Source organism: Heloderma suspectum, chromosome 17 (assembly GCF_057233095.1).
Source record: "Heloderma suspectum isolate Gila_16-S chromosome 17, 16-S_ref, whole genome shotgun sequence".
Taxonomy (NCBI): Eukaryota; Metazoa; Chordata; class Lepidosauria; order Squamata; family Helodermatidae; genus Heloderma; species Heloderma suspectum.
In genome coordinates, this window is record NC_139474.1 from 18,651,630 (window position 1) to 18,718,768 (window position 67,139).

General features: G+C 51.0%; 3 protein-coding genes across 8 annotated transcripts; 2 read left to right on the forward strand and 1 right to left on the reverse strand.

Moving 5' to 3' along the window:
- Positions 1–6,142: 6,142 nt before the first annotated feature.
- On the forward strand, positions 6,143–10,551 carry MLLT11 (MLLT11 transcription factor 7 cofactor). 2 transcript variants are annotated; one of them, XM_084823854.1, is made up of 2 exons: positions 6,143–6,273; positions 9,396–10,551. In XM_084823854.1, the coding sequence occupies exon 2, from the start codon at positions 9,402–9,404 to the stop codon at positions 9,684–9,686; it is 285 nt and encodes a 94-aa protein (XP_084679980.1). In that variant the 5' UTR covers positions 6,143–6,273; positions 9,396–9,401; the 3' UTR covers positions 9,687–10,551. The 2 variants fall into 2 exon arrangements, with proteins under 2 accessions (XP_084679980.1, XP_084679981.1); XM_084823855.1 differs by lacking the exon at positions 6,143–6,273 and adding an exon at positions 8,072–8,221.
- Positions 10,552–16,912: 6,361 nt separating this feature from the next.
- Positions 16,913–39,958, forward strand: GABPB2 (GA binding protein transcription factor subunit beta 2). 5 transcript variants are annotated; one of them, XR_014786264.1, is made up of 12 exons: positions 17,309–17,399; positions 20,603–20,742; positions 20,896–21,063; positions 21,843–22,037; positions 22,582–22,732; positions 22,907–23,020; positions 24,820–24,996; positions 26,149–26,291; positions 33,407–33,467; positions 34,091–34,168; positions 34,637–34,731; positions 39,689–39,958. XR_014786264.1 is itself a non-coding variant. In XM_084823851.1 (10 exons), exons 2-10 carry the CDS (start codon positions 20,635–20,637, stop codon positions 34,099–34,101), a joined length of 1,128 nt encoding a protein of 375 aa, XP_084679977.1. In that variant the 5' UTR covers positions 17,309–17,399; positions 20,603–20,634; the 3' UTR covers positions 34,102–34,198. The 5 variants fall into 5 exon arrangements, 4 of the variants coding, with proteins under 4 accessions (XP_084679975.1, XP_084679976.1, XP_084679978.1 ...); XM_084823851.1 differs by lacking the exons at positions 34,637–34,731; positions 39,689–39,958 and having other exon boundaries at positions 34,091–34,198; XM_084823849.1 differs by lacking the exons at positions 33,407–33,467; positions 34,091–34,168; positions 34,637–34,731; positions 39,689–39,958 and adding an exon at positions 26,680–28,504 and having other exon boundaries at positions 16,913–17,399.
- Positions 39,959–40,736: 778 nt separating this feature from the next.
- Positions 40,737–42,075, reverse strand: LOC146334652 (cortexin-3-like). Its single transcript, XM_084823856.1, has one exon. It carries the CDS (start codon positions 41,654–41,656, stop codon positions 41,381–41,383), a length of 276 nt encoding a protein of 91 aa, XP_084679982.1. The 5' UTR covers positions 41,657–42,075; the 3' UTR covers positions 40,737–41,380.
- Between the last annotated feature and the right edge of the window lie 25,064 nt (positions 42,076–67,139).

The window sequence follows — 67,139 nt, forward strand, 5'->3', positions numbered from 1 at the left end:
CACACATTCGCGTTGAAATAAGCGAGGGCCGCTCTCCAGGCGCACAGGACACACTGCTGCTCCTCCTCACCACCGCCATTGTCTGGGCCGGAGCGAGAGTCAGGTGAGAAAGCAGGTTGCGGTGGGGAAAAGGAAGAGGAGCTCCAGGGGGCCCCTGCTGGGGGGTGGGCCCTTGGCAGGTGCCTGACCATGCCAACCTGGACGCCGGCCCTGCTTGAAGCTCAGTTAAGTCCTTCCGGGAGACCCCTCCCAAACCCGAAAAGCACCCTCCTTTCTTAATGGCTCTTCCACACGCTTCACGGATCTATATTCTCAGACGCTACTGGGATTCTGAATTCAGCCAGCCGGACCAGGAAACTACTTGAACATCTCTTTGGAAAGCACCGGGGACAAGAATTCATGGAGAGTTTCTGCTGAGACTTGAAAAAAAATACTCCCAGGCTTGGGGAGTCTTCTTGCCGGGCAAATGCTGCCCCATCACAAAGCCATGGCAGACGCTGAATTAATTCTGTTTGGAAAAAGGAGACTCCCTTCGCCCTCCTGCCCCTTCCACGCACGCACGCACACGCGCACACACGTATTGTCGCAGTACTAAAGCGCCCGCTCCCAAATTTTCACGCTTGAGGAAGTCTTTTCTGGCATCCATTCCTTTGCCCGGCGAGCCCCTTTCCGCTTCCCCCGTGGAACCTCTGCCTGCTGCAAAGGATTCTGGGACATGCGATCGGAGGCTTGCTCAGCTCAGATGGCGGCAGGCCCGCTGGGCTGCACTGTTGCTGCAGTGGAGGGGCTGCCCTGGAAGGCCCCCGGGGCCAGAGACGAGAACAGCAACTCTCTTGCCCAGCTGTAATGCTCCGGCTCTGGCAGGGTCACCACCCAAGCCCTCCTCTCCTCACCCTCCTGAGGTGCGGGAACCACTTTGAGCCGAATTAAATTTCGGAGAAGACTTCAGGGAGGGGGCCACGCCAGTTGTGGGCCGGCCGTCAAAGGCAAAAGGGGATGGGTCAGAACACAAAACAGACCAGCATCTGTTTAGCCGAAAGTTCTTCCTGCCAGGGACTCAGCCTTAGGGGAGGCTTTTTGGAAAAACTGCGCAGAATCTGGGAAAGCACCAGTCCGTGGCTGGGGGGGAGGGTGTGTGGCCTGCTGGGGATCCCAGGGGGCCGGATTGGGGCCCCAGGACCTGGGCCTGTGGTTCCTCAGCCCTGTACTAGGTAGCGTGAGGCGGCGACCTCGAGTGGCAGATGTTCAGGGGCGGCAGCAACGCCCCCAATCCCGCCCCAGATGTTCCTCCCAAGAAGTCTTCTATAAACAGTAGCTAAGCAGGAAGGGAGACTTGGCAAAGTTCGGGGCATTGTACAGGACACACTGCCGCTTAGGGAAGCACATCTGTCAATGTTGATCTTGTTGTTGTTCCGTCCCAGACTGGGAGTCGGGAGACCTGGGTTCGAGTCCCCACTTGACCATAAAGCTCACTGGGTGTTTTTGGGCCAGTCACAGACTCTCAGCCCAACCTACCTCACAGGGTTGTTGTTGTGAGGCTAAAATGGAGAGGAGGGTTACGTACGCCACCTTGAGTTCCTTAAGGAGGAGAAAAGGCGGGATATAAATGTACTAAAATAATAAATAAACAAACAAACCGTGGCACCGTGGCAAAATGGAGTAGGTGCTGCCGAAGAAAGAGGCTGGATGCTCTGCGGCAGGAGGGAATCATAGAATCATAGAAGAGTGGGGTTGGCAGGGGCCTAGAAGACCATCGAGTCCAACCATCGAGGAAGAGAAGGCGGCCCTGAAAAGGAGGAGAAGGAGAAAGTCAGGGCACATGTCCCCAAAGCCAAGGGATGCTCCAGTTTGGACTGGAGAAGATCTTCAAATCCCTGGGCGGGAGCTAGAGTCGGTCGCTGTCATGAAATTAAACAGGCCTTCAGCACCCTCTAAAGGTCACGTTTGTTTGGTTGTTTTAAAAAGAAAACCCTTTCACGTCCGCTAGAAGAAGTGTGCTGAAAAAACAAATTGCAACCCAAGGCCTGACGTATCTCTTCCCCTTTCTTGTTTATATTCAGACCCTGCTGTTCAGCCACTTAGCAGGGCAGCTTGGAATAAAATATTTAAAAACACGCTGAAAAACACTAAATAAAAATAAGCTGCATCAGCCCTTCCCCTAGCAAATCTGCCAAAGCAGCGTTAAACAGGGCGTTTTGGCCCTGCCCCCTTTGCCCTTGGCCCCGCCCCCACTGGAATGCGGCCCCTGAGAGCTGCTCCAACATGGCGTAGGTTTGGCAGCCCTGTCCTATGAGGCCAGGTTGAAGGAACTGGGTATGCTGAGCCTAGAGATGAGAAGACTGAACGGGGTGGCTGGACATGAAAGCCCCCTTCAAATCCCTGAAGGGCAAAAGACTTGTCTCTGCCGCCCCAGAGTGCAAGGATTAGGTCTGATGGGCTCAAGCGACAGGAGGGGAGATTTTGGTTGACCATTAGGAGAAACACCTTGATGACAAGAGCAGTTCGACAATGGATCCAGGTATCTAGTGGGGTGGTCATGCACTCTCCCTCGCTGGACGGCTTCAGGCAGACGTCTGTTGGGGATGTTCTAGCACTTCTGGATTTCCTGAATCAAGCTGTGGGGTGGGCTGGATGCCCTCCGAGGAGCCCTTTCTATGACTCTGCTATTCTATGATTCCAGTCCTCTATGATTTCAATTCCAAGGCAGAATAGAAATATTGTAAAGCCTGGGAAAATCAAATGAAAGTGACTTTACCAGGTGCCACCAGAACATCAGAAGAGCCCTGCTGGATCTGCCCAAGGGTCCAACCAGTCCAGCATTCTGTTCACATGGTGGCCAGCCAGCTGTCGACCAGGAACCCACAAGAAGGGCGTGAGCGCAACAGCACCCTCCCACCCATGTTTCCCAGCAACTGATGCACATAGGCTCACTGCCTCTGGCACTGGAGGTAGCACATAGCCGTCAGGACTAGTAGCCGTTGATAGCTTTCTCCTCCAGGAATTTGTCTAGCCCCCCTTTAAAGCCATCCAAATTGGTGGCCATCACTACATCCTGTGGTAGCGAGTTCCATAGCTTAACTCTGCACTATGTGGAGTCCTTCCATTTATCTGTCCTGAGTCTCCCACCAATCAGCTTCATGGGATGACCCCTTTGGGTTCTAGTCTTTTGAGAGAGGGAGAAAAACGTCTCCATATCCACATTCTCCACATCAGGCATAATTTGGTAGACCTCTCTCCTGTCTCCCCTGACCCTCCTTTTTTCCACGCTAAACAATCCCAGCTGTTGTAACCTTCCCTCGTAGGGGAGATGCTCCAGCCCCTTGATCATTTTAGTTGCCCTTTTCAGCACTTTTTCCAGTGCTACAATCTTTTTTGAGATGTAGTGACCAGAACTGGACACAGTATTCCAAGTGTGGTCGCACCATAGATTTGTATAGGGGCAGTATGATGTTGGCCGTTTTATTCGCAATCCCTTTTCTAATTATGCCTAACATGGAGTTTGCCTTTTTCACAGCGGCCGCCCACTGGGGCGACATCTTCATCGAGCTGTCCACCACAACCCCGAGATCTCTTTCCTGGTTTGATCAACACTAGCTCAGCTCCCATCAGGCTGTACTTGAAGTTGGGATTTTTTTGCCCCAATGTGCGAAACTGCCAGAAAGACACTGGGATGGGCACGAGGTGAGCCTCTCTGGGGAGAGGGGTCAGAAGCTGGGGTGCCACCACTGAAAAGGCCCCTCGCTTCAGTTGCCATCCAACATGCCCCTGGGCCAGGGGGGAAACCGGAGAAGGACCTGTGGGGACGGTTTCCAAAATATGAGTTTTGGCATAGCGTTCAAGCCTTCCCTGACCTGATGGGCCCCCAGACGTGTTGAACTGCAGCCCACACCAGCCCCACCCAGCACACCAGCTGGGAGCGATGGGAGTTGTATTTCAATGACTCTAGAGGGGGGCATGCCAGGTCAGGCAAGGTTGGCGGTGGCATGCCGCCTGCCCGTGCACTGGAATCGGATTCGAATGGGCAGCTCTTTGCTTGAGTGGGCGATCCAGGAATGCAGAAAGGAGATTCATGGGTGGGGTGGGGGGCGGGGGGCGGGGGGCGGGAAGAAGCAAACGGTCCCCCTCCTCCACCCCCACCCCCCGTTCCATCCGCTGGCGTGGCTTTCATCTCGCGCAGGGCGTGAGCAAGGGGTGTGCCAAGCTGTAGCAAGAAAACGTCAAGATTTCCCACACCCTCTGGGTCCGGTTGTGGCGGACGCCGTCATCGCAGCGTCTTCGGGACCACCTCTGAAGCCATGTTCTCTTTCTGGAAAGCAAGGGGGAAATTAGGCGAACCGATCTAGGAGTCCTGCTGTCGCATCCAGCAACTGGAATCCGGTGGTGTGTTGCCTCTGAATGTGGCGCTTCCGTATATTCACCTCCTCGAATTTCTCCCATCCCCTCTTCCCGTGCCAGGCCCAGGGTTTGGGGGGCTCTTGGGCAAGACCCCCCCACTCACTGAGCCCGCCTGATTTATGTATTTATTACACTTATATCCCACCTTTCTCCCATCGTGGAACTCAAGGCGGCGACACGTGGCTCCCTGGTGGTGGCCCCTCCAAGCACTGGCCAGACCCAGACCTGCTCAGCTTCAGCCCGGGGGCTGCCTCCCGTGCCTTCAGATCAGGCCTTGGGACCATGGTCACCAGCTGCCCTTGCTGCTCAGCTTCTTCCTCCTCGTGGCTCCCACTTGCTTGCTTGAAGGGCAGAGATCCGTGGAGCCAGCAGGCCACGGCCTCCGTTGTCTGGGCCAGAGCGAGAGACAGGTGCACAGGTTGCAATGGGGAAGAGAAGGAGTGACTCCAGGGGGCTCTGGTCAGTGAGCCCCTGCTGGGAAGCAAGTAATAGTTTATTACGGTCACAAGACCAGCAAAGTAAAGTAGCAGTATAGATACAATAATATCAGAGCAATAAGAATGAGTTAAAACGCAAATAAATAAGAATTGCGCCTGACCCCTCATAATAGAAAAATATTTGACAAACTAAAACATGATCAAACAACTGACATCATCCGTGCCGACAAACAGCTGCAGCAGCGCAGAATCAGGCCACCGTAGAGGTTACCAGAGAATTCTGGTCAGCCAGCAGGTAATCTGCATAGGACACATCAGATCTCCCAGGTATTCCTTGTAAAACTGGAGTAATGAAAACATGCCGAAAATCATGATAAAAGGAACAACGCAGCAGTACGTGGCCCACAGTCTGCACCAATCCACCTGCTGGGATGTGGGGCGCTGGCTGGTGTCCGACCATGCCGACCCTCGGCACGGCCCTGCCCTCTTCCAGCCATCTAAGCCAGCGGCCACCATCACATCCTGTGGCAAGGAATTCCACAGGTTATCCCTGTATCGTGTGAAGGACTTGTTTCCTTGGCCTGCCTTGAACCAAGCTCCTGTCAATTTCCCTGGATGACCCCCATAGTTGTATTATGGGGGCAGCAGGGGCGAGGGGGGGAGAGAACATTTCCCACCCAGCCCTTCTTCTCACTAACTTAAAGATCCCCCAAACTGTGCCAGCTTGGGAGATCTCCAGATCTCTTCCTCATGCAAAAAGTTACTCCCCACTCCCTTGCCTGAGGAAGAGAGCTCGAGATCTCGAAATCCAGCAAGGTTTTGGCGATCTTTGAGAACTGGCCTAATAAAAGGATTCCACGATATGGATTTCAGCATTTTTCTTACAGCGGCCATTGTTTTCTTGTACATCTTTTCACTGTCTCCAACTCCACCCCCTAATCATCCTCTGTTTCCCAGCCTGGAAGTTAATAATTTAGCAATTATCTCATAATTGAATTTTAAACCCCTTCCCCACCCCTCGAGGCGGGGATATCATTCCACCTCCTGCAAAATACAGATTGGATCTCTATATATGTATCTGTGTGTGTGTGTGTGTATATATATATACACACACTCAGTACGCATTGAACAAAATCGCCATCGTTTCAACATGATGTGCTTCTTCTCTGACTGAAAATAGAAAATAGTTCTTGTAGCTGATTCATCTGCCTAGAAGCCCTCGCACGAGGGTAATTAAACTGTCTGTTCAGGAGGGGCTGCATTGCAGCAAGGAGGAAGAGTGTGTGCAAAACGCACACACCCTTCTAGACAAAAGCAGGGAAGAAAACGGAGCAGACCATCTGTACACCTCTGGACCAGTCCTACCCCTTCTGCACAAAGGCGATCATCTTCTCCATTGTGTCAGCCGCAAGCGGGTTTCGGATCCTTCTCTCTTTGGAAGGTAAGAAACTGGGAGAATTTTTTTTTTTTTTAAGGGTTGTGAAACAAGACTGCAGGATTATTTTGTGGGCCCTGGAGAAGAGGGGTGTGTGTGTGTAATTCTCATCAGCGTCTCCATCCTTCCTCTTGTCATTTCCAAAGGAGGGTGGTCGCTGGTAGAGGTCATTATAAATCAGATGTTCCATGTCAGAACAGCGTGAATAAAGCCTTCTCTTGTTTTAAAGCGCTGCTTGAAACCTCTTCACAGATATGTGCTGCACCCCCTGCTCAACCCATGTTTAAAAATTAGCAGGTGGTTCAAGGGTACAGTCTCCAAAGGCAGCTAAGAAATATATGAAAGACAGATAGAGTGACCACAGAGTAATTTCAAAAGATAACGTTTTGGCTTCTGCCTTCATCAGCAGCTGCGACATTAAATGGAGACCAACAGTGACAAATTATATATATATATATATATATATATATATATATATATATATATATAATTAAAAAATATATTTTAAAAAGGACTATTTATGGACATCCCTTCTCTTTTGGGGATGATATATATCTATATATCTATATCTATATATCTCCCCCCAAATCCATAGTTTGTTCTTTTTTTAATTGAAGGGTTTTTTAAAAAAAAATAAGGCTGCAAACCTATACACACTTACATGGGAGTAAGTCCCATTGATCACAGCGGGTCTTACTTCTGAGTAGACATGGATAGGATTGAGCCGTTAAGCTCCTTTCCCTCCCACCTCTGCTACACCTATACATTAAGCAGCTCCCCCCCCCCCAACTAAAACCAATGTTAATTTTGCCACTCATTCTGGAGGGGAACAAATTCTCCGGAAATGTGGATGCACAAACGCTTATGTGTGTGTGTGTGTCCATAAATATCTCCGCGTCCACAGTGAGGAGGATGCTATTTTAAAAACACAGATGTCGATTTCATCTCACACATGCCACAAGAGGTCTTTTGTAGCCTGACCTCCTCCAGCTTGCGTGTCCACTATATAAATTTAAACGTGACCTAATTTCCTCCTAAGGCGTCAGGCAGAGAGCGCCTATTTCGGCATCCATCGGTGACCAGGAGACATCTCCCCCAAGGAAGACCTGGAAGAGAGGGCTTACGTCAGCTTTCCTCAACCAGGTGCCCCCTCCCCAAAGGTGTGGGACTACAATCACCATCAGCGGATCATGGGAATTGTCCTTGACGTGGCCGGAGGCTGCCCAGTTGGGGCTTGGCCCTGCTGGCTGGGAACAATAGGAATTGTAGTCCCACATATTTGGGAGGGGCCCCAGCTGGGGCTTGGCCCTGCTGGCTGGGGATGGTGGTAGTTGTAGTCCCCACACATCCAGAGGATGCCTGGCTGGGAATTTGGCTTCCCCAGTGGTCATTTTCTCCCCCTGTTTTTTGTCTTTCCTCCGTTTGACTTTAGTATAAGTACGATTGGATGGTTTCACCCTGGTGCGTATTTGTTCATGCGAGATGTTTTCCTGTGTATGGTCATTTAAACCTTGCCATGATTTGTGTAACCCGCCACGATTTAGGAACGTTTCTCTTATTTTATCGGCGCAAATGGTTGATGCTGTGAGCCGCTCTGATCGGGGAACGCGGCCTCCAAATAAACCGATTGGCCGTGCTGCCTGGGGATGATGGGAACTGTAGCCCCATCATCCCCGCTCAGGGAAGGCTGGCTTAGGTTTTTAAGATGCAGAGCTGGTCTCTGTTGCAAAGCGAAGAGTTGGGTTGCTGAGACGGGGGATGGGGCGGCATTTCTCTGTAGGCAGAGAAGTAGGAAGAAGAAGAAGGATGGCGGTGGGAGCCGGGCCAAGAGAACGACAGCTGGAGACATCCAGTGTGCCCCAGGAAAGCCGGCGTCCTGCTTGAGCGGCAGGGGTCAGAGGGAGGGAGGCCTGTGTCTCTGTGGGCACTGAAGCTCGGTTCATCATCTGCCCAGGTGGGAGTGCCTGACGGGACCCCATGCAGCTTGCGTGCTGAACGCAAAGGCAAGTGGGTGGGGTGGCAAGTGGGGACAGAGGACTGTGGGTGGCCAGGGAGGAGCAGAAGAGAAGGAGGAGGAGGAAAAATGAGCCCAGATCCTCTAACGTACTAGTTTGGAACCAAGCATCTTGGAGAGGGGGAAAGGCACCCTTCCCGGATTTTAATTTTTCAGAATGGAGGAGCGAGGACTGAGATCTAGCCGATGGAGGGCTGTCCCATTGACCTGAGGGCCGGCGTCAAGAGTCGGCATGGTTGGGCACCAGCCAAGCCCCCCCCCCCGCAGGGCCCACTGACAGGAGCCCCCCGGAGTCGCTCCTCCTCTTCCCCACTGCGGCCTGGGTATTCACCGGCCTCTCGCTCTGCCCAGACAACGGCGGTGGTGGTGAGGAGGAGGCACCGCGGCCTCCGTGCCCCCTGGCTCTCTGCCTGCCAAGGAAGCAAGTGGGAGCCATGAGGAGGAAGAGGAGGACGAGCAAGAGCGGCTGGTGACAGTGGCGGCTAGAAGGCGGACTCGGTGAGGGAGGGGACCCATGCGGGGGTCTTGCCCAGGGACCTCCAAAGCCCGGAGCCGGCACGAGAGGTTTATCTATTTATTACACCTGCATCTCCCGCCGTTCCTGAGGAGCTGAGGGTGATGTACGTGCGCCCCCTTCCCCACTCCATCCTCACAACAACCCCTTGAGGTAGGCTCCCCCAGCCAGCCGGACAAAAATCTGGCTCTCGAAGCCAGCCTTCCCCACCCCAGGGCTGTCCGGATGTCTTGGACTACCGCTCCCATCAGCCCCAGACATGTACTGCTGATGGGAGTTGAAGTCCAACACCTCTGGAGGGCGCCCGGCTGAAGGTGGCCGCTCTGAACACGGCCGGGCGGCACAGATTTCGGCAGAAATTTCAGCAAAGCAAAAACCAAACCGAGCAAAAAGAAGAAGAAAAGGGGGGGGGGGGAATCATAGCTACTTAGGTTTGAATATACCCATTTCACAATACGTTTTTCAGAATTAAACAATAGCACAGATTTCAGCGGAGGGATAGAGGACGGAGCGGGGGGGAGAAAGGCCTTTGGCCTTTGCAGGCAGCAGCGCTGGCCCTGCTTAGCGTGCTTCTAACAGAGCCCCCGTCTTCGTTCGCAGCGAGCAATGAGGGACACCGCGAACTCCCAGTACGATTCCTTCCTTTACTGGCGGATGCCCATCCCGGAACTGGACCTGTCCGAGCTGGAATGCCTGGGGCTGGCTGACATGGCTGTGTACAAGCCGAAGGGGGGCTATGGGAGCCTGGCCACGGGCCGGAAGAAACAGAGCAGCGGTGTCTCTGGTGGAGAAGACGGCGACGAAGACCGGAGCCTGGTCCAGTTCAACAGCTTCAATTTCTGGAGGGCTCCCATTGCCAGCATCAGCGCCATAGATTTCGACCTCATCTGATGCCGCGGAGCCTCTGTCCGTCAGTGCGACAGTGAGAAGACAGTTCCTCTCTGTCTGTCCCCCTCCCTTCTCCCCAACCCATTATCTGTCTTGGCATTTTCTTTTCGAGCACCCTGGCGATGCTCACTGCGAAGGCTCCCGAGGGGTCTCTGTGGTCCTGTAGTTGCCCTGTGCCCGTGTGTCCGCTCGTTCGCAAGTGTTGTGCTGTCTCTTCAAGCGAGCTTGCCGTCCCCGCTTGGCGTGAGCGTCTGTTGTCAATCGGAGAGGGGTGCCGCAAAGATTTCGGCCTGGCACGCCCACCCAGGTTCCGTAAAGGAGCCGGAGGGTGCCAGAAATAAACAAAGCGTTTCCCCCGGCTGCCAAATGTCCCGGCGGGCTGTCCCCTCTTGTGTGCGCGTGGAACGGATTGGGTGGATTGCAGCTAGCGGCCTGCATGTGAAATCTGGCCCGCCGGCAGTTAGCCCGTTTTCAGCTGCCATGACTGTTCCCCTCCTCCTGTTGTCTGTAGCTCCCTTCCAGCAGAAAACAGCCAGGTTTAGAGAAACTGGGAGGGAAATACGGTGGGTGGGGTTGGGGTTTATGTGTGGGGCTATTGTATGAGTTTCCTCCAGTTCTCCCCTCCCTGGCTCCTTTTGCATTGTTGGGTGGGTGGGGGGGAGCTCCCCCCCAATAAGCAAAGAATATGGGGGGAGGAGTGGAAGAAAACACAGGGGGCAGAGCAGCAACGGGGCCATTTTGGGTTTCAGTCGAAGAGCGAAGAATTGTCAGCAGAGGCGTGAAGTAAGATACACGGCACAGTTGAAAGGCCCACTCCTGGATGTACTCAAGATTAAAGTGCAAAAGAACCCCCTCCCCGGTATATTTTAATGGTGTTTGTTGTGGTTATTTCTTGATAATCAGAAAATAATCACGAATAAGGGGGATGCTTTATTTATTTTATTCCTTTCATCTCTATACAACCCAACAGGCGAAGCTGTGTGGGCGGTTCACAGAAATTGAAACCACAAAGCGCAGCATAAAACAACATAAAATATGAAAGCTTAAAACCACAATATAACCGTGCAACCAGAATAAAACCTGGCAGCAATGCAGAGATTTAAAATACAGATTTAAAACCCCAAAGCGAAAAGACCAGGAAGCTCAAATGCAAAAATACTGGGAGGATAGAAAGGTGTTGAACCTCAGCGCTCTCCTGGGGGTCCAGTCTGGTCCCCCAAGGTCCCCCACCCTGCCTCCTCTCATCCCACCCCTTTTCCTGTAACCACCAATCATTTGGGGGTTTCCCAATTTTTGCACAGTTGCCCTCATTGTAAAAGGTTCCAATGCCTCTCCGACAGATGAATTGCTGGCAGCAGAGCTTTCAGCTAAAATATGCTGGCATTTTGGCCCTGCCCCTTTTGCCTCTGGCCCCGCCCACTGCTGGAATGTGGTCCCCCGAGAGCTTCTCCAAAATGGCATTCGGCTCTCGGGGTGAAAGAGGTTCAACACCCCTGATGTAGAGAGTCTGAAACTTGGAGGAGGATGGTTTGACCGAGGGCGGTCTCTGAAAAACAGCTCTTGGGCAAGGAAATGTCACAAGGTCTCAGATGTGGTTTCTTCTGGTTCTGGGGCAGGGGGCCAGCGAGAGAGAGTTGAGACGGCCATGCCGGGCGTGGCACAGAAAGGGGGCAGCAGCAAGCCGCATCCCGTTGCCATTCAGACGAAATCCGTTGTAGGAATCGACCTTTCGCTTTGATGCATCAGCCTTCCAAGCTGTACGGGACAAAGATTCCAGAAGCTTTGAAGGCCTCATCACCTACAGGGGCTTACTGGTTTTCAAGAGGCTTTTTGAAGGGGAGGGGGCGTGTGTGCTGGTCTGACTGGGCTCCAGGGACCTTCTGCTGAGTCTCGACAGACAGGAGGAGAGCGGGGAAGCAAAGAAATCGACCGGTGCTTCCACGTGACCCTGGTTGCGAAATGCCCTCCTGCACGTGAAGAGGCACGTCTTTGCCTGGCAGAATGCAGAGCCACCTTGCACATCCACGGAGCAACAAAATCCCCTCGTAGGCCGGTCTGCCTGCTGCCCTCCCCTGTGCAGGATCCCACTCATATGAACTCCCCACACTTCCCTGAGTGGGGTGGCGCTGACCGGGGTTCAGCTTCCTTCTGCTTTGGGAGGAGGCGTCAGGGGGCGTTTGGGTCCCCTTTGGTCCGCTTGCCGATCTCCAAATCGAGCAGAGGGGTGGTAGCAAGCGGGCAAAGCAGCTGTGCAAGCAGCAGAGATGCGGCCCGACATCTGACGCCCAGGGAGACCCCCCAGCACCCCCAGATGGCGTCCACCGTCAGCTAACTTTCCCCCCTCGCTTGCCAACTCTCCCGAAACGACTTCTATTGTTACCTCACTTTAGATCAGGGAGGGGGCTGGGAAACCTTTCATCTGTCGGGGGACACATTCCCTGGGGGGGGCGTGCAATCTGTCCGGGGTTGCCTGCTGCTGGTGGGCGGGGCCAGCGCCAGCAGTAGAAGGGGCCAGAGCCAAAGTGGGTGGAACCTCCTTTCTCTCTCTCTCTCTCTCTCTCTCTCTCTTTCTGACACCGCCTTCCTCTGCTCAGCGGCTGCCAGGTGAAGGACACATCACTCTTGCCCCAGGCCTGGACTGATCACCTGCAGAGGAATTTTGAGATCAGCCTAAGGGCTGCAGGCTGCTCACCCCTGCTTTAGGCGGAGCGGGTGTCTCCTGACCCAAACCGATTGCTTCTCCCGTTTCAGACATTCCAGAGCAATCTCCCAACTATTTCCTAGCTTTTTGCTGCATTTAAGGCAACATCTATTACCAGCCATCCTGAGCCTTTAGCCGGTGATTTGCTTAACAAAACGTATAGCCAAGCACACAATCATAGGAGATCTTTCTATCTATTATCCATCTATTATCTGTCTGTCCGTCCGTCCGTCCGTCCATCCATCTATCATCTATCTTGTTGTTGTTGTCCAGTCGTTCAGTCGTGTCCGACTCTTCGTGACCCCATGGCCCATAGCACGCCGGGCCTTCCTGTCCTGCGCTCTCTCCCAGAGCGTGCTCAAGTCCATATTCATTGCATCGGTGATGCTATCTAGCTGTCTCATCCTCTGCCGTCCCCTTCTCCTTTTGCCCTCAGTCTTTCCCAGCATCAGGGTCTTTTCCAGTGAGATCTATCTATCTATCTATCTATCCATCCATCCATCCATCATCTATCTATCCATCCATCCATCCATCATCATCATCTGTCTATATCTATCTATCCATCCATCCATCCATCCATCCATCCATTGTCTGACGTCTGTCTGTCTGTCTATCATCACCATCATCTATCTATCTATATCTATCTATCTATCTATCTATCTATCTATCTATCTATCTATCTATCTATCACCTATCTATCTCCTGACTTTCTGTCTCTCAAGACTCCCCCAGGTAGTTAGCAGTAGTGTAATATATGACCTCACAATTTGTTGTTCAGTCGTTCAGTCGTGTCCGACTCTTCGTGACCCCATGGACCATAGCACGCCAGGCCTTCCTGTCCTGCGCTCTCTCCCGGAGCGTGCTCAAGTTCATATTCATTGCATCCGTGATGCTATCTAGCCATCTCATCCTCTGCCGTCCCCTTCTCCTTTTGCCTTCAGTCTTTCCCAGCATCAGGGTCTTTTCCAGGGAGTTTTCTCTTCGCATTAGGTGGCCAAAATATTGGAGCTTCAGCTTCATTATCTGTCCTTCCAATGAGCACTCAGGGTTGATTTCCTTTAGGATGGACTGATTTGACCTCCTTGCAGTCCAGGGGACTCGTAAGAGTCTTCTCCAGCACCACAGTTCGAAAGCATCAATTCTTCGGTGCTCAGCCTTCCTTATAGTCCAGCTCTCACAGCCATACATTACTACTGGGAAAACCATAGCTTTGATTAGACGGACCTTTGTCGGCAAGGTGATGTCTCTGCTTCTTACTGTGCTGTCTAGGTTGGCCATAGCTTTCCTCCCAAGGAGCAAGCGTCTTTTAATTTCAGGGCTACAGTCACCGTCTGCGGTGATCTTGGAGCCCAAGAAAGTAAAATCTGTCACTGCTTCCATTTCTTCCCCTTCTATATGCCAGGAAGTGATGGGGCCAGATGCCATGATCTTAGTTTTTTTAATGTTGAGTTTCAAACCAGCTTTTGCACTCTCCTCTTTCACCCTCAACAAATAAGACACTAAAAATCGAAGAGTGTGAAGGGACATCTCAACTTCTGACGGAAACTGAGAAGCGAGGAAGGCGAGCCGGAGCCTCCCAGAGCGGAGGCACCAGTTTTTATTTGCTTACAGTCTTTTAATATCAGCCTTCCCCTCAAGCCAGAGCCCACCGGAAGTGTCGGATGCAACTCCCATCATGCCCAACCACCTGGCTGGGGACGATGGGAGCTGTAGTCCCACACCTCTGGATGATGCCTGGCTGGGGAAGGGTGAACTGAAATAGATGGCCTTTCAGTTGTAAGGGTCGGACAGCCCTTTCCTTCTTGGCAGCCCCACGGAAGGGAGCGGTGAGCAGGGGTCGCAAGGCCTTGGAACTTTCCCAGATGACGGCTGCCCCGCGGGATGGCACTGATTCAGTGCAGCCGATGATTGGGGAGTTCATAGAACAGTAGGGTTGGAAGGGGCCTACAAGACTATCGAGTCCAACCTCCCGCTCAATGCAGGAATCCAGCTAGCCACAGCTGCATTGCAGATGTGTCTCCCAGTCATGCGCCCCTGCGTAGGAGCACTGATGCACGCCAAATTACCTGAAGTGGCTGTCTCAGCACCACAGCAGAGGGTCACGGGGGTGCAGCTGACACTCACCCAGCTGCCAAGCCCCATGGCAACCCCCTCCTTAGCCCCAGAGCAGAAGAGGAGCCGATGCATGGAAGAAAATGTGCTCTGCCAAGCCACATGGTTTGCGAGTGAATCCAGACGGAGGGATCCTAGCGCTAACAACCCAAAGGCACACTGCAGCTTCCCATCTTTTCTTCCTTAGCAATTTTTCCATGGTAAGAAAACAAAGACTGAAGCAGTGGTGGGAAAACATTGCAGGGTTACGGGATGGAAGGTGGTCTCATCTAGACCCCCTGTAAAATTCCGGGAACGAGGGATAGGGTAACGGCATCATAAAAGCCTTATCTGGAAGCGCGTCACATTTTCTAGATGAGGCTTTTACTGTAAGCTCGTCGTTCCTCACTCATGGTTTTTATGGGAACTTTAGACGATGTCGTGACCCTCCAGTTTCGCTTGTTTTTTAAAAGCAATTTCACAGCGGGGGTTTCGGAGCTGGGGAAAATCCGGTATTTTCTGCCAAAACGGAACAACCGCAAGTCCCCGATGAAGTACTGGTGTCATTGAGCTATACCACGGTGTCACCTAGACGTTATGTAGCAGAAAGTACAGAAAGGCAGGAAAGGAAAAGCTCCGAGTGTCGAAAAATCTGATCTTCATCCTTCAATGAAAGCGGAATTAGCAACAGTGGGTTAAGCAGGCTCATCAAGAAAAGCTCCCGATGGAAACATTGGGTCCAGCTGGAGATGCTGTGTTTTCCCCTCCTCCATTTCTTATGGTGTCCCCAGATGACAAGGCTGTTATTGTGTGATCACCTCGCCTTATTCCTGGCATTTTAGGGCTGGGGGAGACGTTGGGATCTTCAACTTGTAGCCCTCTGTGTGTTCGCACAGCATCGTCTGCCTTATTTTTTTTCCTTACTGAAAAAGAAACCTGTTAAGGAAGAAAAGACGGACTAGCCGCACAACGCCTTCCGGCTGCTAGCACCAGGAGCCAACATTATAACTTTCTCCCCAAGGAAATCCGACAGCTGTTAAGTCTGTACACCTTCTACATGGCACGTGAAAACATATATTTGGTTCGTCAGCTTTTTAAAAAGGAATGCTCTGGCTACTTGGTAGTTCTGTTCCTTTCTTTTAAATATGTATTTACAACGCTTTGAAATGTATGCATTTTTTGGTTCGGTTTTCCTGGATTTCAGATCCGGTTTGTTAATTGCTTGTAGGCGGCAATCCTATACGCGCTTTACCTGGGAGTAAACCCCACTGAACGTCTGAGTAGACATGCATGGGACCGCACTGAAAATCTGTGTCGATGTATACGGTCTAGTCGAGCAAAACACGTGGATGCTTCTCTTAAAAAGCAAAAAGCCAACAACCCCCCCGGATAGGGCCAGTTTTAAAACAACCCCGTGCTCGCCTTTCAAGAGGCTGCGGAAGGGTTCTCATCTTTGCCCCGTTGCCCTCCCTGGGCCGAAGGAGCTGAGAAGGCCCCCTCTGGAATAAACAGCCTTCGGTAGCCGGGTGGCAGGCCCTGCAGAGGTGGCTGGACTCCAGCGCCTATCATCCCCAGCCAGCACGGCTGGCAGGGATGATGGGAAGTGGGGCCCAGCAACATCTGGGGCGGGGGAGAGAAGCACCCTCTTTCCCACTAGGGTGAGTTGCCCCGCATTTCTATTTCTATAATAATTATTTCCAAATTTGCATATATACATATAAATTATATGCAAATCTGCGTCCTCCCCCCCCCCCTTCGGGCAACGCACACGCCAGCTGGCCGCCCTAGCAAAGGACGGAGCAAAGCCGCAGCCGCAGTCCTGCCGCCCGAAGCCCAGGGCAGGGCGGGCGGAAGACGCTCCACAAGAGAGACGCCGAGGGAGAGAGCGGCTTAGTTTTGCCACAGACATGGCGCCTCTGCGTGGTACCATGGAGGCTCCAGGGCTAGAGCGCCCGACGCGCCCTTGCGCGGCCACCATGGCGCCGCTGCATTGTACCATGGAGGCTCCAGGGCTAGAGCGCCCGACGCGCCCTTGCGCGGCCGACATGGCGCCTCTTCATTGTACCATGGAGGCTCCAGGGCTAGAGCGCCCGACGCGCCCTTGCGCGGCCGACATGGCGCCTCTTCATTGTACCATGGAGGCTCCAGGGCTAGAGCGCCCGACGCGCCCTTGCGCGGCCGACATGGCGCCTCCGCATTGCACCATGGAGGCTCCAGGGCTAGAGCGCCCGACGCGCCCTTGCCCGGCCGACATGGCGCCTCCGCGTGGTACCATGGAGGCTCCAGGGCTAGAGCGCCCGACGCGCCCTTGCGCGGCCGACATGGCGCCTCCGCATTGCACCATGGAGGCTCCAGGGCTAGAGCGCCCGACGCGCCCTTGCCCGGCCGACATGGCGCCTCCGCGTGGTACCATGGAGGCTCCAGGGCTAGAGCGCCCGACGCGCCCTTGCGCGGCCGACATGGCGGCTTTTCAGTTCATCACTGAGATGACGAAGGATAGAGTGACACCCCTCTGTGCGCACGCGCGCACAGACACGCCAGAGACCGTCAGGGGACAGCTCCGGGACGGGTTTCCGTTTTCGCCGGAAGTCCAGCGTGTGTCACCTTCGGCGTTTCCCCCTCCCCTCACCTCTATGCCTGACTGAGTGACGCTCCCGGGCCCGCCATTTTGCCTCCCTCCTTCCCCTTACGCGCTGGGAGGGGGAGGGGCCCCACCGTTTGAAAACAAACATTTTTTTTGGGGGGGGGGAAATATCAAACGTTAATATTAATGTATTAGTCATCATCGCCGTGAGGGTGTTTTCGGGAAAAACACCGAGAACCCGTGAGGAACTTTAAAAACTGTTCCCGTTTTGGGGGAGTGCGAGAGAGATGCTGACGGGAAGTTAACTCCCCCCCAACGCGGCGCCCCCCGCCTCGGAGGGGTGAGTCCGGGGCTGTGTTGCGGGGGGGCAGCGGCGCCGGGGGGCAACGAGGCGGTGGGGGCGCACGTGGGACGGGGGCGCCTGACGGGGGGCGGGGAGGAAAAGCCCCCGCTTCGGGGAGGGGCGGTTCCGAGAACCCGAGCGGGGAGACGGGGGAGCCCCTGTCTGGGGGGGCAGAGAGGACAGCACCTTCCGGGAACGACAGGCGTGTGCGGACAGACGCCGCCCGGCGGGTCGGGTACCGGCTCGCCGCGCCTCGGGCGGGCTCGCCGAAGCCAGCGCGGCCCGCGCCCGCATCAGGGCCGGCTCGCCTCCCGCTTGTCTCCGTCAGCGGCTCTGCGCGCAAGACGAGCGGGCCTGTTCTGCGCCTGTGCCCCTGTACGTCTGAATTTCTCTCCCCTTCCCTCCCTCCCTCCCTCTCAGCCGGAGCACGAGCGGCAGCACCGGCGGGGAGATCAGGCGATTAAATAGCGGTTGAACAAGGAGCGACGTTAGAGGAGTGTGTCGACCCGTATGTTCGAGCGTTTTGCCGTCCCCATCCCGGTGCCCTCGAGCTGTGCCGGACTGTTGGGGATGCTGGCGACTGTAGTCCACGCATCTGGAGGGCACCAGGTTGGGGCAGGAGGCTCTGCACGCACAAAACGTGCGGTGTTAAATTAAGCCAGGGCTCGTATTGGGGGCGGGGGGCATATTCTGCCTTCCCTTGCCGCTGAGAGCCGCTTTCATTCATACAGCAAAGGCTGTACGCACTTACCTGGGAGTTCCATTGAACTCAGTGTTTTTTTACTCCTGAGTAAGACATGTATGGGATTGCACTGAAAATCGAAACAATCCGTACAACAATATTGTTGTGAAAACGTTCACGGTATCGATAGGGTCATTTTAAGGGAATACTTCATTTTAAGTATCGAAGAAATGCTTCTTCAAATGGAGAAATACTTCATTTTAAGTACTGTCAGTTTCATAGGGTGAGTATATTTACAGGAACCATAGCTAGAACCCTCTGAATGTTTCCTTTCCCCCCTCTTGTATTTTCAATAAACAAACAAACGTGGTTTCTGCTTGGATGGTGGTTGTCCCTGCTGCTGTTCCAAATACCTGTTCCTCTGCCAGGTCTCTTACTGCTTTTATTGGGCAGCGTGGGGAGTGATCAAACAGGAAATAATCCAGACTGTTTCCTCTAAAAAGACAGCTCACTTAAATCAAGCAACAAATAATAATTTGTAAATAATTCACTTTGTACACATGAAATCCTTGCCAGTGGAAGGGAGGTGCTGCTGACACATTTTTGTCTATGGAAAGAAAACAAATAGGTCTATATTGAAAAAAGACAGAAATATTAACAGTTTCATATCACAGCTCTCCGTCCACTAACAGTCATTCTGCTGAATGTATAAACTGGCCCTAAGGTTGGTGGGCTTTTGCCCCTCCCCCAATAGCATTTTGCCCTCCCATGGTTTTGTGCCACAATTCCTATCATCCCTGACCATTGGCCATGCTGGCTGGGGCTAATGGGAGTTGTACTCCAACAGCACATGGCTGGCACTATGTTTGGAATGCCTCTTCTTTCATAAACTGGCCCTTAGTTGGTTGGAGGAAGTTTGCAGCCTGACCCTCTTCATGTTTACTTGAGTGAGTAAAATACTACAGCAGCCTGGTAAGAAATGCTGGCAGTTGTCATCCAAAACACCTGGAGAGCACCAGGACAGAAGTAGTGGGGCTACTCAATTTATTATTTATTTTAAATATTTTTAACCTGGCTTTCAGGGCGCCAAGGCAGTTTGCCATTTTTAAAACTTATTTTCTTTCTTTCTTTCTTTCTTTCTTTCATTACTATACCACCCAATAGCTGAAGCTCTTTGGGTGGTTCACAACAATTCACAAGATAAAATACAGCATAAAGATGTAAATATATAAAATTTAAAAACAATTTAAACAGCTAAAAAGAATTTCAGTAAAATACTAGACCTGTTCAGGCAGCTGGCATTAATGTCCCATCATATGCCACGAAATGCCTGGGAATAGAGGACAGCCTTAATCTGGTGCCGAAAAGATGACTGTATAGGCAGGCACCAGGCGGGCCTCAGTGGGGAGATCGTTCCAGAATTGAGAGGCCACCACTGAGAAGGCCCTCTTCCAAGCCTCCCTTGCAGGAAGCACTCGAGGAATGCTTCAGACGTTGATCGTAGTGTCCAGGTTGGTTCAGGTCAGGAGAGGCTCTCTGTCAGGTTATTACAAAATTACAATTTGAACAAAAAACATGAATTACAATTAAACACACATACACACAGCAGCAGCTAATGATTTTTAAGCACCAAATGCAGACTGGAATAAATGTGTGTTTTTTAAAATCCAGCCGTGATAAGGCCACATGTATCTCCCTGGAGAGGAAATTCCAAAGGTGTGGGGCCACCACTGAGAAGGCTCTTTTCTTAGCACCCACTGGCCTCATGGCTCTTGCTGGTGGGTTTTGCTGTAAGGGATTGGCCTCTTTGTATTATGGATGTGTGCTCAATGTCTTACCTGTGGCTGTCTTCCATGCAGATGGTTATGAGGGCTGGAGCATTGAATAACAACCACATCTTGTTTTCAGATAACTGTGGCTGTTGTCTTGCTCCCCAAAACAGGGCTAACTTAAGGCCCCCAAGCCTTTTTAGCCCCACTGGTTCCCAGTGTAGGACACAGCCCACCGTGCCATGTCCCACACAAATTACTGAAGCCTCTTCAGGGCCAGGAAACAATACCAAAAGGCACACCAGTGGTTGCTGCTATGTACCATGGTATCAACCTCTCCTCCATTCCGCTTAAGCCAGCCTTCCTCAGTCTGGTGCCCTCCAAATGGGTTGGACCACAACTCCCATCATCCCTAGCCAGCATGCTAGGATCTGCAGTCCAAGCCATCGGGAAGGCACCAGGTTGGGTGCCTTCCCCAATGACTGACGTGAATGAACGGCACAGAGAGCGGAGGATCTGCAGTTTGGCAATATTTGTCACAGTCTGTGTATGGAACCTCCATGTTCAGAGGCAGTATGGCCCTGAATACCTGGTGAGGGAGGGCTGTTGGCATTCATGCCCTGCTTGAGGGCTTCCCAGAGGCATCTGCTGAAACCCAGAGTGCAATTTCCGAGCATTTGCTGCACGGAGAGCCCATTTGCGTTTGGTATTCCAAATCATGCAAGATTCTTTCCTGCCCCCACCTCCAGATTGTTGAAAACATCCGTTCCCATGTATAAAGATGTCACTGGTGGACCTGGGGAAGAGATTGTTAGAAGCGGCACGCAAAGGCCAAGACGATGAAGTCCGGACGTTGATGGCAAATGGCGCGCCATTCACCACAGATTGGGTACGTCTGGCATGGGAAAGGGGGTGGGGTGGGGAAGAAAGCGGGGAGAGCGATGGTGGCTGTCTAGAGGCGAGTGAGGGTGGCTCAGTGTAGCTGAGCATGGCGGGCTGGGCAGGGACAAGGATGTAACTCTCCTGATTAATGGTCCGGCAGCTGGGAACGTCGCCACTTCACCTCGCCGCTCAGTATGGTCACTATTCCACAGCCGAAGTTCTGCTCCGGGCAGGAGTGAGCCGAGATGCGCGGACCAAGGTGGACAGGACACCGCTGCACATGGCTGCCGCTGACGGACACTTGCACATCGTCGAGCTCCTGATCAGGGTAAGCGAGGCCCTGTTACGGGCAAGATTGTACGCTGGATTGTGTCGAAAGCCCACCGTTGCATTAGGTTTGCACCCGTGCCCAAGCTAACCATAGACTTTGGGGTAATCCTAGGAAGGTTGCTGCATCACTGTTACCGATCCATAAACCTTTATGACGTGAAGCAGAGGTGAGCTGTGAAGGGGAACTGAGCTAAGGATGGGGAAACGTGCAGCGTATAGAAAGTGTAAAATATACAGTGTTGAAATTAGTGCCAAATAGATTACAGAAGAGCTGAATTGATTTCTGGGGAGGCAATTCCAAGCAAATCCAAGCAAATGCGAAGTTCTGTTTCTCGGCACGCCCATTTTATATTTCCCAGCGGTGGGATTTGTGCATTTTTAAAAAGGAAATTAAAAGGAGGGTATAAAATGTGTTCAATATAGTATATTGATACTTAATGTTATTGTCTGGGAAATCCATCAGCCACAGTTAGGATTGAATTTGGATCGCTCCAATTCAGATTCCAAACCCAGCATATGGTTGTCTGGCCCCGGCTCTGATGAAATGCTAAGGTTTTCCTTGCTGATAAGTCCCCGGTTGCTGAGGCGGCACCTGCTGATGGGAGCAGCCGGGGAGGAGCCCTTGCGCCGTGTGCCGCGTGCCGCAGCACCGTCACCCGTGAGCGAGAAGCCAGGATCCTCCGGAATTCCGCCTTCCTGTTTTGTGTGAATGCGGCCATGAAAATGCCCTCCTCTTAAACGTGGTTTGGGCCAAAGCAGCTCTTTTCTGCCTGCCAGAACGGCGCCGACGTGAACGCCAGGGACATGCTGAAGATGACGGCCTTGCACTGGGCGACCGAGCACAACCACCGGGAGGTCGTCGAGCTGCTCGTCAAATACGGGGCTGACGTGCACATCTTCAGCAAGTTCGACAAGTCCGCCTTCGACATCGCTTTGGACAAGAACAATCCGGAGACCTTGTTGATACTGCAGGTTGGGATCAGAACACAGCCTTTGGGTCTTGCCTTCTCACGTTGCAGCTGCAGCTGTGCCTGTTGCAGACTGTCTCTCTCTTGGGTAGACCCGTCGTCTTGTGCACAAACCTGCCTCCCTTGGGAATCTGGCTTAAAACAAAACTGCCCCCACCCCCATAGATGGCCCTGCGGGTGGAAAGAGGCAGGAGGAGGGAAGCTCGGCCTCCAGTCTTTCGCGGAGGGCGTGCCTATAACAGGACATCAGCCCTGCCCAACCTGGCACCCTCCAGATGTGTGGCGCTACAACTCCCCTCATCCCCCACCACTTTGGGCCTCTCTGGTTTTTATCCCCCCCCCCTTCACCCCTGCTAAGAACTGGCGGAGAATTGTGTCAAGAATCCTCAGAAGTGCAGGTCATTTGGCCCAAGGAGGCGAGGGTCCAACAACAACAACAGGACGATGGGCTTGCAAATGGTTGGATGGGCTTGTAATGGTTGGATTTGGCAAGCCAGGAGCTGTTTTTGGCAAGTGTGCAAAGGACTAAGGGCGTTCTTTTTCCTCAGGAGGCGATGCAAAACCAGGTCAGCTCCAACCCGGAGAGAGCGAACCCAGTGCCAAGGTCCGTGACGGTCGGCCAGCCGTTTATCCTGGCCTCGGGCGAGGTGGTGAGTTTGGCCAGCATCGTGTCGTCAGCAAACACGAAAATGACCTCAGGTAGGACTCTGCAAACGTGGCACCGTCTTGCTACTTCCCAAACATTGCTGATGATGGCACAGAATGGCGGGAGGGAACCCCCCCCCCCGGCCAGTTCTAATCCAGGATAATAAAATGCCTCTCTCCTTCTGGGAAGTCTTCGTTAACCTGCTTTGCTCCCTCTCCCCCAAGCAGGAGATTCCCACGTCTCCACGGTGCAGTTTCCAAACTCGACAACTTCAGTACTTGCCACGCTGGCAGCCATAGCAGAAGCCTCAGGCCCACTTTCCAGTTCAAACAGAACTCCGGGTAAGCTAAAACGAATCTTGACACGGGTCACCGCGGTGGTGGCGGGTGGAGGCACACCTTCTGGATGTCACCCTGTGCAACACGCTCTTGAAATGGATGGGGAGAAGTTCGTAAGCACCCAAGAATTCTGTACAACTCTCTGGCAGCCCTCCGGCCTTCCCTGATCATAACCGGAGAGCAAACTTTATTTACTTACTTACTTACAGCGTTTCTATCCCGCCCTATATCATTAAGATCTCAGGGCGGTGTACAGATACAATCAGTTTAAACAGTATAAAACAATAAATAAGGTAAACACCTGAAAACATATTAAACTATTAAATAAGCTAATACCAGTTAAAATGTAAAACAATACAACAGTTAAGGGCGCAATCCTATTCAGATAGGCAGCTGCCTCCAAACTCAGAGGCGACTGCCTATCCAGTGCAGGGCAGGAGAAGCACGGAGGGGATCATTCCCTCCGTGCTTCTCCTGCCCTGCATTTTTGGCTAGACAGCCGGTTGGGCTGAGCGGGGGAGGAGGCTGCTGTATGACACATCGGATGTGTCGTACAGGCATTTCCGCCCTCCCTGCCCTGGAATGCCTCCCAGAACTCCCCTTTTTGGCCGCTCCGCACTCCTCTTGTGAGTGCAGAGGACAAGGCTGTTCAACGCTGCCTCCGAGGCAGCGTGGAAGTAGGGGGAAGTCGGTTCTCCAGGAACCGATCTCGGACCACAGGCTCCAAGGTTGGTTCCCGGAAAACAAGATATCCTATGGCCGTCTAGCCCCTGTCTAACGGCCATAGTATTGCTCCCTCCAACAATGTGCTAGGGAATGCATCAAAGACTTTGGTAAAAAGCCACGTTTTTACTTGGCACTGAAATGAGATCAATGTCTGTGCCAATTGGGCCTCCAAGGGCAGGGCATTCTACAATGGGTGCCACAGCAGAGAAGGCCCTCTCTCGTGTCCCACCATAGTGTATGTCTCATACTGGTGAGATGCAGAGGAGGGCCCCTCCAACAGATCCCAGTCCTCAGGCAGGCATATATAGGGAGAGGCGCTCCCTCAAATATTGAGGTCCCAAGCCGCTTAGGGCTTTAAATGTCATCACCAAAACCTTGAATTCCGACCAGAAGCGTATTGGCAGCCAGTGCAATTATTTTAAAACCAGTGTTATATGGTTTTTATGAGGTGTTCCGGTCAGCAGTCCATCTGCTACGTTTTGCACTAGCTGCAACTTCCGAGTCATCTTCAAGGGCATACCCACGTAAAGTGCATTGCAGTAGTCTAGTCAGGAAGTTACCAGCTAGTGCTTCTGTGGCTAGGTTATCCCTGTCCAGGAAAGGCGTAGTGTTGTTTTTCTGCCAGCCTGGGTGCAATTGCAGCTGTTCTGTATGTGCCATGTTTAATTGCGGTGAGATTGAAGTAATGAGCCCATTGCAGAACCCCAAAGGGGGGAAAATCATGTCTTAAAGATGCCCTCCTGGGGCAGTTGGGGCACTCAAGATCTGCATATTTACAACAGCTCCTCTGATAATTCCAGAAAGGGGGCAAGTGAGTGCTGAGGTTTCCCGCAAGCACTTTGTGTTTTCTCTGCCACCATGAGGTCTAGAAATTTCCTTAAAAAAGAAGAAAAACTGACCTTCTCAAGCCAGTTTCAACAAGCATGGTAAAAATCCCAAATGGGGATTACCAGATCTCTTAGCAAACGCCCGGCCCTGCACTGGTCCTGATGGCCCCCCAAAGACTTGACTTCGCTCGTCCTCTCTGCTTAAGTGTGTGCAACGAAAAGCTGAGCATTTGTGCTTGACTTTTGCAGCCATCTCAGAGGAAGCAGTGGAAACCAATTCCGTAGATTCCCCTCTCCAGCACACCATCGGCAGCGGGGGCCAGCGGGTTATTACGATCGTGACGGATGGCATCCCGCTGAGCAACCTCCAGGCAGCTGCTGGCCTCAGTCAGCCGTTCATTGTGACTATGCAGAACGGGCAGCAAGGTGAGAGGAGCCCCGGCTGAGACAGGTCCTGTCACCTCTTCCTGTGTTGGGGCCTCCCCCAGCTGAACGTGGCAGAGGATCTGTCCCGGAGGCCCAGATGGCTCCATTCTTCCATTCAGGGGTTTGCAAACAAGCTCACTCTCGGACTTCAGGTTAAAACAAGAATGTTTGAAACACATGGGGCAGTTTTTTTGGTTGCATATTCGGTTAACGTAATCAGTCATTTAGGGCACAATCCTATGCAGGTTTAGACAGCGATGCTGGCTGGGGCATGCTGGGAGTTGCAGGACTTTTTTTCTGTCTAAACCTGCATAGGATTGCGCCGTTAATGACGCAAAACTCCCCCTTGTGTTTCAATCAAGAGCTCTTTTTATCTAGGGATCTGGTCACAGAAAATGCTTTCTATGTAGGGAGCCGCTTTACACAGAGTCAGGCCGTTTGGTCCATCTGGCCCTGCACTGTTTACAGTGCACTGACTGGCAGCGTCTCGCCAGGCTTTCAGGCAGGAGTCTTTTCCCAGCCTCACTTGGAGATGCTGCCAGGGATTGAACTTTGGGCCTTCTGCTTGCAAAGCAGGGGCTCTGCTTACTGAGCTGTGACCCTTTTTTTCCTCTTGGCACATTTCTGATGAGGCCTGATCTCTCCATACCACGCGGTCAGTTCCAGATTCTAGTCCCGAGGGAGCAGGGACCTGAAGATTAGCCCTCTGGTGCAAATTCACATGAAGAGCTCTGAAATCCCTCCATGAATTGGGCAGCATTTTGCTCCTGACTTCCAGCAGGACTCTGTGGCCCGCTAGGTGTTGTTGGGACTCCCATCAACCCCCTGGCCAGGGACGATAGGAGATGAAGTCCAACAACATCTGGAGGGCACAGATTCCTCTTCCCTCACTCAATACTTCCTTGGGAGAGATGGTTTTTCATGCTGATCTTCAACAGAGACAGCCCGACCGACCGACCAGTTAAATATACCGTTTGATGTTTAGGGATGTCAGGTCTGTAACAGCTCCATATCTGAAACACGTGTATTCATCATGCCCGTGTAGCACCAGATACCTTCCTCCCTTTGCAAAATGTCTCTGCTGATCCTACGTGTGTTGTTAATATCCTGCTCTCTCCCTCTCCTGCTCCCTCGTTCTTCCTTGATTTGTAGTTCTAACTGTACCTGCTGGTCAGGTTGCAGAAGAAACAGTCATTGAGGAACAAAGTGAAAATAACCACATTGCAGAGGAAGAAGAGCCCCCCGCTAAGAAAATCAAAGTAGAAGAAGTTGTGGATGACTTGGACAAAAACAAGGTAAAAAAGAGAGAGAGAAAAATCCTTTGAGCAAGATACCCATGCTGTGGAATCGTAGAGGAGGAAGGAACTGGCCAAGACTTTCTGCCAAAATGGTTGGTGTCTCCACCGTGGTGTCTGTGTTAGTTTTGGAGTAGTTTTCTTGTATGGAAGACTTCCTCCTTCCATAGTGGCAAGGGAGGGGAAAAGTGGATAGATTTCTGTGCTTTCCTCTGCCACTCCTGAGGACTAGAAACTTGCAGTTTCCTCCCTAAGCAATGAACTCATCTCATAGGACATCAAACTCAGAGAGTTCCGCTGCTGTCCATCCCTATTTGCAGAAAGTCCCTAACTCCCCCCCCCCCCCCCGCCCAAGCAACCAGTGACAAAGCCATGGTTGTTTCTGTAGGACAACAGCGCAAGAGAGATCCTGCAACAGCAGCTACAGGAAGCCAACCGCAAAGCTCAGGAATACAGGAGCCAGCTGATGAAGAAGGAACAGGAAGCTGAGCGGTACCGGAGAAAGCTGGAAGCCATGGCCAGAGAGCAAGCCAACGGGATGGAGGATGCAACCATGGAGGAGCTCGACAAGGGAGGCTTGGTTGACGTGTCAGTGGAAGAAACCGTCAGCTCTGCGGTGGGAGGGGAGCTTCCAACGGACATTGCAGTGGAGACCGTCATGTCATAACCTTCAGGTCACAGCGTCACCCCTGCCCCCACTTGGACCACCCTTGTCTGAGAAAGACAAGAGCGGTTAAAGAAGCAACATTCCTGGGCTGCTGCACAATCCCCCCAAACCCTGGACGGAAGTCATTTGTGTGGGCAAATTCTAGGGGGAGCCCAGTCCCCACTTCTCATAACTTTTAGCAGCCCTTGGCTTCTTTCTTTCAGGACAGGGCTTTAAAACGAACAGACTAAAACTGCCTTTTTTTTTTATAATCTCCTGACATTTCAGAGATATATTTTTGTAAAAGTAGCCTGAAACTCCTTTGTAATTGCCAGCGAGTGACCTAAAGGGCGAGGTAGCCTTATTGTCGGGCGCTGTCTCAATCTGGCAGTTGTCTTTGGGGTACAGTGGGTGGGGTGGGGGTGCCATTTATGCAGTACAGTTGTTTGGGCTGAACCTTAAAGGGCCTTGTTGCAAGCGGAAAACAGGAGCTGACCTGTCTTCCTCTGCCTGTGGGGAAGCCCCCAGGGGGCCTCACTGACTGTGGGCAATGAAGGAATCTCATGCAGCTTGGCAAAAGGTATCTGCACTTCTCCTGCGCCCACAACGTGTTGCGTGGGCAGAAACGGGTCCAGGGGCAGGATAGCTAACCAGCACCTTCAATGCAGGGGTGCTGAGCATATCCCCCCGCTGTCTTGCGCTCGGTGCTTGTTCTCTGCTTTGCCTCCTTTTACATATGGGAAGCTTTGGCTGAAAGCCAGGCAGAACTCAGGATTTCCTGCCATTTTTCAATTCTTTAAAATACACAGACTCAACAGCCAGGTTTCTACAATCACAATTAAAGGGTGCAGTGTTTTCAGATTCGCAGGCATTTCTCTGGTTTTGCACATCCACTGACAAAACTTTGGAGAGTGTGTGTGTGTGCGGTCAGGGGTTACACAGATGGTAAACAAACAAAAACTCCTTTAACATAGGTTGCAGGCAGGGAGGGAGAAAGGATGCTAGGAGTGTGCCACAGTCCAGGGGGAGGCAGTAACATTGGTGACACAATAGCAGAAGTGGGAAAATATTTGTAGAACAGTGATCTACTTCCTGACTGTTAGAGCAGTACAACAATGGAACCAATTACCTCGAGAGGTGGTGGGCTCTCCCACACCGGAGGTATTCAAAACGAGGCTGGACAGTCATCTGTCAGGGATGCTTTGACTTGGAATCCTGCATAGAGCAGGGGGTTGGACTCGATGGTCTTGTAGGCCCTTTCCAACCCTACTATTCTATGATTCTATGATGGTGCCAGACTCTCTTGGATGTCTCTTGAAAATCCCCCCCCCCCCCCCGACACCGACCCTCTTGGAAGTGAACAGAAGAGACACAAAGAACAGGGATGTCCAGGGATGTTTGCAGGAATGGACTGGCCCATGTGGATTTCCAGCAGGGCGGTGTCCTCTTCCCGTCAGATGGCAAACTTGAAAGATGCTAAGCAAAGTCTGGAGAAGACTCGGTATTAGGAAGAGCTGGCCAGAAGTAGCAAGCACGAAGCCTTGAGAGGGTTCTGTCCTTAAAGGTGAAGAAAACAGAAGGAGACGAGCATCCAAAGTAGATCACAAAGAAGAGTAACAGGTTCTCAGGATGCAAAAATAAATTTATTGTAGGAATAATTTTTTTTTTTTGGTATCCTGAGAACCCGTTACTCTTCTTTGTGATCTGTCCTTAAAGGCAGCCTCTAAATAATTTTAAATAAATAAAAGTTAGATAAGCCAGGGACAAAGTAGGGCAGGCGTGAACCTGACTGGGCCCAAACGTCAACCGAGCCCTTATAGATCCCTCAAGCAGGCCCTGTTGCTGGCCAGAATCCCACCCCTTTGAGAAGTCAAAGAGCCAGCGTCTGACAGGAGCTGCAGGCTGTGATACCAATAACAGACTGGGTTCCTTGCCCTCTCCAGCAGGAGTCCCAGTTCAGACTCCTTTGCTGAGACCCAGAGTTCCAGTTTAGGGCCCAGTAGCTCAGCCTCCTCCTCCACCAGATCTTCAGCACATCCCTCCGCCTCTACTCCCAGCGCAGGCGGCCAAGTGCAAAATCAGCTTTGGGCTCCTGCACCTTTAATATTTGAGGAGAAGAGGGGATTTCCACTGGTGTCGCTTGTGAAGGGCACACCTGCTGTCGGTCCCTTTTCTACAGAACTATTAAAGGTACACGAGCCCCTCCCTCCTTTGCCTCTGGCCAGCATAGCTCCAGCCAATTCCAGGGAATGAAGGGGGAATGATACTGGCTGGAAGATGTCACAGGAGCGGCCGCCGTCAGAGGGGGCTGTGTTGTGCATCATAACAGGCTGTTTGCAGAAAGACCGCTGCCCTTACTTCATCCTGTCACATGCCACTTTAAAAAAAAAGAAAGCACTTTGTAGTATTCCACGTGAATTCCCTCGTATTCACAGGGAACTAGTATTCCCTAGTTTCCACCTGCGTATATTCAGAACCGCAAACGCAGATTTCAGCGGCAGGCGCATGCTAGAAGGACTGAGGGGAGAAAGGGTTGGGTTTATCCTCACTTCAAAGAGCTCAGGCAGCAGGACTGGGGAAGGCTCCCCGCTCTCTCTGTCAGAGACCCTGGCCAGAGCCCGCAGCTCGGAGCAGGCAAGACGAGGTTGCACCTCACAGCAAGGCCACTTTATGGAGGAGACAAAGCGTCGGAGTTCTGGGGACCCGAAAGGCAGCTCTGCCTGTGCTTCCAAGGGACATGGCATTGTGCTGGGGCAGCGGGTGGAAATGCCGGTGAGGTATAGGGGCTGAGATTTACCTCCGGCTGGACTGGTCTCCAGAGCCACCTTGCTTAGCCCCCCTCCCCTCAGTTATGCATAGAAGCAACTAGAGCAAGATGGCGCCCTCTGGATGTGGACTACAGCTTCCAGCACCCCAGCCTGGGCTGATGGGAGTTGTAGTCCAACACATTCAGAGGGTTGGGGAAGGCCTGATCTAAAGGGATTCTTTGTTGTTGTGACAAGAAAATATATGTAACTCATAATAATCTCAAAGGCAGGGGTGAGGCCATTTGTTGTCCCCTAGTAAACCTGGGGAAAATGGGATTTATGAATCTGTTTCCCTTGTATTGCAAAGCCATCATGACATTTAATATCACAAGGTGCCTTTATTTATATTGACCTATACTTTTAAAACATATATATATGTATGTATAGAACAGAACCTTCGGGTTTACAGGGTTGTCGATGCACCTGCAAGAACCAGCCACCCTTGAAGAGTTTTAAAAAGAAAGCTGTATTGTGATGATCCTCATTTATACCTTGGATTGCTGGGTGTTCCAAATTTTGGACTGCAAGTCCCATCGGCCCTCAGCTGGCTAAGGCTGATGGGCAGTGCAGTCCAACAACGTCTGGCGTTCTGCATGTCCCCCACTTCAGTCTTAGAGTTATTGTAAAGTAAAAATGAGATCCATTGGGGTGCAGTCTGAAATCTTGGGGTCCAGTTACCCTCAGATAACCACCCCCAAATTCACTTCAATCTCCTATGTTTTTTGGTGGTCGAAGAGCGGGTTAAAAGGTAGATGGGAGCAAATAGGACTCGGCGACTGCCGGCAGAAGATGAGGGTGCAGCTTGCTTCATTTTTGAAGAGAACTGCAGTGAGGTTGTTAGTCCTGGCAGCTGATGTTCACCCTTGGGTAGAAAAATGGACGGCGTGTAATGCAAGAGCTCTGCATGTGCTCCAATGGACCACCTGCATGAACTGTGAGAGCTCCTCCATTCATCCCAGTGGAGGAAGAAAAACCTTGCATGCAAGGGAATGCGCGCGCACGGCCATGTCCTCTGTTGGAAGGAACAGGGGAACCCCTGTGAGCAGCAAAGAATATCAGAAGAGCTGTGCTGGATCAGACCATTTTGTCACCTCAGCGGCCAGCCGGCTGCCCCAGTGGGGAGCCCGCAAACAGGACCTGAGCGGAATAGCACCCTCCTGCTTGAGTTCCCCAGCAGCTGGTAAAGCACAGAGCCATTGTGACTAGACACCACTGATGGCCTTAGCTGCCATGAACTGGTCTAACCTTTTAAAGCTGGCCAGGTTGGTGGGCTGTTAGCCATGCCCGTGGGGCGAGTTGCTGGATCACGATAAATGAGCCGTAAAAAAATAAACCATTTTATGAAGAAACTTCCAGCCCATGGATGGGTGGGAGAGGCCATGAGGATTTATAAAAAAATTACTCCTGTATTAAACAAATTATTTATTTAACATGTATCTGCTTTCTAAGAGTCTTGCTCTTTTATTTTCTTACAGCAATTTTGTAACAATATCCTAAAACCCCAAGCTAGCACCTTCATTCATTCCTTCTTTTGCCTTTGCCCTGTGCCTTACTGGTCCCAGGAAAGAGAGGACAGGTGCAGGGTGAGGAGGGAACATTCCTTCTCTCCTGTCAGCTGCAATCAGAGCTCCATCTTTTACAGCAAGGAAAGTGTCATTGCATGACCTGCGAACTCTGGTTGGCAGCTGTTCCAAGTGCCCTCCAATCTGCCTTAAAAAAAAAAAAAAAGCTTTATGTACAGGCTGGCTTGTTTAGAAAAAGTATATTTTATATTTTAGGGTCTTTGACCCAAAATGTTCATTTTACAATGTGTACAATGCTTCTTTCTTTCTTTCTTTCTTTCTTTCTTTCTTTCTTTCTTTCTTTCTTTCTTTTCCTTCCTTCCTTCCTTCCTTCCTTCCTTCCTTCCTTCCTTCCTTCCTTCCTTCCTTCCTTTTTTTGGTACTACTGTTTGGTTAATAAAATTCCAAAGTCATAATAATGTTGTTCCTTTGTGAGCTGGAAAATTAAAACACGGTTCTACTTGCATCTAAACTACCAAGATCTTGTGACTGGGGTTGGCGAGGTGCCACTGAGTTAAGTTCGATATGCCACAGGGGTCTTGCTAGGTGGGGGTGGGGGAGAGCTTACACAGTCATTGAATCCGAGCCCTCTACGTTTTTAAAATCAATTTTTACTGTGAGTTTGAACAAAACAAACAAAAACATAACAAAACCAATAAAATGAAAATATCCGCGCCTTCTACATGAAAAAATGAAAATATCCGAGCCTTCTACATGAAAAAAATGAAAATATCTGAGCCTTCTACATGAAAAAAATGAAAATATCCAAGCCTTCTACATGAAAAAATATCCGAGCTTTCTACATGAAAAAAATGAAAATATCTGAGCCTTCTACATGAAAAAAATGAAAATATACGAGCCTTCTACATGAAAAAATATCCGAGCTTTCTACATGAAAAAATGAAAATATCCGAGCCTTCTACATGAAAAAAATGAAAATATCCGAGCCTTCTACATAAAAAAATATCCGAGCTTTCTACATGAAAAAAATGAAAATATCTGAGCCTTCTACATGAAAAAAATGAAAATATCCGAGCCTTCTACATAAAAAAATATCCGAGCTTTCTACATGAAAAAAATGAAAATATCTGAGCCTTCTACATGAAAAAAATGAAAATATCCGAGCCTTCTACATGAAAAAAAAATGAAAATATCTGAGCCTTCTACATGAAAAAAATGAAAATATTTGAGCCTTCTACATGAAAAATGAAAATATTCGAGCCTTCTATGTGAAAATTGGATCACCCAGCATCAGGGGGTGGTGGGCAAGCTTAATATTATTTCTCTAGCACCATCTGTGGACGTGGCATTCACAAAGAGCCATTGCATAGGTTCCTGACCTGAGAAGCTTATAATCTAAAATTTGAGACAACAGAAGAAAAGGAGGAGGTGAAATGAAAAGAGGGGCGAAAAGGGAGATCACGTGTGCTTATTTCAGCACAAGATGGCTGCCCTCCCCCCAAGGGGATTATATTCTATGAAAACACGGGGAACATCAGAGGAAGGGGTGGGAGACGGAAGCAGGGGGTAAGAATAGGCATTGATTTCACCTAAATGCACGTAGCTGACTTACGGTCAAGTACGGGACCTGAGTGGGCCAAAACCTTTGCGGAAAAGGTGGGATTTGAAGGACGGAAGAGAGGTGGCATCATGGGTGTTCTGGGAGATGGTTCCAGGCCTAAGGGGGAGAAAGGGCTGAGTCTTTTGTGGGTGCAGAAGTACTTTGGATGCTTGAGGGCAGGGGAAGTGAATAGGTGAAGATTACCGGGGGATTACCGGGGGCGGGGGACATATGAGTGTAGAAAGAAATAAGGAGTGCTGGGAGGAAGGCCAAAGAATGGAAAGTAAAGATACGTTTGCTGGATTGGGGAATTGACAAGAAGCCAGCATTTTGCCCCCTGCACTGCCTTAACAGCCCCAAACACGGAACTCCCCACCCCGGGAGCGACAGACAGCCACTCTATCTAAGGGGTGAAAACCTTGTTGCGGGGAGAATTAACCCAGCCTCCACATCCCGGTGTGTGTCTGCTATAAGAACAGGTGTTGGTTTGTTGCCTTGAACTCCATCCCAGCTTGTCCCCCCTTTCCTTTGTCCTGAAGGATTCAGACGCTGGAGGCGGAGAATCGAGACAGCATTTCCTTGGAGCCAATGGGAAAAAAGGTAAGAGGCAGGTGCAAAATGGTGGCTTGGGGCAGAGATGGATGCAAAAATGGGGACTTAATGGGCAAGTCCACTTACCTGCCACACCCCGAGAGCTTGTGTAGACTGAGATGACTTGCATATACAAAAATAAGCCCCACCACCTCTTTAGGGACATACTTAGTATTGCAATTTTAAAAAAGTAAGTGAACTGGAATACACAATCTGTTCTGCTCCATTAAAAAAAAAATCAATGCAAAAATCCATTCCTTGTTCTTTCTTTTGCTAGCTTTTAGGATAGAGCTGGGGAATTTAGAATTAAGGAATTGTCCAGAACAGTCCGCCTCCTTCGAAATAACCACAGTTTTCTCCACCGAGTGGAGGTCCCTGAGCAGAGGCGGAATGGGGTCTGTCCAAAAATTCTGCTGGCTGGGCTTCGAGAGAGGCTGTGCCTCGCTCCAGCTGCCGTTTTGGAGGAAGGATATTTTAGGGATTCCAGGGGCATCGTGTTCTTCGCTTGAAGCCAAGAGCTCTGACTAATAACTAACATTTTGCTGGTGGTTATGATCTGCCAGTCCATGCGCTGCTTTGATTTATAACGGCTTAGCGGGCTTTTGACTGAGAAAGTAATTCGTTTCCTCCAGGACAAATATAACAGCTTGATGGAACAGCAGAAAGAGAGCCAAGCGTTCTGGGTAGCCCGTTTCCAGAAGATGGCGGTGGTGAGGATGTCAAAAAAAGGGGACACCCAGGCAGGTGGTAGGGGACAACAAATTCTCACCCCCTGACCCTCCAAACCACATATTAGCTGCCTTCCGCCGAGCTCTTGCTCCATCCAGCCCAGTATTGTTGGCACTGACTGGCAGCCACGGCTCTTCAGGTAGGAGCTTTTCCAACCCTACCCGGAGATGCCGGGGATTCAACCTGTGACTTTCCGCATGCAAAGCAGGGGCTGTACCACCGAGCTACAGCCCTTCCCTAAAGATTCATAGGATAGTAGGGTTAGAAGGGGCCTTATAAGATCATCGAGTCCAACCCCCTACTCAGTGCAGGGATCCAAGGGCTTCATCGCACAGAGCTTTTATCCTGCGATTGCGATGGCTCCTTCACGGACGTTTGCGGGCTCTTTACATGACGGCGTGACCCTGCTGCACTAAATGCCCTTTGTTCCGTTTTTAAATGAATCGCAGATCATGAGCTGTCAAATTACCCCGGTTGTGTTCCGCTTCAGTTTCCTCCGTGAAAAGACTTAAAGTGGCAAGAAGAGGAGCGAGATCGATGGAAGGTAATGGACGACTCAGATACGGGGAGAAGGAGGTGGGGAAGGGGGAAAGGGAGAGCATGTAAAAGGAGTCAGTGGTGATCCTGCATTTAAAATGGAAGCAGAAAGCTCCCTTTTAAATGCAGGATTTTAGGCTGGCGCAGAAATGCTTCAAGTCAAAGCATCCCTGACAGGTGGCTGTCCAGCCTCATCTTGAATGCCTCCGGCGTGGGAGAGCCCCCCACCTCCCTAGGGAATGGGTTCCGTTGTCGTATTGCTCCAACAGTCAGGAGGTTTTTCCTGATGTTCAGCCGGGATCTAGCTCCCTGCAACTTGAGCCCATGATTCCGTGTCCTGCACTCCGGGATGATCGAGAAGAGGTCCCGGCCTTCCTCTCCAATCCTTTTTAGCCATCTGCTCCCATAAGCAACTTGGACTGAAATGCCGTCTTCCGGCAACCTTCTGTTTTTCAGACCTTACTCCCCAGGGGTAGAACCTCTGATCCGGGGTCCCAATCCAGCCCTCTAGGGTTCCCTGGGTCAAAATACACACAACGGAGCTAGACGTTTGGGCTCCAGCTTCATAACTGAGGTGAAGTAGCGTCATCCCCCCGCCCCCCGCCGTTCCTTAGATTGTACACCTGTGGGGCCGGGACATCCTTATTGGTTATGTTTGGGTCCTTCCCGTTGGCCTTGGCTCATCACTGCACGCGGCCCGCGGAGAGCTTCTCCCAAAGGGGATTTGGTCCGCAGGCTGAAAGAGAGTCTGCGCCCCTGCCTTATTTATTTATTATTAAAGTTATTAATCGCCCATCTGGCTGGTCACCCAGCCACTCTGGGCGATGTACAACATACAATAAAACAGTTTAAAACAATAAAATTCTACAATAAAAACATTTCTAAAATACCCTAACCCACCCCAAATGCCTGCCTGAACAACCACGTTTTTAATGCACGACGGAAGCTCATTAAAGAGGGGGCATGACGGAGTTCCCTAGGGAGGGAGTTCCACAGAGTGGGGGCCACCACAGAAAAGGCCCTTTCCCTCGTCCCCACCAGCCTTACTCCCTTGCCGCCCCTCGTGCCTGGACCCCTTCCCACATCCGCCGCGAACTCCCTTCAGTAACTCCGCCCACTCCTCCCTCGCTGCCCCATATGCCTGGACCTCTCTCCTGAACGCCTCAGAGGTCTCCTGCTCCTTTACCCGCTGGTGCCTTTTCTTCCACGTGCCAGGACTCGCCTTCCCAGAGCCCTGGAACCTTCTGCTCCCTTAAATGGTGCCACCGGTTTGGCCTTGCCGCCCCACGGGCCTGGAATCTCCTCAGCACAGCTGTGGAATGCCAGGAGGGTGGCTCAAGGTTCCCGAGGGCCACCGGGCAGGACACTCTCGGTGAGGGCCCCTCCCTCTCCAAGTCCATCTTCTCACCAGCTTCTCTTGCTCTCCCTTCTCCTCTTCCTCAGGGTTGCCGCCCCTCCCTTGCTTGGCAGGCAGAGAGCCCGGGAGCAAGGAGGCCGTGGCATCGCCCGCTCCGCTTTCTGGGCCGTGTTTGGCACGGGTCCCTCAAGGGTGACTTTCTGGGATGTGTTTGTTCCTCTCAGGGGCTGGGGCGGCTCTGTAGGAAGAGCTGGCACCCGAAGAGCTAAAAGAGCTAAAATCCCACGGTGGGTTCCTCAGTTTCCATTTGCTGAGCGTCTGCCGAGAACCTCGAGAAGTAGAACCTGTCAGGAGAGGTTTTTCAACAGCTCTTTGTGGGGAAAACGGCTCGCTGCTGACCTAAAGGTTATAAGTTTGAGTCCCCTTTGTTATTGCCGCTAAGGAGTGAAGCCTGAAACAGAAGTTCTGAACAGCTCCCAGCGACTGGTGCAACGCAACGAGGAAGGAGTACAAATACAAGTTCCAAAAAGACTTCCCTACCCGGTGATATCGCCCAGCGGGAGGGGTGCCTGGTGGCAAAGGCAGAGCCTGTGGGTTCAGATCCACCCCTTGGCTTGTGTTCTTTTCGCCTTCTCAAGGCTGCTGCAGAGCGAAGCCTCAAACAGAAGTTCCAAATTGGTTCTCCCAGGTGCTGGTGTAGCCCAGTGGGTAAAGCACATGCCTGTGAGGCTAGCAGGCATGAGTTCGGTCCCCGCTGTGTGCCCCCAGGAGAGGGGCCAGCCGAGAGCGAGTGGCTCATGGGTTATGTGCCCCGCCACCTGTGTAGCTTTGGGCAAGCGGTGCTGCCCAATTGCCCCCAGCTGGCAGGTGCGGACAAGGCACTGAGAGAAAGAGGCCTGTGTGGCAGTGGCGTGCTGCGCAGGTCAGCCAGCTGGGGCGGCCTGCCTAAAGTTACCTGGGAGTGTCCGAGTTCCCTCCCAGGTGAGAAACTTCCAGCCTCTTTTCCTCGCACCCCTTTTACACTAGGTACAGCTTGGAGGAGGGGACCCCTGGGCACTCAGAGCCATGCAGCTTGCCCAAGGCTGTACCTGTGGCAGGGTACTTAATCCCATCAGCCACTGACTATTACGTGATCTCTAGCTGGCCCTTCTCCCAGGCCACACAAGCAGGGATATGAACTCACAGACAGTGAATTCTGCAGCCAGGCTCCTTTCCCCGCTGTGCTATACCAGCTGTTGAAAGGAAGGACCTCTTTGGAACTTAGATTTGAGGCTTCGCTCTGCAGCAGCCTTGAGAAGGCGAAAAGAACACAAGCCAAGGAGTGGATCTGAACCCACAGGCTCTGCCTTTGCCGCCAGGCACCCCTCCTGCTGGGCGATATCACCGGGTAGGGAAGTCTCTTTGGAACTTGTATTTGAGGCTTCAGTCCTCAGTGGCTGTCAAAGGCAAAAATAAGTTACTAAAGACAGCAAGCAGAACTTGAACCCGCAACAACCTGGCCTCCTAGACCGTTCAGTCTCATAGGAACTGGTGAGAGTTGTCGTCTTCTAATCTAGCGGGCCCTTCAAAAGCTGCAGCTGGGCTTTGCCACACTGAAGAGCAAAACAAACCCAGGGGGGTTGAACTCCTAATGGCTCCTCTTTGGATCAGGTCCCAAGAGCTCATCCTATGGGGCTCGGTGCAAAAAGATGAAAAGCTACGAGTTGAATCCCCAGTGGGGCGTTGGGAACCTAGGAAGCGGCCTTCTACCGAGTCAGAGCCTTGGTCCATCCAGCCCAGTATTGTCAGCACTGACTGGCAGCAAAGGATCAGGCAGAGGTTTTTCCAGCCCTACCAGAACAACACGGAGGTCCAACCAGGGACTCTCTGCGTGCAAAGCGGGGGCTGTCCCACTTTAACTGGCTTCTCTTTCCTTTTTGCTGCACCGGAAGTTAAGAGCAAGGAGGGGCCTGTCTGGAGGGTCATTTTAGAGCTGGGGGCGGGGGGGGGGGGCTGTGCCCGTCCACTGCTGTTGGCCATGTCAGTTGGCTGGGCCTGATGGGAGATAAGAGTCCGATCACATCCGGAAGGCCACGAGTCGCCCACCTCTGCTCTGTGGCTTTTATCCACCCGCTCCCCGCAAGTGGTTGACAATCCAACTCCACCCTTTGTTATTGCCGCTAAGGAGTGAAGCCTGAAACAGAAGTTCTGAACAGCTCCCAGCGACTGGTGCAACGCAACGAGGAAGGAGTACAAATACAAATGGATTCACTACATCCAGAAGGATTTAAGCTGTAGGTCCTGAGCTGTGCCACAGCCCCACGGAGGCTATCAAGGGACCACGCTGGGATATTGTTGGAGATGCTTCCAGCAGAAGCACCCTGTGATTAAAATGGAATGAAAGCGTCCCGTTCAATCACACAGCTAAAAGGAAGGGGCAGGGGCATGGATTTCTTATTGTTACTCACAAACGTTGGGTTGGCACTCTGTCTATGCTCTGGAGCTCACTGCCCTGGAGTATCCCTGGTGCTGACCACAGCACAGGCAGAGTGCTGCTTCCCCTTCTCACCACCGCTGTTGTCTGGGCTGGAGCGAGAGGCAGGTGAACCAGCAGCTTGCAATGGCGAAGGGGAGGAGCAGGTCCAGGGGGCTCTTGGCAGTGGGCCCCCGCTGGGGGGTGGGCCCTCGGCACTTGCCCAACCATGCTGACCCTTGACGCTGGCCCCTCTCTCTCCCCTTGCCTCTCTCTCCAAGTCCCTCCTGTCCCGTAAAGACTTTGGCTTAACGTGATAGTCCTCCTCTCCCAAACACGCAAAGACTAAGGACTGGAACACGGAAGATCTGCATTCATTCATTCATTCATTCATTCATTCATTCATTCAAACACCGCTGTGGGGGAGACTCGAATCAAGCTCGGGCTGAGGTAGTAGGTGTTTGACCCCCTTTCTTGTGCCATTTCCCCACCTCCCCAAAAGGGCCATTTGCCCTGCAGGGGAGAATATATACCTGTATCCGTGGGCCTGCTTTGAAGATGAGAGGGGGGAAAGTGCAGGTGAGCTCGATGCTGGATCTCTTACATGTGATGGCAAGTGCTCACACCTACCCCTTGCTGTCTTCACCAGCTTTCCCTCCACTCTGCTCTCTCCCCTGCGATCAGAATACAGACCTCGGAGCAGGCACTGGTCTCTCCCTCTCGCATGCTGCTCCAGCATTCCCTCTATTTGTGATGTTCGGGCATGAGTGCCGACGGTTATGTAGCCAAAATGGCACCGTCCACGCACAAGAGGGAGGTCAAGGGAACAGCTTTGCAGAAAAAACCCAAGGGTGTGGGGGGCTTCCCCAAAGCGCTCAGATCCGAAGGGATTCAGTAGCCATGGACTGCTGTCTGAATGTTGGGGGTGGGCGGGATGGTAGAATAGAGTGCCCTGGAAGAGGACATGGCTGGCAGGCTGGCCGGAACCGCGACCAACAGGAACACTCCACAGTGTAACATTTTGTCCCAGGTCCTGCTTGTCAAGCACTATATTCCCTGCTGCAGCTGCGTAAATAATGACAAGACATTAAGCGATTTTCTGATCCATGCATTTCATTTCTCAGGGTGCATTTCTCTTGCCATTTTATTACTCAGATCCTGTCTTCCATGCATGACAGCTGCCATTCATCACCCACATCCCAAATTGGTGTGCGCTGACTGGGCCATGCAAGGCCACAGCCGAGGGGAGCAAACGGCGACAGAAGACAGAAAAGCAGTCCTCTAGGGTCATCGGAGCGACAGGCTAGAGCGTCTCTGGGCTGCGGCGCTCTTGTCAAAATCTCTGGTCTGGTGCAATTTAGTCAAACCTGGGAGAAGGCGGGAGGTATATCAAGGCAAGTTTCCCATAAAGTTGTTGGAGAAATCAGCAACGGAATCAAATCAGTCTGGATTTTTATGCATCCGATCTGCAGATTGTGCAGCGGAGTGGCTTTCCCCCAGTCGGGCAGATTGTGCAGACTTGCCAACTGTTTTCCTAACTTTCTGGAATTTTGCACAAATCTAGTAATAGAGAAATGCACATTTTTTTTTTTTTTAAAGGCCTAAAATGTGCATTCCCCCCATAGGCGTAAAGCATGAAAATGGGCACGGGGGGGGGGGATTTGTGCATTTTGGGGGGATTTGAGCATTTTCACAAGCGCAAATTTGCCCAAGTGTGAATCTGCACAAATTCAGAAACCAAAAATATCGATTCTGTTGATGAGTGGATGGCGGAACAAAAGCTGCCTGACAATCAGTGAAACGCAGACGGAACGGATTTTCCCCAGTCTGTACATCCTTAGCTGCATGCTATGAAAACATGAGAATCGGCTTGCCAATTCTCGCCCTGCAATGTGTCTCCCCAAAGGGCTAGTGGGGTGCCCAGCCCAGGACGCTTGTTCCCAACGTCCATCAGTCGGACGTTCGCGGCTTCTGACAACAGAGGCGACTTTTTGCTCACGTTCATCGGCAGACCTCCTCCCCTCCACAAAGGTCCCCTTTGCAAGCCATCGATGCAAGCAGCCCTCTTGCGGCAGGGAGTTCTGCAGGTCCGCTGTGCACGATGAATGCGAAGCATTACCTTCCATCGGTCCTAGGCCTCCACCAGATCAATGACACACTCTTTGCCAAACAGCTGCAGGCCGCCTGGATCAGTCCTGACTCTGACAAACTCAGGAAGCTCATGTTCTGACACTGAATGCCCACAAGTGTGACCCAAAGAAGTGAAAGACTTAAGAACCGCCCCACTGGGTCTGACCAGGGGTCCATCTAGTCCGAGGGTGGAGAACTCCGGCCCAGGGGCGAAATCTGGCTCTACAGGATTTCCCAGCCGCCTAGCCCTGGCCCTCCCCTTTCCCCCAAACATGGACAGTTTGGTGGTGTCTTGGTGTTTCTACAGTTTCCCCCCTATTCTAAAAGGTTAAAATGTGTCTCCTTAGACTCGGTGACTGGCCGTAAGAATTTTAAGCTAAAATACATAGATATTTGGGGGGGTTGGCCACACCCCTTTTGCCTTTGGCCATGCCCATCACTGGAATGCGGCCCCCGAGGGCTTCTCAAAAATGGAATTCGGGTCCTGGACCGAAAGAAGGCCTGCATTCTTGATCCAGCCCAGTGTCCCGCTTCCCAACCAGATGCTCAGCCCCAAAGAAAGGCGGGAAGGCCTTCGCCTGCTGCTGCCCCGGCTGCTTGTACACACAGATGTCAGCCCATCCCCACCTCCGTGGCATGGGCGGGGGCTTCCAGGTGGAGACGCCGCCCTCCTTTGCCCCCGACACGCCTCTCCGCGTCCAGGAACGGGCCCGTCCGTCAGGCCAGCCGGTAATCCAACGTGTCTTTCTCCATGTAGTCGGTCCACGTGGACGAGGGCATGCTGCGGTACGGATCGAGCAAGATGCGGAAGCAGCGGACCATCAGCAGGCACAGGAAGACGAGGAGGAAGAAGACGAAGACGAATGCGGCTTTCTGCTCCAGGGTCAAGGCGGGGTCCGGTCGGACAGCGCTGGCCAGGGCCGGCAGGGTGCTGCTGAGACTGTCGGCCATCCTCACTGAGCGAGGCCCAAGGCGAGCGGCTGACTCAGTCATGGCCTCTGGAACGACAAAGACGGCCCCGTTTAACAACGCCTCCGCCCGTCCGTCCGCACAGCCCTTTGCCACCAGAATCTCAGGAAATTCTGGAAATCCAGAATCTCAGGAAATTTGATGCTCTGACTTGGATTCCTGCGTTGAGCAGGGGGTTGGACTCGATGGCCTTGTAGGCCCCTTCCATCCCTACTGTTCTATGATTCTATGAAATCTGAGAGCTGGCGTGGTGGAGGGATGAGAGGGACAGAATGGGGAGAGCCCCGGGTTCAGGTCTCTGCTCAGCCATGAAGTTCACTGGGTGACTCCGGGCTAGTCACCAACGCTCAGCCTCGCCTACATCGCAGGGTTGTTGTGAGGATAAAAGGGTGGAGGAAGATTGTGTATGCCACCTTGCGCTCCTTGTAGGAAAGGGAGGATGGACAGGTAACGAATAGATGAATAAATAAATAATAAATCCTCTTCAACCATGAGATTTACTGGGTGGGCCTGGGCCAGGTACACACCCTTTCTCTCTCTTGCTGAGCTTAACCTGCCTTACAGGGTTGTTGTAAGAGTAAAATGGAGAGGGGGTAAAAGAATGAATATATCCTGCCTTCATTTTTCTTGGAAGAAGTATTGGAATACACACACACACAAGATTCCCCCTTCCTTCAAAAGCTTTCAGGAAGGTATACACAGGCTAACCCTATTTTATCCTCACAACAACCCTGCAAGGTAGAACAGGCTAAGAGAACGTTACTCATTCTAATAACGAACGTGGCTACAGAGTCTCGACAAGACCGCGGCCCAAACGAGACCACTCAGAACCAAATGGGAGTATCAGCATGCTCAGGAGACCCCCAGAGTTTGCAGAAGTAGAAAAAATATTTAGGGGGAAAAATCCCCAAAGGGGCAACCCCTTTCTCCCCCCAGAAGCCCAGTGAAGACTGAGCATGGAAAGCTGAGTGGGTTGGGGGAACAGGAAACCATAGGGGGCGGGGGAAAGGTGGTACAGTCTCCTGGAAAAGAGCAGGGCTGGCATCCTGAACAGGAGTGCTCCGCACTGCAACATTTTGTTGCTGTTATTTTTACAAGTGGGACCAACAAGAGGAGGAGGAATAATAATAATAATAATAATAATAATAATAATAATAATAATAATAATAATATTTAACATGAGTTGCACTTTCAAGTGTTCAAAGCTTCTGATGTAATACTTACAACAACCCTGTAAGGTTTGCAAGACTGGCCCACGGTCCCTGAGTGGACTTGGCAATTTAAGCCTGGTTCTCTCTAGTCCATGTCCAACTATCAGTCTAGTAAATTAGGCTGCTGCTCATCTCCTCTCACTTTTTGTGCAACAAATTTCACCCAAAGTGGCTTCCATGCACAAAACCAACACTCTGTTGGTTGCTAGATATGCAGATAGGTCTGAGATGACACTGGTGATTGGAGCAGGGGCTGAGCCTACTCTATTCCCCACCTTCCTTCATGAGGGCAAGCTGCATCCCAAGCTGCAATGGCCACTGTGCTGGAGAGAAGAAATCATTACTGGTTTGCACGTTGAGGGAGCCCTCGGAGCAATTTTCACAGCCACGTGAGCAGAAAAGGACTTGCTGAAACCTGAGCGGGACCCAGCCGGCTGAGTGTTCCCTCCACACCTCTCTGCCTCCTAAACAGGGAGCTCCGGAGCTCCCCAAAAGCAGTTTACAACCATTGCTGCTTCTCTCTCTCTTTAAAACAAAAACAAAAATGTGCAAAACCTTTAAAAGTGGCTTCTTGCCGTTTCCAGGACTTGTTCATTTGTTTCAAGAGATAACACACCAGACATGAGCTTTGCTCCAGCAGCATTATCGTCCTTTGTTCCTTTCTCACCAGAACATAAAAAAACCCAAACAAAACCCCATTATGAGCGCTCTCGTTTATAAACCCGATAAACATCAGCACTTCAGAAGTGGCCGTGATGCATTGCTCTGCATTGTTCTCGGGCGGGATGTGCATGCACGTGCGGTGTACGGCTTCGGAATGAAAAGGTGGCCCCGGGAGGCTGACCACAAGCCGAACAGGCTGGTTACAAGGGAGTGGACCCTCCCAGGTTCAAGGCAGTCTACCTCTCCAGACCAGTTGTGGGGATGCAACCGCAAGAGGAAGCTCTTGTCTTCAGGGGGCTTCACGGGGCACCAGGTTGGCCATTGCGGGAAAGAGGATCAGGGGTGTCGAGCCTCTGGCCTGCGAGCAAACTCTGGCCCACCTGGGGGCCGAAACTGGGCCTTTGGGGTCGAATGCTTCTCCTGAGGTGAAATGCTTCTCCTAAGGCTTCACTGCTGGCAGAAAGGATTTTGTCCTCGGGCTGAAAGATATTCAACACCCCTTTGGTTGGGTAGACCCACTTTGTTGTCATCCGGCTGTGCTGCTTCTTCGGTTCACCTCTGTCTCCGATGGAGCAGGCACAGCAAGAGGAAACAGGGCCCCTACCTCCCATCCTGCCTTCCGTCTCATCTCTGCAATAGCCATGCCATCTCAATGGAACCTCCAGGTTTGGGCGCAGTCTCCCTCCAAAGACCCATTACTGGGGGCCGAACAGAGGGGTTGCCTCCATGCCCTGCCAAAAGAGCCCAAATAATCCATTCCATCTAGCGCAGTACCCTGTTTCAAACAGCGGCAAACTGAAGGCGTCTGGGAAACTTGGGAGTAGGCGTCCGGCCTCCTCCTTTGTACGAACCCAGCATCTGATATTCAGAGGTAGACGACTTCTTCCTGTTGAAGTTCCATTTCTCGCTATCGTGGCTGATAAGAAAAGCCCCTCTGGATTAAACTAAAGGTCTACCCAGTTTGTGTTCTCCCCAACAGTTGCTTCCAGCAAGACCGCAGGCAGGAGGACGCGATGGGAACAATCACCCTTTGTTGTACATATGCAACGTCTCTAGCTGGTCCTGGCTGGGCATCTCTCCGGGGCCCCAATCCTAAGTGGTCTGACTCAAAAATAAGCCCTGCTTGGTTCAGGGGAACACACTTCCGGGGGAGTTTGCTTAGGGTAGCAACTGAAAGCCATCTCTGCGAGAGACGCCTCTTGCAACAGGCACAATGAAAACCCTTCTGGGGTACATTGAAAAGGCAGAAACTGTATTTGCCGCTGTAGGAAAACGTCCCCCTCTGCTGGTGGCTCCAGAACCCGCGCTACAATGGATTTCAATACGCCCCAATGCAGCTCAATCACAACAACGCGGAGGCAAACATGAAGGGTGGCAGAATAACGGGGGATAAAAAGAGCACAGCGGGGAGTCGGAATGCTGGAGGATCCTGGCATGCTGTGAACAAGTTCCCCCTTGGCCTCTCAGCTAAATTAGCCAGGAATGGAAAGCGTAGCATGTGTCCCACACCGGGGCTCCTGACTTCTGAGCCAGAAATGCAAACCAGGGTTTCTTGGTTTGCAATTCTCAGCTCGTAAGGGGCTCAAGGAGCCAGGAAGCCTGATTCAGACCACGTGGGGCGCTTTTGGATCCTGGTTAACTTCCGTTGCCCCACTTGGAGGAATGAGCCAAGTGGGGGAAAACGAGAGCTAGGTGTGCAACAATGGCGGCATTCTCACAGTCAACCAGGATTCTCTGAGGTTCAAGATTCTGGTTTTGAGCTACAAAGCCTTACACAGCTTGGGACCACAGTAACTGATGGAGCACCCCTCCTGGTATGAACCTACCCTTACTCTACGGACGACATCTGAGGCTCTCCTCCGAGCGCCTTTGCCGAGGGAGGCTCAGAGGACGGCAGCAAGGGAGAGGGCCTTCTCGGTGGTGGTCTCCTGGCTGTAGAACACTCTCCCTAACTAGGTTCACCTGGGGCCAACATCATCCTCTTTCCAGCGCCAGGTCAACACTTTCCTCCACTTCCAGGCATTTGACGGCCTATGAGGGGCTTCCTAATTGAGTTGTTTTATCGGTCTTGGCATCTGAAATCGTGTTTAGCCCTTTGAAACGGTTTTAACGCTTTGTATGTTTTCACCCTTGCTGTAAGATACTCGAGTCTCTTACTTCTTAGAGGAAGGTGGCTAATAAATTCCCATAATACGTACCTGGAGGGGTTCATTCGTTGCAGCTGGAGGCAAGGATTCGGTGGGTGGGATTAGTCAAATGGCATGCAGAAAAGATGGCATTTGAGAGGGGGGTTCAAAGGGAGAAAAAGGAAGCCAGCCCCGTATTGAGATGGTTCCAGCCATAATGGGCAGCAAAGGAGAAATAATTGAAGCGCATACTTGTGAGTAAGCCCACTTCCTTCTGCACACTGATTTCCCTTGCTAGGCTGGGCCACAAACAAACAAATACACTCCTCTGTAACGCTGCCCGGCTTCTCTCTCTATCATGAACAAAGGCTTAAGAATAAGATACGAAGATACACCAACATTTCCACAAGCATTCGCCTAAGCTAGAAAGACAAAACATGTCTATATTTCTAATTCACCTAGCAGTAGGTAAGGGGGGGGGGGAGAATCCAATTTTTTTTTAAAGTTCGAATTAGGAGCGGGAGGGTGGAGGAAGAAGAGAAAATAGTGTTCGCCCCCCTCCCATTTTAGGATACTGCTGCTCCGTGACGAGATGTTTTCTGACTACCAAACTTCACAAGGGCGAGAGTTTAGTAACTATCCAAAATCCACATGGGGACAGTGACCCACAATGCCACAAAAAGATCCTGTCAATATGGATGCGGGGGAAGAGGATTTGTTTATTTACTCTCCACATGAGGGGTGCGCGTGCCCCAAATATGTGGGGATCGTTTCAATAGGTTTTTGTTCGGTTGCTCTAATTTTGTGCTGTGGCAATCAGTCCCACCAAAGACAACACTGCAAGTAGGTTTTCGGTTTGGTTGCTTCCAGACGAGGCTTTTATTGTGCAACTGCCCTGCCTTAAATACAGAATTTTACAGGGGTGGGTTTCCAGATGAGGATGTCTTTCATTTTGCAACCTACCTGAGTTTCTCTAGTGCTTCTTCTGACTTTTTTTTCTTATAAAAAACACACAAACCCGTTAAGAGGAAAAGACAGAACAGCTGCACAATACCTCTTGATCGGTAGCACTAGAAGTCCTCTGTATGGAAGCACACTTCGTAAAAATCAATCAATCAATCAATCAGGATGGGGGTAGATCTCCCACCTAGAAAAAAACACTGATGAATATAATTGGCAAAGCAGTTTTCGAATACATGAGAACAGGAATAATAACTAAAAAACCCAGACAGAAACACCTTTGTGAAGGAAGGAAACAAGAATATTAGGAATGAAATATATACTGTAAATTAATGTTTTTAATATTCTTTCTAATGGAGATGGGAGGGGTGTGTATGTATATCCAAGAAAACATGTTTTTTCCCCACTGTTACGGCTGCCCCTTAAATGCCATCCACCATCACGCTCTGCTGGCTACCCTGAATTCCCTGTATCCACCTGTGCATACTGGTACATATTCAGTTAACATGTAAAGGGGAGAAAAGAGCCTCACCTGGATGTAAGGTAAGTCGGTCTCCACAGTAGCATCATCAGCAGGGAGATATTTGTGTGGCTCCAGATATCTGCTTCTTTTGACAGCCCCCTGCCTCCCGCCCACGGAATGGATTTCTGGTTGGATCTGTAAACTGGCTGCTGGATGCTCTGAGAGGTTGTTGCGGGCTTCCGTCTACCTTGCTGATGGCCAGTGGCATGCGTAGGCAGAGCTGTGATGCCAGAAAAGAGGGGATGGTGATGGTGGGGAACAGATCTTCCCCAAAGATGCAGGGCGAACTGTCCAATCCGTTGCTGGGGAGGGAAAAAGAGAGAGGAGGTGGGAGTGCTTTTCACATAGTTCCTTCCTTGCCCACATACTCACGGCCAGAGAGAGAGAGAGAGAGAGAGAGATGCTTCAAAGCTGTTGCTGGTGGCAACCGGTTTCTATAGAGATGCCAGAGCAAACTCATTCGCTGTTTGAACCAGGGAGGGCGAGGCGGTCCCGGATACCCCAACTGCACTGGATGCTTGGACTGAGTGGATAACTTAGTCCCCAAACGACGTTCATGGTTTTTCCTTCTTGATTTGTGCGTATCAGATTGTCGGACTAGGTAGATCATCAATGTTACTTACTGCTCCCGGATTATTGAGAGACATTCTGGCTTTGTTCATACACGTGCGCATCAAAAGTTATCCATCTGTGTGTCTGTGAGGATGCATGTCTCTCTCTCTCTGTCTCTTTCTTTCCAGGTCTGTGTGTGTGTGTGTGTGTGTGTGTCTTTCTGTGTGTCTTTTTCTGCACGTCTGCCTCTCTGTTTGAGTCTGTGTGAGTCTGTAATGAGGCTGTCTGTCTGTCTGTCTCTTTCTGAGTCTGTCTCTGTCTGTTTGTCTCTCTGTGTCTGCATGTGACTGTCTCTCTCTTTCTCTGTGTGTCTTTTTCTGCACGTCTGCCTCTCTGTTTGAGTCTGTGTGAGTCTGTGTGAGCCTGTAATGAGTCTGTCTGTCTGTCTTTCTCTCTCTTTCCGAGTCTCTGTCTGTTTGTCTCTCTGTGTCTGCGTGTGACTGTCTCTCTCTTTCTCTGTGTGTCTTTTTCTGCACGTCTGCCTCTCTGTTTGAGTCTGTGTGAGTCTGTAATGAGTCTGTCTGTCTGTCTCTTTCCGAGTCTCTGTCTGTCTGTCTGTCTGTCTGTGTCTGACTCTCTCTCTCTCTCTCTCTCTCTCTCTGTGTGTGTCTTTTTCTGCATGTCTGCCTCTCTGTTTGAGTCTGTGAGTCTGGAATGAGTCTGTCTCTGTATCTCTCTGTGTCTGTGTGTGACTCTCTCTCTCTCTCTTCCTCTGTGTGTCTTTTTCTGCACGTCTCTCTCTCTGTTAGTCTGCATGAGTCTGGAATGACTCTGTCTCTCTGTGTATGTGTATAATTTCCGTAACTTAAAAAAAACACAACCATTTCCTCTTTTTGTTAAAGCAAGACCATGTTTTATTTTGTGGCAACAGAGAGAGGGGTGTCCGTTATCTCCCAGACTAACCCACCTTGCAGGTGCATTGTGAGGAGAACTAAGGGGGAACTTCATATGATATTCTAAGCTGTTTGGAGAAAGGATGGGTTAGAAATGAAATAATATATGCCAACCCCTCACCCCAGGAAAGGGACAAGGCCTCGAAAGGGAGGGACAACCCTGCTCAGAGGAACAAAACCAGCCCCTCGTGAGGACCAACTTGGTGGGCCTTGAGCCCTGGAGTCCCAAGTTCAAATACCTCCACCAACCCCAGCCATGATTCAGCTCCAATGGCTGGGGCTTAGGGTGATTTGCCCATTCTCTCCAAAATCTCTCAAATTTGTAGTCTGCTGCTTCTCGGCTAGAATAGCTAACCAACTTCACAAAGGTTTTGGTGAGTTAAAATAGGAAGGAAGGAAGACAGACAGCACTATTTACAGAGAGATTAAGGGGCAATGTATCCATGGAGTGTAAAGATATATTTGGAGAGCTTTTCTACATGAGGCTGTTAATCCACTGTGTCTACTTTCAGTTTCGTTGCAGAATTGAGATCCGGACTGTACAGAAGGTGCTTCTCCTTTCCTGCTTTTCCACTACATAACCCCTAGGTGGCACTGTAGTACAGCAGAATAGAGTGCAAATACACAAATGGAAACAGTGTTTTCTTTTGCCATCAGAAATAATACCCCATTTCCCCTGCTCTAAAAAACTCAGTGTAAGTGCTATTTAAAAACAGAAGCAAACCTGAAGGATCACGTCATCCTCTAAAGAATCCATAAAGATGAGTGGGGAATGATGAATGCACAATAAATGCCTCTTGTAGAAAAGCTTGGAGGGTAGAGATGGAGGGATAGTGAGCAGAGAGGGAGATGGGCAAATTTTATGAGAGGGGATAGACTCTGCCCAATAGCGAGTGGGTGCTTCTAGGGGAGGCTTTTATTGTGCAATTTCCCTGCTCCAAACACAGAATTTTGCGAGGGATCCAAACATTGGCGTCCTCCCAGGTTTCTCCACCGCTTCCATCTTTTTGCTTACCACAGGAAGTCCACTAAGGGGGGGAAAATGGCAGAGTGGCACATGATGCTGTGATTGGTAGCACCCTGAGAGCGAAGCGAGATGTGTGTGGAAGGAGGGAAGCAGAGGTGTGAGTGAGTGAGAATGGATAGATGGATGAATGGATGAAGACAGATGGCTGCAGAAGGAGAGATGGAGTGGCCAAATAGATGCCCTGGGAGAGTAAGAGGGGAAACAAGAGGAGGTGGGAGTGAAGGAACCAGCAGACAGAGTGAGAAAGTCGGCGAATGATGGCGAGAGTGGCAAACACAAGAACCAGATTGACCAAGATGGACAAGAGCGAGTGACTGTGTGTACAGAAGGATGTAGGTAAAGCAGCCTCCAAAACCTGGTGCTCTCTGGTCACGCTGGACTACAGCTCCCATCATCATGGAAGGTGCAGCTGTGGAGGGAGGCAGAGGCAGGCCGGCCGGCCAGCAGGCAAGCAGGGGATTTGAGGAAACAGATGCAGCCTTGCCAAAACCATTTCATTCAAAATATGGATGTAATGTGCGGAAAACCTAAACAATGATGTGGGACAGAACTTCGCAAATGGTACATGCTTCCTTTGCCACCGCCCAAAAGGAGGGGACTGTCAGAGCTCAACTGTGCCCTCCCATGATGAAATTCTGTGCACAGGAGCCTTACCAGGAGAGAAAGAGAGAGAGAGTTGGCAACTCTACTTGGGCACTTCATCTCCAGTTCAACAGCAACAAAAGATCAGGTTGCATCTGATTCAGCAGAGACTTTTGTTTCATGTGTGTTAGACATGAAGGTGTTTCTTTAATAAAGGACCGTCTGTCTCGGCTCATTGCTGGTGCTGCAATGCAGCGAATGCTTCTTTTAACCATATGTTTTGTCCATGTCCACTAGTTGCTTCTTTTGGGGAGGAGGTTATTACACAGATAAATTTTGTACTGGAACAGTATGTAATATTCGCCGTTGCACACCCTCTTTTAAAATATCTCCCTCCTTCTTGGACATTAACGAAGGGTCAGTGTAAATACACTCCCTGCACCCTTCTGACAGCTAAAAGATTGATATTATAAAATTGGAAGGATAAATGCTCACCTCCTACCAGGAAATGAATTGAGGACCTTAGAACCCTTCCAGCCTTTGAACGGATGGCATATAGACTTCAAATGGATACTCATCTGGATATCTGGTCTGCTTTTGGTGAAGCTTATGTATGATTACAAGAAAGTTACATTGTCATTTATATGCATGTCATATGTATCCATCAATATGGATATATACAAATCTATGTATATAATTTCTCTTCTCTCTCTCTCTCTCTCTCATATATATATATATATATATATATATATATGAAATTTCCCAATAAAAATGAATGAAAAAGAAAAGATCAGACAGGCAGTCTAGTAACCCAGAAAGACCGCGAGGATTTGCCACCAAAAATGGAGTCGCGCAAGTTGACCCTTTCCAAAGAAGTTGACCCTTTCCAAAGAAGCTAACCACCTGAATCCTTGGAGACCCAGTCAGTGTCGACAGTACTGGGCTAGGTGAGGTCTGATCTAGTATCAAGCAGGTCCCAAGTTCCGATCTTCTTCCCCGAACAAACCAAGCTGTTTTTTAAACATGCCACCAGCTGTTCTTGGATTAACCACCTGGGGGTGCTTTCCTCTATAACAATGTGAAGTAAAAGCATCTTCTTAACTTCTAAGGTGTGCTGGGGGTGGCGGTGGTTAGCTTCTTTGGAAAGGGTCAACTTGCGCGACTCCATTTTTGGTGGCAAATCCTCGCAGTCCCGACTTGGGATGTACAGCTTTGGTAAAATCCGCTCCATCGGTGTGTTCCATGTAGTCAGGGCTCTCCCGTTCTGTCGCCCGCTCAATGACAGAATCAGATTTTTTTGGACCAGAGTTTCGTTCTACTTGCACTGGTTCACATCAGCGCTAATGCGCAGATGCTCTAATGCGCATCAGTCAGTGCGGACTTGCGCAAATCCCCCCCAAAGTGACAAACCGGTCTGCAAGTCTGTGAGATCCGTACGACTTGGAAAAAGCCAGTTTACTGTGGAATCTGCAGGTTGGTTTCATAGTAATCCGAACTCATTTGAATCTGGTGCTGATTTCTCCGACATCCTTAGTTCTGAATAAAGGGCTGACTTTAAGAGGAACAGAGAAAAATGATTTATACCAAGTCCATCCATCTGAGGATTTAGTACACAGCCGGGCAGGTAGCAGCTGTCCAAGGTTTCGGACAGGAGGAGTCTTTTCACAGCCTTGCTCAGATATGCCAGGGATTGAACCTGGGACCACCTGCATGCCAGGAGGGGGCTCAGCCACTGAGCTACAGCTATTGTCGTAAACATAAAACAAGATTCCAGTCCTCATTGTCCTCAGTAAAAGGCTGATTTAAATAGGAACGAAGGAAGTTGCCCCATACAGAATCAGACAATTCGGCTCAGATTGGAAGAGGTTCTCCGGAGGTTCAGGCAGCCCCCACCCCCCCGTACCTGGTGATGACAATGATTGAACTTGGGACTTTCTGTATGCAACACAGATGCTTTGTCACTGAGCTATACAGACAGCTCTTCCCCACTTAACTGCATTGCAGTGCCAGAAAAAGCTATGCCTGGAGATTTCCGCCTGTCACAGACATTCTAACGCAGGGATGTGGCAGCCCATGAGGACTAGCCACTACTCTTTAAAGTTTTAAAGTGAAAGCTGTATTATGATTATGCTTATTTATACCTTTGCTTCCTCCTAACCAGTCTGCTGGACATTCCAGCTGATGTCCTAGGACCCTGCCAAATGTCGTTGGACTGCAAGTCCCATCATCCCTCACCGTTGGCTATGCCGGCTAGGGCTGATGGAAACTGGAGTCCAATAACATCTGAGGGGCCACCTGCCCCCCCACCCCTGTTTATAAAGCAGCCTTGCCAGGAAGAAAAAGGGAACAGCCCTGTCTACCTGGTTGGGTTGTTTTTTTCTTTCCGGTTGTGGAAAAATTACACAGGTGGGGTTCAGGGTGTGCTACCCATGAGGTGCCACAACGTGATGGTAAACACACCCGAGGCAAAGTTCTGGCCGGAGTGAGGGCCGCCAAAAATAAACAAATGACGACACCTCAGTCTAAGTGCCGCTGAACATGCACAGAGTTCTCAGCAGACAATTCATTTTCTAAAGGGATGAGAAGTTACGGAGAATTTGCACACTGCAATGACGCGCCCTAATACAAGAATTGGTTTACTGCCCCTGTGAATCTCGTGCTGAGGAACCGACGCCTCTGCCTGGCTTTCGTGTAAAAAAAAAGGAGTAAGAAAGAACACATTCTGTTGTGTGTGGAAACACTTTTTGAGTGATGAGCCTCCGGTACCACCTGCAGACACCGTTCTTTCACAGCACGCAGAATTTACTTGTGGAATTCACCGACACAAAACGCTGCACGATTTTCATCGCTGTCCGTGTTCTGCTGTGTGTGCTGTTTAAATCTGCTTTGATGTTCCTGCACTGAGCAGAGGGGTGGACCCGATGGTCTCGTAGGCCCCTTCCAACCCTACTGTTCTAGGATTCTATGATACTATGGTGATTTATGGCACTGACCGGATGGGGAACTTCCGGATTTAAGGACTTGTTTATAAACTGTTGGTTTATTATGATTGTTGTTGTTGCTGTTATTGGTAAGGTAAAGGTGTCCCCAGCCAGTCGTGTCCGACTCTAGGGTGCGGTGCTCATCCCCGTTTCTAAGCCGAAGAGCCAGCGCTGTCCGAAGACGCTTCCGTGGCCATGTGGCCAGCATGACTGAACACCGAGGTGCACGGAACGCTGTTACCTTTCCCGCCGAAGCGGCACCTATTTATCTACTTGCAATTTCTTGCTTTCGAACTGCCAGGTTGGCAGGAGCTGGGACTGAAGACGGGAGCTCACTCCGTCACGCGGCACTCGGGTCTCGAACTGCTGTCCTGCCGACCTTCCGGTCTGCGGTTCAGCATCTTAACCACTAAGCCACCGCGGCCCATTGTTATCGGTACTTTGGCAATTTAATTCAAATTGAGAAGTTGCTCTCTCTCTCTCTCTCTCTCTCTCTCTCACACACACACACACACACACACGCATGCACCTAGAGTTACTCATTTAGAAAAAACATTGAAGAGCTAGACAAACCGGAGAACCCTCTGGCCTCCCAGGATAAACATCACGGGTAGACCAACCAAGCTCCATGCATCGGCCAGTGAAGGAACAGCTGCAGGGAGCTTGTCTCGCCCTTGCCTGCCAAAAAGAGCACTCCGCACTCGTCAGAAATTTGAAATTCATAGACTCATAGAATAGTCGGGTTGGAAGGGGCCTACAAGACCATCGAGTCCAACCCCCTGCTCAACGCAGGAATCCAACTCAGAGCATCCCCGACAGATGGCTGTCCAGCCTCATCTTGAACGCCTCCAGCCTGGGAGCCCACCACCTCCCTCGGTCACTGGTTCCGTTGTCGTGTTGCTCTGACAGTCAGGAAGTTTCTCCTGATGTTCAGCCGGACTCTGGCTTCCTGTCGCTTGAGCCCATGATTCCGTGTCCTGCACTCCGGGATGATAGAGAAGAGATCCCGGCCTTCCTCTCTGTGACAGCCTTTCAAGTCCTTGAAGAGCGCTATCCTATCTCCCCTCAGTCTCCTCTTCTCAAGGCGAAACGTGCCCAGTTCTTTCCATCTCTCCTCACAGGGCTTTGTTTCCAGTCCCCTGATCATCTTCGTTGCCCCCCTCTGAACCCTCTCCAGCTTGTCTGCATCCTTCATAAAGTGCGGTGCCCAGAACTGGACACAGTACTCCAGATGAGGCTTAACCAGTGCTGAGTGGAGAGGGACTAGGACTTCCCAGGATTTGGAAGCGATGCTTCTATGAATGCAGCCCAAAAGAGCCTTTGCCTTTTTTGCAGCCACATCACATTGTTGGCTCAACTAAGAACTTGTGCCCGAGTTTTCCTCCTTCTTTTTCCTCCTCCTCCCTCCCAATCTCTTTTCCTTTTGTCTTGCGTCTTTTAGATTGTAAGCCAGAGGGCAGGGGCTGTCGCATTCTTAATCTTTGTAAGCTGCTCCAGGAGCCCTTTCTTGGCTGAAGAGTGGGGTGAAAATGCTGTCAGTAATAATGGTGAGATGCGTGGGCTTTATTCATTATTACATTTATATTCCGCCTTTTCCCCTCTTGCAAGGAGCCCAGGGCAGCTCACACGATCCCCCTCCTCTCCATCTTATCCTCACAACATCCCTCTGAGATGGGTTAGGATGACAGTTGGTGGCTGGTCCAAAGTCGCCCAGTGAGCTTCATGGCTGAGTGGGGACTCGGATCTCCCGAGTCCCAAGTCCAGCACTCTAGCTACTTCACCACACTGGCTGTCTTACATTCTGCAACTATTTCCCGCTTAATTCCCAGTTTGGTAAGCGTGGCTGTGTTCACACATTGACAAACATGCAACGCCTGCCCAGAGGAGGGATGAGTTCGGGCAAGGCTCATTCACTTGAAGTCTGGATGTGCCCGATCTCGTCTGATCTTGGAAGCTAAGCAGGGTCAGCCCTGGTTAGTACTTGGATGGGGAACTGCCTGGGAATCAGGCTTCCTGCATTGACAGGGGGCTGGACTTGATGGTCTTGTAGGTCCCTTCCAACCCTATGATTCTATGATCCCTGACTCAGCATAAGAAGCTGTCTTATACTGAGTCAGACCCTCAGTTATGCACACTAAATGGAACCTCTACCTATAGCAGCAGTCTACCTTTAAGTATCAGCTGCCAGGGACACACCACTGCTTCCCTTCCAGCCCTCCTGGTGGGCTTCGAGAGCAGTTGGGGGGAACCTACCAGGAGCTACTCGCCATAACAGCTCAATGGAACCTCCACTAACAGAGGCAGTGTATCTCTGAATACCAGGTGCTGGGGACAGGTGAGAAGGCTTGGCTTCCTTGAAATGTCCGGCTGCCCACTGTTGGAAACAGGATGCTAGGCCAGGTATAGAAAATAGCTAGATCATGGGACCACTGTATCCAGAGTTCAGCAGCAGAGGGCGCAAGAGAGCCACCTTTCGGCTCAGGCTCCTTAGGGCATCCCGTTTCTCCATCCTTTGACTGATAACTTTCTGCACGCTGATTCATGGAGTGAATTCCCGGGGCAGTGTTCCTGGTAGAAGCCATTGTTTGGCCACCGTTCCTTCCTCCGCCTGCCGGAGATGAATGGCCGGCGTGCGCTCCCAGACAGCCACGTTGCGAATGGCGGCCCGGCCAGCGGTTTCCTGCCAGCAGCTGTGGCAGGAGGAGAGAAAACACGAGAGAGACCCACAGCCAAGATCACACCCTCGAAACACGGTGCGGGAGGAAAACAGGCATCCTCTGGCGGCCTCACGGACACGCTCCATTTCCACACAAGCGCTCTCCCTGCTCTTACTCCCTGCAGAACAAAAGCCACCTTCTTTATTTGCTTCTGCTAGAATCCCCTGCTTCCCATCGATTCACAACAGCATCAGAACAGCCCTGCTGGGTCAGACTAAGGGTCCATCTGGTCCAGCATTCTGTTCACACAGTGGCCGGCCAGCTGCCCAAGGGAAACCCACAAGCAGGGCAGGAGCGCAACAGCTCCCTCCCACCCATGTTCCCCAGCAGCTGGCGTGCATAGGCATGCTGCCTTTGACACTGGAGGTTGCACGAAGCCATGAGGACTAGAGCCTTCTCCTCCATGAATCTGTCCCATCCCCTTTTAAAGCCATCCAAATTGATGGCCATTGCTATACCTTGTAGTAGCAATGCCATAGTTGCACTCTGAGCTGTGTGAAGAAATCCTTTAATCTGTCCTGACTCTCCCACCCCTCAGCTTCATGGGAGGACCTCGTCGGATTCTCACGCTATGAGAGAAGGAGAAAAAAGTCTCTCCAGCCACTTTCTCCACATCATACGTAATTTTGTAGACCTCTACCATGTCTCCCCTCACTCGTCTTTTCTCTTGAGTTAAAACAGTCCCAGCATTGTAACCTTCCCTCATAGGGGAGTTACTCCAGCCCGTTAATAGTTTCCTTTTTTTGCACTTTTTCAAAATCTACAATATCTTTTATCAGGTGTGATGACCAGAACTGTAGACAGCATTCCAAGTGTGGTCACACCATAGATTTGTATAGGGGCAGTATGATGTTGGCCGTTTTATTCTCAGTCCCTTTTCTAATTATGCCTAACATGGAGTTTGCCTTTTTCACAGCAGCTGCTCACTGGGGCGACATCTTCATCGAGCTGTCCACCACAACCCCGAGATCTCTTTCCTGGTCGGTCCCCGCTAGTTCAGATCCCATCAGTGCATACTGCAAAGTTCGGAGGGTGTTTGTTCCTTGTGGCTAAAGATATATTTTAAAAACAACAGCCTAGAACTGTCCCAAGTTATCAGCAGTTCAAAATGATCGAAGCTTGGACATGTTGGCTTCTGAAATGGGGAAACGGTGCACTCCCCTGCACCTCAGCTTTGCCATTTGCGCACATCAAGATCACACACACGCCATGAAGGGGATGGCCTTTTCGCTGGGCTGGCCCTAAGCATCTCATCATCAGATGTAGGGATGTCGGAGAAATTTGCAATAGATTCAAATGAGCTTGGATTTTTATGAATGCGACCTGCAGATTCATCAGCAGACCAGCTTTTCCGAATGACACAGATTCTGTGGATTTGCAGGCCGGTTTTTCACTGGGGAGGGGGAATTTGTGCTAATTTGCATTAGCACTAGTGAGAATTAGAGCAAATGTGCATTAGGGCTAATGCGTACTTGCACAAATCTGCATCAGCATTAATGTGCATCAGCATTAATGTGAATTAGTGACAAATAGACTGAAATTCAAAGTTATGTTTTTTTTTTTTTTTTCTTATTTATTTCTTGCATTTATATCCTGCCTTTTTTCCTCATTCTATGATTCCATGATTCTATGGGCAGGATAGCTAATACCCTGGAAGACAGAAACAAAATTCAAAGTGATCTTGATAGGCTGGAATGCTGGGCAGAAAACAACAGAATGAAATTTAACAGGGATAAATGCCAAGTTCTGCACCTGGGAAAAAGAAACCAAATGCACAGTTACAAGATGGGGGATACGTGGCTCAACAACACTACAAGCGAGAAGGATCTTGGAATTGTTGTCTATCACAAGCTGAAGATGAGCCAACAATGTGATGTGGCTGCAAAAAAGGCAAATGCTGTTTTGGGCTGCATTAATAGAAGCATAGCTTCCAAATCCCAGGAAGTACTAGTTCCCCTATACTCAGTACTGGTTAGGCCTCATCTGGGGTGCTGTGTCCAGTTCTGGGTGCCACACTTCAAGAAGGATGCAGACACGCTGGAGAGGGTTCAGAGGAGGGCAACAAAGATGATCAGGGGACTGGAAACCAAGCCCTGGGAGGAGAGACTGACAGAACTGGGCATGTTTAGCCTTGAGAAGAGAAGACTGGGGAGAGATAGGATAGCGCTCTTCAAGTACTTGAAAGGTTGTCACAGAGAAGGCCAGGATCTCTTCTCTATCATCCTGGAGTGCAGGACACGGAATAATGGGCTCAAGTGACAGGAAACCAGATTCCAGCTGAACATCAGGAAAAACGTCCTGACGGTTAGAGCAAGACGACAACGGAACCCATTCCCTAGGGAGGTAGAGGGCTCTCCCTCCTTGGAGGCGTTCTAAACGAGGCTGGACAGCCATCTGTTGGGGATGCTTTGACTTGGATTCCAGCATTGAGCAGGGGGTTGGACTTGATGGCCTTGTAGGCCCCTTCCAACCCGACTATTCTATGATTCTATGCTTCTTAAGGAACCCAAGGCAACGTACATAATCCCCCTCCTCTCCATTTGATCCTCACAACAACAACCCGGTGAAGTAGGTTGGGCTGAGAGTCTGTGACTGGCCCAAAGTCACCCAGTGAGCTTCCATGGCCAAGTGGGGACTAGAACTCAAATCTTCTGACTCCAACACTCTCACCACTACACCATGCTGACTCTTGACCTTTAAAGCCTTAAACGGTTTGGGACCAAGTTACTTCAGGGGTCACCTTCCCCCATATCAGCCTGCCCGCACTTAAAGATCAGAAAGAGAGGCCCTTCTCCTTTGCCCACCCGTGAGAGCAGTCAGGTGGGTGACTACACGTGAGAGGGCCTTCTCTGCAGTGGCCCCACACCTCTGGAACTAGTTGCCATCGGAGGTCTGCCGTGCTCTGTCATTGCAGGCTTTTAAGAAGGCCTCGAAAACATATCACTTTACCACGGCCTGCTCTTGATATGACTGCTGTTGTTGCCGTTATCGTTGGTGCTGCTTTTGTTGCTGGCTTTTATTGTTGTTGTTATTGTGTTTATGTTTTTATCACTCCTAATATTTAACTGTTTTATGTATTTTATTGCTGTAAGCCACCTTGAGAGGGCTTCTGCACTAAAAGGCGGCCAGGAAAGGTTTTAAATAAATAAATTCTGGTTTAAAAAAACTGATGCCATCAATGAGTGAATGACAGAACAAAGGACACCCGACAATCCATGAAACACAGGCGGAATGGATTTAACAAAGTCTGTACATCCCTAATCAGAGGTATACTGTCACTGAACCTGGAGGATTCATTTATCTGTCATAATTAAATAGCTATTGACTCTTCTTCCTCCTCCTCCTCTCTTTTCATGAATCCTTTAAAAAGGCCAAAAACTTGTGGTAGTCAATCCCATGAGATAATTGTGTGCAGACACTAGTATGAAAGTCACTGAGAAACAATTCCAACCAGGACCGGAGCGTGCACCAACGCTGGTATATCTGGCGGGGAAGCCTTTCAATTTTTAAGCAGAAAGGTGCGGGCATTGGCAACTCAAGCCTGCCTAGAAAGCCTTGACAGCCAGGGAGCATCTGCACTCACTTACTGTTAAACCAATTTGGATGCCAGGCATCTAGTCCTCATTATTCTTTTATTATTAGCGCCCCTCCCATGGGAGATTTTTGCACGCTTGGCCATTACGAAGCTGCTATTTGGGGATAAACAGAGAAATGCAGATGCTAGACGAAGTGGCAAGCCCTTAAAATCACGCACTCTCTCTGCCGAAAAATGCCTTGAAATATTGACGAAGGAGGGAGCGGCCTGTGTTTGGGTCATTTATGAGCCTGGGGAAGCTCCGAGGGTGGGGGGCTTCCGATAGCTTGGGCTGCCGTCCTCCACTGTGACATCCCCCCGCTGCATCCCTCCAAAACGTTTCAGACTCAAAGACTGACCCCGACCACGGATCTCTGCCTGAAGGCCGCGCCCCCCCCATAACACAGGGCTAAACGCTCTGTTTTGCCTTTGCTCTGCTATATCCGTTTGCTCCGCACTGGCCTGCCTTCCAACACGTCGAAAAGACAAGGGGATGTTGTGCTCTTCTGGTGAAGAGGGACGAGAAAAGTGCAACGGTCTTCTGGCAGAGCAGGGGCAGCTGCAAACGTCCCCCCCCCGGAGCTGCCGTGGGCGGCACTGCAGGGCCGGCCCTACCAGGAGGCACGCGGAGGCCGACTGGGAGTGGCAGCAGGACTGGCTGCTTGAGCCCCGCCGGGCACAACCCGGGTCATGGAATCCCAGAATCCCAGGGAGGGAAGGGGCCTGCCAGACCCTCGAGTCCGACCCCCCTGCTCAGTTCCCAGGCGGCCTCCCTCCCGTCCAAGGACGAACCAGGACTGGCCTTGCTTAGCTTCCGAGATCAGGCGAGACCGGGCACATCCAGCCTTCAAGTGAATGAGCCTTGCCCGAACTCCTCCCTCCTCTGGGCAGGCGCCGAATGTTTCTCAGTGTGTGAACACAGCCACGCTTAACAACCCAGGAATTAACAAACTTTCCCTTGGTGTGAAGGGCGGCGGCGGCGGTGGCCGCCACACGTCAGGCGGAAGAGGAAGCGAGCTGCGCCGCTGCCCAGGCGGCACTCGTGGGAGCCCCACCTGGTCTCCCCCAGGCAAGCCTCGGGAGAAGATGGCAGAGTTCCAGAAGAGACGTCGGCAAAGCTCCGCGGCACTCACGGCAGCTTCGCAGGGGCGCTGGGCCAGGGCGTGTGTGTGTGCGTGCCGTGCCAGCTCTGGGTTTTTTTGGGGGGGGGCCTTGCCAGGACAAGAGGCGGGTGAACCAGCAGGTGAGGAAGCAATGAGGAGGAGGAGGAAGTCCAGGGGCTGCAGCAGAATAAAGCCCCTGCTGAGACGTGGGCCCTCGGCCAGGGCCCACACATGCTGACCCCCAACGCCAGCACTGCGCCTGCGGCAGGGGGCTCCGTCTCCGGCAGCAAAATGGCTGGGGACAACCCTTCCCATATGTCCCTACCCATGCCTGGAAGTCATCACCCGGAGCTCTGTGGCCGTTTCTTGAGCTCCCTGGCCAAATTTCTTGTGAAAGGGCCTTTTCAGCCGCAGTAGCCCCCCCCCCCCCCCCGGCCACCTGTGGGATGCTTTTCCCAGAGAGGTCCACCTTGAGCCAATGCTAATGTCTTTGTAGCACTAGGCAAATATTTCTGCATTCCCTCCCCCTGCCCCCAGGCCTTTAAAAATGTGTGTGATGACCCAGTACCGTTTGAGCTCTGGGACTCTTCATTCTCCTCTTGGGTGTGTTCAGGCATTATTTTTAACATGTGTTCCTCGACTCTCCATTTTTTAAAGGTCCACATTTTGACCCTCCAGTTATACTTTATTTGCTGTATATATATATAATTTCATTTTGGATTGCAAGAGTGGCTGTTTTCATCTTCTGAGCTGCTCAGAGAACCTCTGCTTTAGGGGCGGCCAATAATTTAGCATGAATAAAACAAAATAAAATACAGAATACAAACTTGTTACCTGCCTGCTTGCTAGAGACAAGATGCATCTGGACATCCGCTCAGAGATTTAGCTGCTCTGAAGACTCCCCGGGGAGGGAGCTGAACCCGGAAGGATGACAATGCGAGCAAGAATTTAAGCAGGGACTCCCAAAAGACCCCCCGGAAAGGGGGTGGGGGGGGGAGTGATTTGCCAGGAAGCAAAAAACAGAGACCGTCCCTGATAAGTAGAATGTGCAGCCAGAGGCTTCAGTACAGGTTCCCATCAATTGCTGCTCCCCGGAAAAAAAAGTTTATTTCCAACAACAAATAATTCTCAGGCCGAACGTTTAAACAAGCCCATGTGGACAAGTTTGGCTGAGGTTGCCGCCCTTGGGGCCACCCTGGCCTTGCGTTTGCACAGAGGAGCACCGCCGTGCACAAAGGACACATGGGGGCAGCCCCCGCTCCACTGCTGCTCAAGGGGACGTTGCTCCACGTTTGCGCACAGCACATCGTCCTGGATCAGAACCCAAGAGTGGCCTCTTGGGTCAGGCCAACGGCCCATCTAGTTCGGTACCATAATTTTTCCAACAGGGGCCAGTCAGCTAGCAGGCTCCCTTGTTGCCTGTCGCCAGCATGAGCAGGTAGATCGACCCTAAATATGGAGGATCCATTCAGAAATCACAGTTGACAGAGACGAAAGAAAGAAAGAAAGAAAGAAAGAAAGAAAGAAAGAAAGAAAGAAAGAGAAAGGGAAGCAAAAAAGGAAGCAAAAAAGGAAGGAGGACAGGAAGGAAGGAAGGAAGGAAGAGAAAGGGAAGCAAAAAAGGAAAACGGGAGGGAGGGAAGGAAGGAAGGAAGGAAGGAAGGAAGGAAGGAAGGAAGGAAAGAAAAAGGGAAGGAAGGAAGGAAGAAAAAAGGGAAGGAAAGAAAAGAGAAGGAAGGTAGGAAAAAGGGAAGAAAGGTAGGAAAAAGGGAAGGAAGGAAAAATAAAGGAACTTGTGGTCTCAGTTTCCAACTTATGGACCTGCTCCATCGAGCATAAGAGCCCCATTGCGCCAGGCCAAGGAGCACCAAGCCCAGGGACCACGATTTCCCACACTTGCTGCCAGATACTTCTGAGAAGAGCTCCAGCAGAGCAGCACGAAGGCAACTCCCAGCTGTAGTGGTTTGCCTCTGCAACTGGCTTTCAGAGGTAGACTTCCTCGGAACGTGGAGACTCCTTTGCGCCACTTAGACTAACATGCCCACAGATTTGGCCCGCCTTCTCCCAACTTGTCACCTTCCAAATGTGTGTCAGACCACAACGCCTACCATCCCCAGCCAGCAGGGCCACAGAGATGATGGGAGTTATACTCCGACACACATTTGGAGGACGCCGGTTTGGGATGGCTGGATTAGGCCTTTCCTCCTCTGTTAAACGGCCTAATCCTTCTTTTCAAGCCGCCTTGACATCCGTGGTTGGTGCCAGGTCTCAAGAGCTACATGTTGTGCAAGCCCAGGACAAGCCGTGTGTGACAGAGAACATCCTCTTCTCCAACCTGAATCTTCTGCCGATCTCTTCTCACCGGATGACCTTGAATGGGATGGAGAAATAAATGAATCTCGCCCCCCCTCCTTCCCCCTGCCCTTTCGGGAGATCTTTGGTTGGCTGAAATTTGATAGTGCTGCCAGAACATAAGCATATGGCGGAGGGCAGTCCATAGGCATGTGCAGAGTGCTTTTCTCTCAGGGCCAAGCATCTGGGAGAGGGGTCTGGAACCTCTTTCAGCCTCAGGGCCAAATTCTATGTTCGGAGAAACTCTTGGAGGCTGCGTTCCAGTGCTGGGCGGGGCCAAAGGCAAGAGGGGCATGGCCAAAGCAAAAGGGGCACGGCCACAGGCAAAAGGGGCGGGGCCAAATACCCAAAGCACCAGCCTATTTTAGCTTAAAGCTCTCGCTGCCAGCAACTCTGCCTTAGGAGCGACCGTTCAACCTTTCAGGACAGGGAAAAAAAATGGCACAAAAGCTGGGAAGCCGCCAAATGGTTGGTGGTCGGGGGAAAGGGGTGCGGCCATCTGGGGAACCTGGAGGTCTGGATTGGGGCCCGGGTATCCTTCTGCACCTCTGATCTGGGATGAGGGAGAAATGTTCTCCAGCACAAGAGGCCAATTTCCAGGCAATCTGCCCGTGCCAGGAAATCGCACTGGGGCAGAGACCTGCCTCCCAGCTGAGCAGAGCAGAGCAGAGCAGAACAGAGCAGAGGAAGCTGCTCCAGCTGGTCCAGGGACTACAGAAGCAAGCAAGCTCCCAGAGAGTGAGCGAGCAGAGCGAGCAGACAGGAGTTGGCCAGGGGAGTTGCAGTGGTCGAAGAGACAAAGGAGACAAAGGAGACAGAGGCTAAGAGGTAAGTGGGCTGCAGGAAGCCCAGGGGGCTGCCCTTTATCCTTCTGATTGGCTGTGAGCTCACCAGGTGCTTCTGAGGGCTCCAACTGAATTGGAGGGGTGTGGCCTGAGTACTCCCAGCCGCTGTGTGGGCCGGAAGCTTCAGTCTGTTTCTCTCCTCCCAGCTGAGCAGAGCAGAGCAGAGCAGAGGAGGCTGCTCCAGCTGGTCCAGGGTCTACAGAAGCAAGCAAGCGACCAGAGAGCGAGCGAACAGGGGGAGCAAACAGGAGTTGGCCAGGGGAGTTCGGCAGGCGGGGTCAAGGGGGAGGCCCCTAAAGATGTTTTCTTTTTTTTTCTTTTTTAAGTAACTTCCCCCCCCCCCATTTATTTGTCTTGTAACACACACTTCCACACCAGTGGGACTCTGCTTTTAACCTCTACTGAGTGGAGGAGCAGGCACAGGCTAGTCTAGAACAATCACAAAGCCATACACAAAAAGGGAAAAGTTGCTATGGCAGGACAAGGCTCTCCAGTGGTGGGGACCTGCAAGCTGTGTGCCATGTTTGTTTTCTTGCCTGAGGACAACATGGCCCACACCTGCCACAAGCGCCAGTGGATCACGCTGCTGGAAGGAAAAGGAAGAGGACTGGAGCGGCAACTGCCGACCCTCCGGGGAATAAGAGAACACGAAGAGTCCTTGGACAGAACTGGGAAACCACAGCAGCAAAGGGAAGAGCAGAAGCTTGCAGAGCAAGAGCAAGCTGAGGCAGAAGGGGGGAATGCTGAGGGGAGGAAGAATGCCGCAGAGGATCCTCCTGGGCAAAGGGTGACAGTTAGGAGGAGAAGAACGAGACGCCACTCTGCACCAGTGGAAGCAGTGGAGCTCTGGATCCGCTTCCGGGTACTTGAGGATGGGAGTGGAGGACAGGCTGCAGGGGAAGAAGTGCAGGGGACCCGGCATGAGAGCGAGCCAGAGGCTGAAGGTCAGCCAAGCAGAAGCCATGAAACCCAGGCCTACAACAAGAAGAAGAGAAGAGGAGGAGGAGTGGGAGACCCCTTGCTGCATAGGATCGAAACCCAAGTATGTCGTGAAGACCCGTGGACTCGCCAGGTATGTTGTCTCCCGAGAGGATGGATTAGGTTGCTTGCACTCATAAAGCCCACTGACAGGTATCCCTTTCTTCTCATCCATGTGGGAACAAATGATACCGCCAAGCGGAGCTATGAAGAAATCACGTCAGACTTTGAAGCTTTGGGAAGGAAACTCAAGAACTTTGGGGCCCAGATAGTTTTCTCATCCATCCTTCCAGTAGTTAGAAGAGGGATAGAAAGGGAACGAAAAATATTCCGGGTGAATGACTGGCTACGAAGATGGTGCCAACGGGAGAGATTTGGATTCTGGGACCACGGGCGATACTTCCTGGAAGATGGCTGCTGGCAAGGGATGGGTTGCACCTCACAAAGGATGGGAAGAATGTGTTTGGCCACAGCATGAAGAACTTCATCAGGAGGGCTTTAAACTGAATCCTACAGGGAAGGGAGATGTAAAGTTGGGGGTAACAACGGACAAAGGCTCATGCACTGCAACGGAGAGAACAGCTCTGATAGCACCCACTAATGGTCTTCAGACACATGTAGGAAGAAAGCCAGACTATGAAGCACATGGTCTTCGATGTCTATACACTAATGCCCAGAGTATGGGAAACAAACAGAATGAACCTGAACTCTTAATACAAGAGGGAAATTATGACCTGATAGGTATAACTGAGACTTGGTGGGATGACTCTCATGACTGGAATACAGCAACTGAAGGATATAACTTGTTCAAAAAGAACAGGAGGAACAGAAAGAGAGGTGGGGTTGCACTGTATGTGAAAAATACATATCTCTGCACAGAAATACAGGAGGATGAGCTTGGTAGCCCCATCGAGAGCGTCTGGATCAAAACAAATGGAGCAAAGAATAAAAGGAACCTGGTAGTCGGAGTCTACTACCGGCCACCCAACCAAGGAGAAGATGAGGATGAAACTTTTGAAAAGCAAATAGCCAATGTGTTAAGGAAGCATGATGTAGTAGTAATGGGGGACTTCAATTTCCCCGATATTTGTTGGGAGACAAATTCTGCAAAACATGGCCCCTCCAGGAAATTCCTGACTTGTGTGGCAGATCACTTCCTCCTACAGAAAGTAGAGGAAGGAACTAGAGGATCGGCTATCCTTGACTTGATCCTAACCAACAGAGATGACTTAGTGGATAAAGTAGCAGTTACAGGAACTCTGGCGGAAAGCGACCATGTTGTACTTGAGTTCTTGGTTCTAAGGGAAGCAAAAGCTGAGTGTAGTCAAACGCGTACCCTGGATTTTAGGAAAGCTGATTTTAATAAACTCAGAACAATGATCAGTAAGGTCCCATGTCAAGCAACGCTAACGAGAAAAGGAGTCCAAGATGGGTGGGAGCTTTTAAAAAAGGAAATTCTCAAGGCACAATCACAAATAATTCCAACAAGAAGAAAAGGTGGAAGACAACAGAAGAAGCCAATGTGGCTTCACAAAAAGCTTAGAGATGACCTGAAAACAAAAAAGGACACATATAGGAAGTGGAAAGAAGGCCAAGTAACAAAGGAAGAGTACAGGCAGATAGCACAGAATTGCAGGGATGGCGTCAGGAAGGCTAAAGCTGAGAATGAGCTGAGGTTAGCAAGGGATGCTGAAAACAACAAAAAGGCTTTCTTCTGCAACGTGCATAGTAAAAGACAGAGGAAAGAAATGGTTGTTCAGCTATTAAATAAGGATGGCAAAATGATAACTGATGACAAAGAAAAGGCAGAGGTGCTGAATTCCTATTTTGGCTCAGTCTTCTCCCAAAAGAGGGTCTACGACCCCCCTGGCAAAGGCGAAGTACAGGCTGAAGGGGCAGGACTGCAGCTTGAGATCGATAGGCATATGGTCAAGGAACACCTCATTACTTTGAATGAGTTCAAATCTCCAGGGCCAGATGAACTGCATCCTAGAGTGATAAAGAAACTGGCAGAAGAACTCTCAGAACCGCTGTCTATTCTCTTTGAGAAATCATGGAGGACGGGGGAAGTGCCAGATGACTGGAGGAGGGCTAATGTTGTCCCTATCTTCAAAAAGGGTAGAACCTGGGAACTACAGACCAGTCAGTCTGACATCAATCCCTGGGAAAATTCTGGAGCAGATGATAAAGGAATCCATCTGGAAGCACCTTGAAAACAATGCTGTGATTACTCGAAGAGAACATGGATTTGTCAAGAACAAGTCCTGCCAGATGAATCTGATCTCATTTTTTGATCAGGGAACCTCCCTTGTGGACCGTGGGAATGCTGTAGACATCATATACTTCGACTTCAGCAAAGC

Bases quoted from the DNA above. Each gene is read 5' to 3' on its own strand.
- MLLT11 (XM_084823854.1), top strand. From the start codon at position 9,402: ATGAGGGACACCGCGAACTCCCAGTACGATTCCTTCCTTTACTGGCGG.
- LOC146334652 (XM_084823856.1), bottom strand. From the start codon at position 41,656: ATGACTGAGTCAGCCGCTCGCCTTGGGCCTCGCTCAGTGAGGATGGCC.
- GABPB2 (XM_084823849.1), top strand. From the start codon at position 20,635: ATGTCACTGGTGGACCTGGGGAAGAGATTGTTAGAAGCGGCACGCAAA. The intron at 22,733-22,906 runs GTAGGACTCTGC...TCCCCCAAGCAG, and splicing joins AAACACGAAAATGACCTCAG to GAGATTCCCACGTCTCCACG. The intron at 24,997-26,148 runs GTGAGAGGAGCC...CTTGATTTGTAG, and splicing joins TATGCAGAACGGGCAGCAAG to TTCTAACTGTACCTGCTGGT.